At 42.5% G+C, this 72,089-nt stretch overlaps 1 protein-coding gene across 4 annotated transcripts; it reads left to right on the top strand.

Annotated features, from left to right (window-relative positions):
• Nucleotides 1-40,294: 40,294 nt before the first annotated feature.
• On the top strand, nt 40,295-57,070 carry LOC137379256 (tyrosine-protein phosphatase non-receptor type substrate 1-like). Of its 4 annotated transcripts, none has more exons than XM_068049970.1 (10): nt 40,295-40,528; nt 42,075-42,386; nt 43,204-43,509; nt 45,107-45,220; nt 45,759-45,802; nt 54,272-54,382; nt 54,523-54,633; nt 55,290-55,400; nt 55,541-55,651; nt 56,668-57,070. In XM_068049970.1, exons 1-10 carry the CDS (start codon nt 40,471-40,473, stop codon nt 56,731-56,733), a joined length of 1,344 nt encoding a protein of 447 aa, XP_067906071.1. In that variant the 5' UTR covers nt 40,295-40,470; the 3' UTR covers nt 56,734-57,070. The 4 variants fall into 4 exon arrangements, with proteins under 4 accessions (XP_067906071.1, XP_067906074.1, XP_067906073.1 ...); XM_068049972.1 differs by having other exon boundaries at nt 40,467-40,547; XM_068049971.1 differs by lacking the exon at nt 40,295-40,528 and adding an exon at nt 41,633-41,822.
• Nucleotides 57,071-72,089: the final 15,019 nt, after the last annotated feature.

Below are 72,089 nucleotides of genomic sequence, written 5' to 3' on the forward strand. Positions count from 1 at the left end.
TCCCAAATGCGTTATTCGCTATAAAGCTCCAGCGCATGTCAGACATAGACACCATTTACTTGCTTGGTATTGGTTGCTGCAGTATTATGTTCAAAGCCTCCATTGCCTGAGGGTAGAAGATATAGAGAAAACTGCGCACGTCTCGCTGCTTACTTTCCGATCAGCAAATTCAATGGTGCTACAATCGATTGCTTATTCCAAGAAGCTAAGACAGCTGACGGGAAGATTTTAGAGGTCCAAATGTGTAACTAATTATAAACTAGTGAACACATACAAAAATAGAATGTTGTGCATTTTCTTAATAGGACTGGAACACAGGGGGTTGGAAGTTACATTCCAGCTGTACAGAACTCTGGCTGGACTACAGTTAGAGTATTATGTTTAGTTCTGGACACCGTAGTGCAAGAAGTAAATATTAGCCGCGAAGAGTGTGCTATTTAATTTTACAAGGGGCTGAATGGACGGTTCTTGGTCCTACATTCCACAGACAACTCTTTACTCGGACTTGTATTTATTTATTTTATTTATTTATTTAGAGATGCAGCACTGAAACAGGCCCTTCGGCCCACTGAGTCTGTGCCGACCAACAACCACCCATTTATACTAACCCGACAGTAATCCCATATTCCCTACCACCTACCTACACTAGGGGCAATTTACAACGCCCAATTTACCCATCACCAAAGGGCTGTGGGAGGAAATTGGAGCACCCGGCGAAAACCCACGCGGTCACAGGGAGAACTTGCAAACTCCGCACAGGCAGTCCCCAGAATCGAACCCGGGTGGCTTTCATCCAAGTCCATGTCAGTTATCACTTTCCTGGAATTCCCATGGAGATAATGCAGATTTCACGCTGTGACTGGGCCTCAGACTTAAGCACTCTGAGGGGAAACAGTGCAAATGGTGGAAAACGACAGTTTCCCTAGGATTTCCGACAGTCCTCCTTTCAGGCCGAAGTGAAATCCCGATTGTCGCCATTAAAATTGTATTATACCTTTGATGGAATTGTTATCTTCAAATCAGCACTTAGGGTTAACAGAGCGAAGTGAAGCTAAATCGTGAAAGATCAGAGCGGGAGACTTGCTGGGCATTATTTATTGTGACTATTTAAGGCGGAAATGGTGGTGTACGGGGATAGAGAATCGCATCGGAAATGTCGGCAGGGAGGTCAGCATCGTGGCATCGGTTCTGGAACTTCTTAGCGGCGGGAAACCGCCATGGTGGCATTGACGCGCTAATACAATGGAAAGCTATGTTTAATTGTTGAGAAGTGTATGCAAATACATTTAAACATGATTATTACTGATTAAGTTACTAGCCTTCAATTTTGTTCACAACGGAACAGCACGCAACGAAAGGACTGAATGCCGCGACAGGCAGGCAGCCCTGAGATTTGCTGCATAGTTGAAGAGGGAGATATGGTGCCAGTGTGGGACTGTCTGCTGTATGCTCTGCAAGGCGGTTCTGTGTCGCAAGGGCTACTTTGAAAGACGTTTTTATGCCTCGGGGTTCGACAAGGGGCTTCAGAGTATCGTGCAAGGAGGTTCGATGCTGGGGGTGGGGGAGGGAGGTAGTGGAAGGTTATTCGGGATTTTGGGGGTCTGAAACATTTTATTTTGTATGTGAGGTGTTCTGCAATATGTTTCGTGGTTCACACTACTGGAAGAAGGCGTCAACCATCAGCACGTTGTCTCTGCACTCCATCACCGACTCTGGCGAGAGAATTGCCAAAAGCTCAGTGGTCAAGACAGAATCCTCTCAGCATCCACTGTGGTCTGCAGGCCTTCAGGTCACCTGGGATGGGTCCAATAAAACTTGAACATCTCAGAAATGGCTGTAAATCAGGAAATTGAAGGATTAAGGAACTCAACAGAATTGCAATCATCAGGAAAGTGATACTGAGCACATTGTTGGAAGTGCAGGCTGGCAATTTCGCAGGTCCTGAAGGACTTCATCCTCGGGTCTTAAAAGAAGTGGCTACTGAGATCGTGACGCGTTGGTTTTAATTTTCCAAAATTCCCCAGATTTCGGGAAGGTGCCATTAGATTGGACAATAACCAACGTAACTCCTTTGTTCAAAAAGGATAGGAAGCAGAAAACAGGAAACTAAAGATAGCTAGCCTTAGGACAAATTTTGAAGCTGTCATTAATGACGATACAGCAGGACACTTCAAAAAATTCAAGGGAGAGTCAGTATGGTTTAGTAAAAGGGAAATCATGTTTCACCAACTTATTGAAGTTTATTGAAGAAATAACATGTGCTGTGGATAAAGGGGGAACCTGTGGTTCTGCTGTACTTAGATTTCCAGAAGGAATTTGATAAGGTGCTACATCAAAGGTTATTGCAGAAAATAAAAGCTCATGGTGCAGGGTGGTAACAAATTGACATGGGTAGAAGCTTGGCTAGTTAACAGGAAACTGAGAGTCGGCACAATTGGGTCATTTTCTGGTTGGCAAGATCGAACGAGTGGTGTGCCATGGGGATCAGTGCTGTGGCTTCAACTTGTTAAATTTATATAAATGACCTGGATGAAGGACCGAAGGTATGGTTGCTAAATTTGCTGCTGAAACAAAGAAACGTGGGAAAGTACGGTATGAAGTGGACGTAAGGAAGCGACAAGGGGATATAGATAGGTTATGTGAACGGGCAAAGATCTAGCAAATGATGTTTAGGTGTGGAAAAATGTGAAATTGTCCATTTTGCCAGGAAGAATAAAAAAGAAGCATTATTATCTAAATGGTGAGAGATTGCATAGCTCTGAGATGCAGAGTGATCTGGGTGTCTCAGTGCATGAATCACAAGAGACTATTATGCAGGTGCAACAAGTAATTAGGAAAGATAATATAATGTTATCATTTATTGCGAGAGCAATTGAATGCAAAAGTATGGAGGTTATGTTTCACTTATACAGTGCACTGAGGAGACCATATTTGGAGTATTGTGTACAGAACTGGTCTCCTTATTAAAGGAAGGATGTGGGTCCGTTAGTATCAGTTCAGAGAAGGTTTACTAGACTAATACCGGAAATGGACAGGTTGTCTGATGAAAACAATTTGGAGAGGCTAGACTTGTATCGCTGGAGTTTAGAAGAGTAAGAGGTGACTTGATTGAAACATACAGTATTCTGAGAGTTCTTAACAGGGTGGATGTGGATGTTTCTTCTAGTGGGAGAATCTAGAATTGGAGTCATTGTTTAAAAATAAAGGTTGGCCCATTTAAGACAGAGATGAGTTTTTTTATCTCTCAGTGGCTCGTGAGTATTTAGAACGCTCTTCCTCAAACGGTGATAAAGGCATTTCTTTTATTATTTTTAATATTTTTAAGGCAGAGGTAGATAGATTCTTTATAAGCAAGGGTGTCAAAGGTTATTGGGGTAGATGGGAATATGGAGTTTAGATTACCATCAGATCAGCCATGATCTTGTAGAATGGTGCTGCAGGCTTGAGGGGTCGAGTGGCCTTCTCCTACTCCAACTTCGTATGCTCGAATTTTTGGACCTCATGATGCGATGTAGCGCCTTCAATGGAAGAATTAAATGGTCTGCTGAACCTGTCTGCGAAGATCCACAACAAGATCAAAAGTAGCTGGCCAAGGCAAGAATGGTCCATGTACACCAAAGACTTTAGAACACTCGATTAGCTACCTTCAAATGTCCGAGTACAATTGTCAGTAAAGACTGCAGCTCTGCAGTGAGTTTGTCACCGACTTATTCACCCTGTTGCAATGATGAGTTGCAAGCTATGGGATTTGAGGCAATCCTGTGCCAATGGCCCTGAAGATCGCCATGATACTAAACTTTTATGTACCTTGATCTTTCCAGGGATCCACTGGGGACCTATGTAGAGTCTCACAGACAGCACCCCACCGTTGCATCAAGGAGGAGACCAATGCCCATTTCAAGATGGTCAGTGACTATGTGCCCTACTTGAGCAGTCCTGACAGGCAGACCCAGTGGAAATCAGGTTTTAGGGCATCGCTGGATTCCCTCAGTTGCAAGGTGTGATAGATTGCATGCATGTGGTCATCAACGTTCACATAGACCAGCCAGCTGCCTTTATCAACAGCAAGGGCTTTCATTCAATCAATATTCAACTGGTATGTGACCACCAACAGAATATCCAGCATGTGTGTGCCCAATTTCTGGGAAGCAGCCATGATACCTATATGCTTCAAAAGCCCCAGGTGCCAGAGCATTCCAGCACCTGCTCCCGCCCCCCACCACCACCCCCCCCCCCCCCCCCACCACCCCCACCCCACCCCACTCAGCTTCAGGGATGGATACTGGGGACAAGGGATACATTAAAGAATTAGCTTCTTACGCCTATGAAGAATCTTTGCAATGCAGCAGATGAGAGGTGCAACAATTGCCACGGCTCGCTTCGAGCGACTAGTGAGGGCGCCATTGGACTACAGAAGATGAGATTCCATTGCCTCAATCGATTTGGTGACTATGCCCCGGGGAGCAACTTGTGTATCACGGTAGTCTGGCCGTGCTCTGCACAATGTTGCACCACAGATGGGGCATGCCTTACTTAATAATGATTTGGCTGAGCAACACTCATCTATAAAAAGAATAACACAGAGCAGGGAGAGGGACAAGCAGCAACGCAGGTGAAGACCTTGCACTGTTGGACTGTCGGTGCACAAAGGAAGCAAAAAGCAACCTCATAATTTTTCATTTATAGCCACCCTGATGTGAGTCCAACAAAGATTCACCTTAATGTGTGAAGTCTGTTGTCTCCTTTCCCTTTATCTTCCCCGAATTGTGGTCAGCTGAAATGTATACTACTGCCCATGGGACAACATATGTTTATGAGGGTTGTGGTCAAATTGGAATTGGGTAGGGTGAAGTCGGCACATTACAATTAAAACATAATAGATCATGGCATTCAGACAATGATGGCCAATTATTTGCACATAAAAAGAAACTTTTATTTTACAACACCATCGTATATTTTCGACACCCGTGTGGCCTAAAGTGCGACTAGGTTGTTTTCTTAGAACAAAAACACTTTCTAGGACCCCTAGTGATCCTTGCATCACCAGCACAGATAATTCCACATCTGTTGTTGACTGCTTGGCTTCAGAATCAGGGTCATAATTTTGTGAGCGCACCACAAATGCAACCAAGCAGCTTGCTGAGGTTGCGACAGCCAAGGCATCTGACAGATGGAGGACTGTGGGCCCATGCATAAACCCAGGCCAATGATGAGTAGCTGTTGTTGACAGCACAGGGCAAGCTGGAGTTGCAGAGAGAGGCAATGCAGCTTGGCTCAAGTCAGGGAACACATTTGGAATGGGGCCGACGGATTGCATGCTTCAAGGTGTATCTTCGTTGCATTCTCAATGAATGGCCATCAGGGTGGCTGAAAACGGGTAATATGAAGCTATCTCTCGCCCCCTTCGCATGTTGCTCAAGCTGCCTGCCCTCCAGCACTGTGACTTCAACATCCACTGCTGCTTGCTCTCTGTCCTCCACTGTAACGTCATGCTCATTGGTGAGTAGGTGCTGCTTATGTATCTTATAATCATAGATGGCCACCGTCCTCTTCAGTGCTAGATTGTTCAGAGCACAGCAGAGAACCTCAATATGCAAGGCATTCGCTGAGAAATTTTAACCGGACATGACATTCCTTCTTGTCTTCTATGACATTTGACATAATTCATTGCACAACCTATTCTACCTGGTGCACTTTATGTATTGGGTTTGACTTCTACCAAACCCGCAGAAGCTAGTTTCGCACATTACTGCAGCTCATCAGTGACGGACCCCATCCCCATCCCCAGCCATTACAACACTTTTTTTTGTACCAATATTTGGTGTTGGCCACTAATTAGCCTTTTTTTATTGAACATTGAAGTAATTATACTCAATAACGGAAAGCAATTCCATATGTTTGCTGAAGACCTTCAGCACTACCACTCCATAGCCACCATACTGTTGCTTATCTATCCAGCTGATATGCTTCCAGGGCTTTTACCAGAATATTTTCAAGTTCAGAATTAGATTTTATTCTTTTGTAAAAGATTTTTAAAAATCATTTCGTATCCAATCTAAATGTCCACGTTGTTGCTCCAATTGATCCTTCTTCTTGGCTGCCCAATAGAAATTACATCAATGGAAATCATTCTGGGCAATCAGCTTCACCATGAATTACAACTGAGGCTCTTATTTATTCCTGTACATAAACATTGATACTTGCTTCCATTTGCTTCAAAATTGAACAGTAGTTATCGAAGGTGTTTGGTAAAGGCTGAGGCAAATGTTGCACCTGGTTGGTTAGGGCACATGACTAAAATCTTCATCAAAGAGGTAGGTTTTGAGGAATGTCTCAGAGAAGGAAAGCCAGTTAGCCAAATGGAATGATTTACGGAGGGATTTCCATAGCTTAGGGCCGAGACAGCTTCAGACACAACTACCAATGGTGAAGCGACTAAAATAGAGGATGCTCAGGAAGCCAGCTTTGCGAAAGAACAGGTATCTGGAAGTGTTTTATGACAGGAGGATATTATAAACACAGGGAGGGTCCAGGCAACGTGGAAATTTGAATACGTGGTGAAAAATTTTAAACCGAGGTATTGTTTAACCAAAAGCTCGTGTTAGTCAATGATCATGAGGTTAACTGGGAATGGCGTTAGGGGCGACTTAGCGCATGGGAAATAGATCTTAGATGCCCTCAAATTTATCAAGGGTCAAATGAGGCAGGTTGGCCAGGCGTGCGTTAGAATAGACAAGTCTGGAGGTAACAAAGGAATGAGTAAGTGTGTCAGCAACGGAACAGCTGGAAATAGTGCATCTTACTAATCATGTGGATATATGGTTGGAAGATCAGCTTGGGCTTAAATATGACACCGAGGTTGGAGACAGTACAGTTCAGCCTGAAACAGTTGCCAGTGAGGGGGATGCAATCAGTGGCAAGGCAGTTGAGTTTGTAGCGGCGACCAAAAACAATGCTTCAGTCCTCTGAGTTATTATTAGGTAGATTAGAATGAAACCAGGCCATTGCTGTCACACCCAGATGGGCAACGCAGCAAAGGCTTTTGAAGAGCCTGGTCTGATCAACAGTGTCGAAGGCTGGCATAAAAGATATATTAAGTTTTCTAGTCTTTTTTTTTTGTTTTCCTTATACTGTTTGCATTAAGCTCCTTATTCTCGCTAGATGGTTGTCTCCCGAGTACATTCTGTATTTGCGTCCTACGGTGAAGACACATGGGAGCAATTTGCTTCATATTTCTGCCGTTTCCTCATTTTCCATTATATTTTCACCTCGTTTTGCTTCTAAAAAAGGGTCCCGTGTTCTTTCACTGATTTCTTTCCACTTACAAACCTATAGAAATGTTACAATCTGCTTCTATGTCTCTTGCTAGTCTATGTCCATATTCTTAACATAGACTTGACATATTTCCATGTTTTAATGGAATTGCATTATCTCCCAACAGATGCACACAAACCTTTCAGAAAAGCATCAGTCAGTCGAAATTCAAAATGTTTCTATCAGCAGACTACGGAAAATGTTGCAAGTCACTAAGGTAGGCAGCTTTTTATATAATTTCCTTCAGTTCATGCGGTCAACAAATCTGTAGTTGGTACATTTCCTGACTGGGAGTTCCAAGAGTGGAACATCGAACTGCGTGTTGTAGTTGGATGATTCACGCAGGAGAACCTGCTCCTCAGCGGACTGGAACTCGGTTTAGAAGTGTTAGCATTTTATATAAATCACGGTCTTTTTTTTTCCTATCTCCTCATAAATATTGTGTGTGCCTTCAAAACTGTAAAAAGATCAGTACACCGCTAAGGCACAATGTTCCGGAAACGTCGTCTGCCAGAGTGTATTCTGGTTGCCAAGCAACAGTAGCCAGAGAGAGGTCAAGTGGTGCAATATTGCAAATTGATTTTTGAAAGATAGCTGGCACAGACTGTGTTGAGCAGAGAGCGTTCTGCGATTTGAACTGAAGGAGCTGTGGTATTTCTCTCGCAAAATTCTACAAAGTGAAGTTGTGTTATGTCAATCTCAGGATTCTACCAAGCAACAAAGGAAATTATGAAGGCATGAGAAGCAAATTGGTTGAGGTGGATTGGGAAAATACATAAAAGGGAATGGCAATGCACAGGCAATGGATAGTCTTTAAATAAATATTACATAGTTTATAGCAACTATAAATTCCTTGAAGGCACAAAAGCCCCAAAAGTAAAGGCAGTCAACCGTGGATTAAAAAAAAATAAGTTAAGGATTGTATAAGATTAAAAGAAAGGGCCTCTAAAGTTGCCAGGAATAGTAGTAAACCTGAGGATTGGGAAAAATTTAGTATACAGCAAAGGAAGACGAATAAACTTATAAAGAAAGGGAGAATAGAATATGAATGTAAGCAAGTAAAGATATAAAAATGGACTATAAAAGCTTCCCTGGGCATATAAAAAGTAAACGTTTGGCTATAACAGGCAGAAGCAGGAAAATTAATAATGGGGAATAGAGAAATGACAGATAAACTAAATGATTACTTTGTGTCTGTCTTCACTGAAAACTACAAGAAATCTCCCAGAATTAGAGGTCCAGGGGACAGGGGGAATGAGGAATAGAAAGAAAGTAGCATTAGCAATAAGGTTGCATTGCAGAAATTAATGAGGTTGATGGCTGATAAATCCCCAGAACTTGATATTGTACATCCCAGAGTGTTCAAAGAGATAGCAATGGAGATGGTGGATGCACTTGTGATGATCTTCAAAAATAGATTCTGGAGCAGCTCTTGCAGATTGGAACGGTCTCAAATGTCACCACATTATTTAAGAAGAAAGGGAGACAGAAAATAGGGAATTGTAGAAATATTAGCCTTGCATTAATCGTTGAGAAAATACCAGAAGCTATACTAGAGGATGTAATAAATGGACATTTAGAAAACAAGGATTTGATTGGGCAGAGTCAACATGGATTTATGAATGGGAAATCATGTTTGACGAAGTTGTTGGAGTTTGTTGAGGATGTTACCAACAGACTTGATAAAGGGGAGTCGGTGGACCTGGTATACTTGGATTTTCAAAGGGCTTTGATAAGGTTCCCCACAGAAGGTTCGTTAGCAAAATTAAAGCACATTGGATAGGCGGTAATATACTGGCATGGATTTAGTATTGAATACAGGCAGAAAACATAGATTAAGAATGAACGGGTCATTCTCACGTTGGTAGGCTGTGACTAGTGGGGTACAGCAAGGATCAGTGCTTGGGCCACAACAGTTCATTATACATATCAATGATTTGGATGTGGGACCAAATGTGGTATTTCCAGGTTCGTGGATGACAAAAAACTAGGTGGGAATGTGATTTGTGAGGAAGATGCAAAGCAGCTTTACGGGGATTTTGAATGACTTAGTGAGTGGGCAAGAACGTGGCAGATGGAACATAATGTCGAAAAATGTGAAGTTGTTCACTTTGGTAGGAGGAATAGGTGTGCAGAGTACTCCTTAAACGGCAAGAGATTAGAAAGTGTAGATGTACAAAGGAACCTGGGTGTCCTTGTCTATAAGTCACTGAAACCAAATATGCAAGTGCAGCAAGTAATAAAGAAGGCTGATGGTATGTTAGCCTTTAATGCAAGAGGATTGGAGTACAGGTGTAGTGAAGTCTTGCTTCAATTATATAGAATCTGGATTAGACCGCACCTAGAGTACTGTTTGCTGTTTTGGTCCCCTTACATATTATTGGCATCGAGGGAATGCAACCAAGGCTCACCAGGCATGTTCCTCGGATAGCGGGACTGCCATATGAAGTGAGATTGGGAAAACCGGGTGTGTATTATCCAGAGTTTCGAAGAATGAGAGGTGATCTCATTGAAACCTACTAAATACTTAAAGGGATAGACTGGGTAGATGCAGGTAAGTTGTTTCCCCTGCTTAGAGAGTCTAGAACCAGGAGATATAATTTCAAAATAAGGGGGAATCCACTTAGTACAGAGATGAGGAGAAATTTCTTTACTCAGAGGGTTGTGAATCTTTGGAATCCTCCACCCCAGAAGGCTGTGGAAGTTCAGTCATTAAGTATGTTCAAAGCAGAGACTGCCAGATTTCTAAATACAAATGATATAAGGGGATATGAGGATAGTGTGGGAAAAAGACATGGAGGTGGATGATCAGCCATGATCGTACTGAATGGTGGAACAATCACGATGGACTGAATGGCTTACTCCTGCTCCTGTGTTCCTATGTTCGTTTGTTCCTATGATCTGAAGCCTAATTAATTCCCTCAGAAAGTAAGAAAAGCTTTTCTTTCTTAACAAAGTATTGGTATTGCTGTATTCCTCTCTGAAGGGACAGTTAATGTCAGAACAGACAAACTGCTAAATTCCTATCTTTGAGGGAGCTTTTTTTTTTTTCCCATCGGACCACTGTGAAGTCTTCAAGCGACCTTGGAATGTTCCTAGATTGGAATACTCCATTCCGCAGGTACGTAACTTGCAAAGTCTATATTTTTTTTCCGGTCAGCTAATTAAAAAGAACTGACTTATTGTTAATTTTAGTATCTGTATGCGAATGCTATAGCTAGACTTTAAATAAGAATTTATAAGACCTTTAGAGATTGGCTTATCTTAGTTTAACATTTTATTTTAATAAATAGTTAATTTGTTGTTATCTAAAGATACCTGGTCTGCTCTGCTTCATTTGGTGGATACTAGAGTGTTCCACGTGGTCTGCTTTTTTCTATTTGGAAATGTTATTATTTTATTTTTATTTAGAGATACAGCACTGAAACAGGCCCTTCGGCCCACCGAGTCTGTGCCGACCAATAACCACCCATTTAGACTAACCCTGCAGTAATCCCATATTCTCTATCACCTCCCTGCACTAGGGGCAATCTACAACGGCCAATTTACCTATCATCTTGGGATGTGGGAGGAAACCGGAGCACCCAGTGAAAACCCACACAGACACAGGGAGAACTTGCAAACTCCGCACAGGCAGTACCCAGAATCGAACCGGGCTTCCTGGTACTGTGAGGCTGCGGGGCTAACCACTGCACCACTGTGAAATGTTAGAGAAACATGCTGTGACCTGTGGAATAATGGGACTGAATTGACAGTGTGTTGTATCCACCGTAATCAGAATCATATATTTTAAGTGGAGGCTTATTCCTGTATGGTCATAAAATATTTTAATTGGGAGGTCATCCTTGGTCGAATCGTGTTTACTTAGGCTGCTCACATCTGGCATCAGAGACAGACTAATTTGTAATTATATTAATTGCTCATCTTTGGTCTAACATACAAATTGGGGTCTTGTGTCTGGCATCATATTAATTGCTGTCGCATGTGGGATCATAGCCATTGGAAACTCAATTGTTGGGATCCAATTCTAACGCCAATTATGAAAAATAAAAGGAACTAGGATTACTGTATAGTAAGGTCTATAACATTATAAAGGCATTAGCGGTTGAGCAGAGTTTTTGGGAAAGCAGAATTTTTCCATCAATAACTTCATAACTTTACGAACAAATTAAAATAATTGTCAGCAAAATTGCGGTTATAATTGAAATCAGGTGCCAAGAAAAAGCAGAGATGATTGATATAATGGCCCAACATCTGGAATTAGTAGAAGAAGACGATGACGACGACACGACGACAACGATAAAGAAAAAGAAGACGAAGAAGAAGAAGAAGATGAAGAAGACCAGATACAAGAAGGTCAGAAGCCACTGAGTGCTGTAGTAGAACTGACTTGAATTCGATTAGAAATAAGAAAACTTGGACCTCGGAGAGAAAGTGAAAGAGAAGAGAGGGAATTGAAACTAAAAGACATGGAACGAAGCCAAAGGGATAGTCTTGACTCCAGGGAAAGTTCGGGTCAGGAAGAATCTGAATTCAGCTCAGGACCCAGCGAAAAGTTGTTTACATTTATACAAGCTCTTCCAAAGTTTGAATAAAGGGGCAGAGAGGTATTTTTCATCTTTTGACAAATTAGCCAAACAGATTAAATGGCTGAAGGAAAGCTGGACACTGCTTATGCAAAGCAGATTGGTAGCAGAGCTCCTGAGCTTTCTGTCATGCTTCCTGAAGAGGATTCTACAGATTATGAGATGGCAAAAAAGGCTATTCTCGCTGCGTATGAGTTATCCCTGAAGCTTACCATCAGAAGTTTTGGAATTTACGGAGATTGGCTGGGCAGACGTGTAGAATTTGTGAGGATGGAGCAAATTAATCTTGAGGGTTGGATACAGGCATTAAAGATGGAAACCACAAAATAGAACCTTCGAGCGCTGATTCTCCTAGAAGAGTTTAAAAACTCCATTCCTTCTGCAGTGAGAACTCATATAGATAATCTAACAGTTTTGTAAGCTGGACAAGCAGTGGAATTTGTTGATGATTTTGAGCTTGTGAATAAGCCAAAATCTTTTTGTCCATCACACCATAAAACCGAAAAGGATAGTGAAAGGAATGCAAATAGCCAGTGACAAGAATGAACAGCTGGGAATACCCCAGGATCACCTCCTGAGCTTAGAAAGGAAGGTGCTGAGGGTAGAAGAGAGGTTCTCAAAAGGATCATCTTCATCCCAGAAGCTGGAAATTGCAAGCTGCGCCAACAATACTTGTTGGGGTATGCAAAGCTAACACAGAGGAAAGAGTATGACTGAGAGTATAGCAGACTAGGATATAGCTTTAGCGACAGTTGTAAAATAAGATACTAAAACTAAAACGAGTGGAGAAGTTAAGAATAAAATATCCGATAGTCAGAATGATTTTCTGTTGATGGGGAGAGTAACTCTGTGTCCTGTTAGTGAGACAGGAAAACCTATCATTATACTAAAGGATACAGGAGCAACCCAAAATCTCCTGCTGGGGAAAGATGTAACGTTTCCAGCAGAGAGTGGCTTAAATGCTAACATTTTACTTCATGGAAATGGCGGGGGTATTTACCCATACCTTGATACAAACCTCTCCATGGCGCATGCCTGGGCGAATTTATGGAGGTTGAGAGTTGCCCAGTCGCCAAAACCCCCCACTCGGCCTTTCTGGTGGGGTCCAAAGGAGTGCAGCGCATGAAGTTTGGCACCGGTATGGCTGCAGGAACTGCCAGAACATGCCAAAGGGGACACATTACCATCTACAGGGTTCCGTTCTGGATTTTCTGTTAGGGTTCACTCCATTAGCCTTGGTCTCTCCCGAGACGCCCACAAGGCAGTGGTGTTGTTAGGGCCCCTATACAGGGGTAGGATGATGCCGGTGGGAGGAGTGGATGCGAGGGGTAGGGGTGGCGGGAGGGGTGCGAGGGGGAGATGGGAAGGGGGCTGTAAGGGGGTGGGCAGGGGTGCAGGGGAAGGGGGTGCCGGGGGAAGATGGTGCGAGGGGGTGGCTGGGACGGGGTTGTGAGGGGGTGCGCTGAGTGGTTGGAGCAGGGAAGGGGAAGGGGGTGGAAAGGGGGAAGGGGAAGGGGCAAAGCAGGTGCAGGTAATAAGCCATTTCCTCAGCCTCCGGGAAGACTCTGAGGCAAAAATGTTCGAGGAGTGGCCACCTTAACTGCCACATTTCCGACTGCAGCCAATCACATCATTCACAGACTAAATCCATGATGAATTTAGTACAGCCCTGGTGCAAAATCCAGAAAGTTGTGTTTTATATTCCTTCAAATGTTCTTGATGTGGTTTAAATAAAGGCATACCGCATTGTTGACAGTGCGCTGCAGATGTTCTCCGAGCCATCTCCCGCGGGTGCTTTGAAGTTGCGGCCGAGGAGCCATTCATGGATTTTCTGGGTGTTCGGAGCACCTTTTGTCAAGGCTTCCATAGAGTCCCGCTGCTCCTGCTTCTCCTCAATGGACTTACCGCTGGGTTGAGCACTACCTAGAACTGGACTCCAGGGAGAATGTTGTCACTGAGATTGCCCTCAACGCAGCCTCTACCAGTCATGGATGAGCTGGACATACAGCCAACAAAATTGGAACTCAGTGATGCTATTGATTCTCTAGCCAGCGGAAAAGACCCTGGGAAGGACAGCATCACCCCTGAAATAATCAAGAGTGCCAAGCCTGCTATACTCTCAGCACTACATGAACTGCTATGCCTGTGCTGGGACTTGGGAGCAGTACCTCAGGACATGTACAATGCCAATATCATCACCCTCTATAAAAACAAAGGTGACCGTGGTGACTGCAACAACTACCGTGGTATCACCCTGCTCAGCATAGTGGGGAAAGTCTTTACTCGAGTCGCTCCAAACAGGCTCCAGAAGCTGGCCGAGCATGCCTACCCTGAGGCACAGTGTGGCTTTCCTGCAGAGAGATCGACCGTAGACATGCTGTTCTCCCTTCGTCAGATACAGGAGAAATGCCACAAACAGTAGATGCCCCTCTACATTGCTTTCATTGATCTCACCAAAGCCTTTGACCTCGTCAGCAGACGTGGTCTCTTCAGACTACTAGATAAGATTGGATTCCACCGAAGCTACTAAGTATCATCACCTCATTCCATGACAATATGAATGGCCTAATTCAACATGGTGGCTCCTCAACAGAGCCCTTTTCTATCCTGAGTGGCGTGAAACAGGGCTGTGTTCTCGCACCCACACTTTTTGGGATTTTCTTCTCCCTGCTGCTTTCACATGCGTTCAAGTCCTCACAAGAAGGAATTTTCCTCCACACAAGATCAGGGGGAAGGTTGTTCAACCTTGCCCATCTAAGAGCGAAGTCCAAAGTATGGAAAGTCCTCATCAGGGAACTCCTCTTTGCTGACGATGCTGCTTTAACATCTCACACTGAAGAGTGCCTGCAGAGTCTCATCGACAGGTTTGCGGCTGCCTGCATTGAATTTGGCCTAACCATCAGCCTCAAGAAAACGAACATCATGAGGCAGGACGTCAGAAATGCTCCATCCATCAATATGGGGGACCACGCTATGGAAGTGGTTCAAGAGTTCACCTACCCAGGCTCAACTATCACTTGTAACCTGTCTCTAGATGCAGAAATCAACAAGCGCATGGGAAAGGCTTCTTCTGCTATGTCCAGACTGGCCAAGAGAGTGTGGGAAAATGGCACACTGACACGGAACACAAAAGTCCGAGTGTATCAAGCCTGTGTCCTCAGTACCTCGCTATATGGCAGCGAGGCCTGGACAACATATGTCCGCCAAGAGCGGCGTCTCAATTCATTCCATCTTCGCTGCCTCCGGAGAATACTTGGCATCAGGTGGCATGACCTTATCTCCAACACAGAAGTCCTCGAGGCGGCCAACATCCCCAGCTTATACACACTACAGAGTCAGCGGCGCTTGAGATGGCTTGGCCATGTGAGCTGCATGGAAGATGGCAGGATCCCCAAAGACACATTGTACAGCGAGCTCGCCACTGGTATCAGACCCACCGGCCGTCCATGTCTCCGCTTTAAAGACGTCTGCAAACGCGACATGAAGTCCTGTGACATTGATCACAAGTTCTGGGAGTCAGTTGCCAGTGATCGCCAGAACTGTTGGGCAGCCATAAAGGCGGGGCTAAAGTGTGGCGAGTCGAAGAGACTTAGCAGTTGGCAGGAAAAAAGACAGAGGCGCATGGAGAGAGCCAAATGTGTAATAGCCCCGACAAACAAATTTTTCTGCAGCACCTGTGGAAGAACCTGTCACTCTAGAATTGGCCTTTATAGCCACACCAGGCGCTGCTACACACACCACTGACACCTCCAGGCGATTACCCATTGTCTCTTGAGACAAGGAGGCCAAAGAATGATATACAAACCACGCCTAGACAGTGTCTTAATATCTGAGTTGGTACCTGGAGGAGTTGTACACAGTTTGCCAGTAGAGGGAATTGATTTACTTCTATGGAATTATTTGTTTGAATCAAAAGTATCAGTTTCTCCTATAATTACAGAGGAACCAAGTGAAAGTAAGGAAATGGTGCAATTACAGGAACAAGTTCCAGAAATATTTCCTGTGTGTGCAGTCACCCAAGCAATGGTTAAACAGGATCCATTGTTGGAGGTATATGTGACACCACAAACAGATAACCAAGAACATGAAACCTTATATTTGTGGATTTAGATAATCTAAATGACATGTTGAACACATCATCTATTATTGCAGCATGGCAAGCTGATCCAGAGATATTCCAATATAGAGATATAGCTGAAGTGAAAGGAGTTCTGGAAGGTTATTATGTGGCAAACGGGGTTTTGAGGAGGAAAGGGAGACTGCCTCATAGACCAGCAGACGAAGACTGGACAATTGTTGCACATATAGTGGTGCTACCTAAATATAACCAGGGATTATTAAGGTTAGCACATGACATTCCTTTTGCAGGACATAGAGGAGCTTGGAAGAGGAAATCATGCATAACCCAATATTATTACTGGGCAATAATAAAAGCAAAATACTGCGGATGCTGGAAATCTGAAAGAAAAACAAGAAATGCTGGAATCATTATTACTGGGAAGTCTTACAAAGGATGTGAGACAGTTTTGTAGGATATGCCATGCATGTAGAATGGTGGAAAAACCACAACCTACCATAAAACTGGCACCACGAGTTCCCATACCAGTGATTGAGGAACAATTTATCAGGGTATTGGTTGACTGTGGACGAACCGTGCCAAAAACAAAAGCAGAATATCAATACATACTTACTGTCATGAATATGGCTAGTCGATTTCCAGAGGCCATTCCTTTCAGCATAGTATTAGGTAGAAAGGGTAACCAAATTATTTACGAGATATGGGTTGCCATTCGAAGTTCAATGAGATCAAGGTTGTAATTTCATGTTTAAGATATTTCAAGAAGTCATGGGAAATTTCGGGATTAGAAATCTTCAGCATATCACCCACAGTCACAGGGAGCTTTAGAGAGATTCCACCAAACTCTCAAAACAATGATTAGGACATACTGTCACGAATGCCCACATGACTTGTGTAAAGGACCGGACTCTATTTTATTTGCCACCAAAGACGCACTGAATGAGTCTACAGGCTTTAGTCCTTTCCACGTGAAGTAAGAGATCCCCTACAGCTTATAAAAACAGATTGTTGGAACAAAAGAATGAATCTTCGACACTGGACTATGCATCTGTGTTCTGGGAAAGGCTCACAAAACTTGTGGTGTGACTCAGGAAGACCTTAAAGCGTCCCAAACCAATATGAAAAAAATGGGCACACAAGAATGCAAAAGCCCACGATTTGCAACCAGCGGATGAAGTGCCATTACAGGGAGAACAATTAAAAGCACGATTCAGTGACCCATATAGAGTGCTCAAAAGAGTAGATGGCTTGATTGACACCTCTGATTGCCAGATGAATAACCAATTGTGTCATATCAATATGCTAAAGCAATATTATCGCAGGGAAGAGGATAGGCCATTACAGGTATATCAGGTAATTGGGACAGTTCAGAAGGAAAAGGATAGTGAGGATCAGGCAGACACACGCTTAGGAAATTCTCAGATTGCACTTCCAACTATTAGATTAGCGAATATAGAATGGCTGGGAAAATTAGACCACATGCTTTTGCACTTAGAGGCAAAACAACATGAAGACCTCACCAGGCTTTTCACAATGTTTAAAAGAGTTTGTAGGGATAAGCCGGGTTGTACAACATTAGCCACACATGATGTGGAGTTAGGGGATCCTGTTCCTTTAAAACAACATCCTTACTGCTCGTGTCCGTACAAATAGGCCCAACTGCAAGCAAAGATCCAGTACATTGTGGAAAATAATTTCAATCCAATTTTGTATCGACTAGAGAAAAGTCAATGTGGTTACAAAGGTAGACTCCTGCAGAATTCTGCATTTAGAAGACTGGATGACAGCCTGAGCAACGCTAGGTTTCTTACCAAGATCGATTTCTTAAAGGTATTCTGGCAAGATCCTTTGACTCCTCGAGCCGAAGATTTATCAGCTTTTGTAACACTTGGCAGTCTTTATCAGTGCCGGGTGATGTCATTCAGGCTAAAACAAAATCCCCAGTCAATTTCAATGATTAATGAATCAAGTGGGAGCTAGTGTTCCCATCTGTGTGGTATATCTCGATGATGTACTAATGTACAGTAACACTAGACAGGAACACTTTAGTCAGCTAAAAAGTATATTTAAAAAGGTACAACCCATGCACTTAGTGATAAGTTTGGAAAAAAGTGAAATTGGAAAAGCAATAGTAATTTAACTTGGACACACAGTGGGGCAAGGACAGGTATTGCCAAAACTGGCAACGGTACAATCCTTAATGGACCTCGCTATCCCTAAACCTAAACAGGAAATTCTGAGGCTTTAGGGATGTGCGATTTTTATTGGAAATTTGTACGAAATGTTAGTACTGTGGTTGCTCCATTGACCGACTTGCTACAAAAAAAAGAAAAACAAATTGGTATGGTCAGATGAATGCCAGGCTGCTTTTGAAAAGCTAATGGCAATCCTAACTAATTAACAAGTATTGACTGTGCCAAATTTCGCTAAAGCCTTTAAGATAGCAATCAATGTTAGCAACGTGGGGATTGGTACAGTCTTCTTGCAAGATGACGATTCTGGCACAGAGAAAGCAGTGAGGTGTTTTTTCAGAAAACTACATTGTTATCAAAAAAGTATTCCACTGTAGAAAAAGAAACGTTGGGACTTGTACTGGCTCTCAAACATTTTGAGGTATATGTCTGCGAGGAATGTAAAGAAATACTGATATGCACTGGCCATAACCCATTAACATTTGTGGAAATTTTTAAAAACCAAATTGTTAGAATCTTCAAATGGAGTCTCTTGTTACAGCCTTATCATCTAAGGTTTGCACAGATTTTGAAGAAAAATAATGTTATCACCGACGCTTTGTCGCGGATTTAACCATGTTAACTTATGTAGATGGTGATTGTATGCGGCAAATTCTGTAATTTATGAGTGGAGAGCATGGGGTGTAAATGGACACAATGTTAGTCTTTTTAATTTCTACTTTTTGCATTGTAATGGAACACATTTCAGGAATGGCGTTTCATTTCACCAGTGGTGGAGGCGACACAGTCTTGTTTTTGTTTTCTCCTCAGAAACATTCAGTGTACCTTTTAGATTGTAAAAAGATCAGTGCTCCTCCAAGACCGATCATTCCGTAGTCTCAGTCTGCCAGAGTGCATTCTGGTTATCAAGAAACAGCAGCAAGAGAGTTGTCACGTTGTAATTTGACTTTTGGAAACTAGCTGGCACAGACTAGCTTGGGCAGAGAGTATTCTGAGATTGGAACTGTATGTGCTGTATTATTTATCTCACAGAATTGTACAAAGTGAAGCTTTGTTATTTCGCTCTCAAGATTCTACCAGACAACAAGGCAAATTAATTCCAGAATAAAATAAGAAAAGCTTTGTTTTCTTAACAAAATATTGGTATTGCTGTGTTGATTACTGAAGGGATGGTTAGTGCTCCAGTAGTCAAACTGCCAAATTCCTATCTTTGAATAACTCTTTTTTTTCCCCATCAGATCACTATGAAGACTTCAAATGACCTTGGATTGTTTCTGCATTGGAAGACTCCATTCATCAGGAATGCAACTTGCAAAGACTTTATTTTTATTTTTGGGCAAATAATTTTTTAAAAACTGTCTTACTGATAATGTGGGAGTCAGATTTTTAAAGAAGAAGTTATAATGTCTTTAGACATTGGTTTATCTTATTAGTGTTTAAGATTTTAAAAAATGGTTGTTATCTTAACATACCTGGTTTGGTCTGTATCATTTGGGTGATACAAGAGTGTTAAATTTGGGCTGATTTTTCTGATTTGGGAAGCTCAAAGAAATATGCTGAGACCTGTGGCATGACGGGTCTGAAATGACAGTGTGTTGCTTCCACCGCAATTAGAATCATATATTTTAATTGGGGCTTTGCCCTGTGCAGCCACAACACACGTTACCGTAACAGTTGCCAGGTAGGAGTGTATAATGTACGAAACTCAGAGATAGGTTTAAGCCTGAATCAGAGCGTCTCATTTCAGTATTTTGTCACACTGGAGAGTTTCTGCACTAGCAGAACACCAATGCAGGTTCCGAAGTAGAGACTTATTGGGAATTGAGCACGCTTTATTTTGCATTTTAGTTTAGTTTTTAGTTTCGAGATGCAGCACTGAAACAGGCCCTTCTGCCCACCGAGTCTGTGCCGACCATCAACCACCCATTTATACTATTCCTACACTAATCCCATATTCCTACCACATCCCCACCTGTCCCTATATTTCCCTACCACCTACCTATACTCGGGGCAATTTATAATGGCCAATTAACCTATCAACCTGCAAGTCTTTGGCATGTGGGAGGAAACCCGAGCACCCGGATAAAATCCACGCAGACACAGGGAGAACTTGCAAACTCCACACAGGCAGTAGCCAGAATCGAACCCGGGTCACTCGAGCTGTGAGGTTGCGGTGCTAAGCACTGCGCCACTGTGCCGCCCCTTGGTTTATTGGTCATGTTTCAACTTGTTCACTTTTCCTTCTGTTGATGTGCTTATCTGTGTGTTTTTTAACTGTTCACGCTTTTCGGTGTAAAGAAAACTCTGTATGACGATATCTATTTCCGACAGCCATCCAAAATATTTATTTGCATGTGACTCCGTTCCCTAAATTTTTCGCGGTGAGCAGAGGGGCAAAAATTATGCGACCGGGGAAATTATTGTTTACTGAAGATACCCCTCACAATAAATCTCAAAACAGTCAAGTATCACGTGTTCTGCAGAATACAATGTTTTACTGTCATCTTAATGATGTGACTATCCAGGACTGCGGCACCTACAAAACTGGGGCGAAAGCTAGGGTATCCAAACCTGTTGCTAGATCGGGCACAGACCTGGCTGAATGTGGGAAGTGATGTTCCATACTCCATTACATATCGTTTCGAATAGTAATGGGATGTGGGCGTTGTTGGCAAGGTCAGCATTTGTTGCCCTTTACTGACTGCCCTTGAGAATGTAGTGTTGAGCTGCTTTCTTGAACTGTTGCAGTCCATCAGGTATGGGTACGCCCACAGTGCTGTTAAGGAAGAAGTTCCAGTACATTGTCCAGCAACAATAAAGGTATGGCGCTATTGTTCTAAGTCAGGACGGTTTGTAGCTTGGAGGGGAACCTCGTGTTGTTCCCACGCATCTGCTGCCTTTCTCGTTGTAAGAGATTTTATGTTTGGAAAGTGATGTCGAAGGGGGTGTGGTGAGTTGCTGTTGTGCGTCCTGTATATGGTACACGCTCTTGTCACTGCCTGTCGGTGGTAAAGGGAGTGATGTTTAAGATGGAAGATTGGATAACTGTGAAGTCGCTGCTTGACCCTGGATGGCGTTGAGCTTCTTGAGTGCTGTTGGATCTGCACTCATCCAGGCAAGTGAAGAGTTACCCATCACACTGCTGACTAATGTATTTTAGATGGTGGACAGTTTCTGAAGAGTCAGTAGGTGGGTTACACACACCAGACTTCCCACTCACTGACCTGGTCTTGTAACCACAATATTTATGTGGCTGCTCCAGTTCAATTTCTGGTCAATAGAAACCCCCAGGATCCAGTCAATGAAAGAATCAGCGCTGATAATGCCCTGGAATGTAAAGGGTAGATGGTCAGATTCTCTCTTATTGGAGATCATCATTGCCTGACACTTGTATGGCGCAAATGCAACTTGCCACCTATCAGCCACAGCCTGAATGTTGTCCAGGTCTTGCTGCATGTGGACAGTGACGGATTCAGTATCTGAGGAGTTGTGAATGTTGGCCTGGTCTTGCTAAATCTGGACAGCGACTGCTTCATTATTTGCATAGGTGTGAATGGTACTGAACATTGTACAATCATCACTGAACATCCCCACTTCTGTCCGTATGGTGGAGGAAAGGTCGTTGATGAACGTGCTGAAGATGGTTGGCCTTGGAAACTACCCTGAGGAACTCCTCTAACAATGTCCTGGGGCTCAGAAGATTGGTCTCCAACAATCACAACCATCTTCATTTATGCTAGTTATGACTCAACCAATTGAACGTTTTTCCACTGATTGCCACTGACTTCAGTTTTGCTAGGGCTCCAAAATGACGCACTCGGTCAAATGTTGCATTGATATCCAAGGCAAACAACTCTTGCCTCACTTCTTGAGCTCAGCTCTTTTGTAAATGCTTGGACAAAGGCTGTAATGAGGTCAGGAGTAAGTCGACCCTGTAGAACCCACACTAAGCATTAGTGAGCAGATTCTTGCTTTGTAAGTGGCACTGGACAGCACTGCCGATGACAAATTCCATCATTTTGCTGTTGATCAAGACTAGACTGGTGGGCCATTAATTAGCTGGATTGAATTTGTCCTGCGTTTTGTGGATTGGCCATAGCTGGGCAATTCTATGCATTATCGTGTAGATACCAATGTTGCAGCTGTACTGAAACAGCTTGGCGAGGGGGCGCAGCTAGTTCTGCAGCACACGTCTTTCGGACTGTAGCTGGGATGTTGTTGGGTCTCATAGCCTTTGCAGGATCCAATGCCTTCAGCCATTTCTTGATATCACGTGGAGTGCATCGGATTGGCTCAAGATTGTCATCTATGATACTGAGAAGCGCAGGAGGAGACTGAGAAGGATCATCCACTCAGCATTTCTGGCTGAAGATTGTTGCAAGTGTGTCAGTCCTTTCTTTTGTATTGATGTGCTGTCTATTTCATGCTGCTTCCAATGTCTGATATGCAAGGTATCCTGTGTTATAGCTTCACCGGGTGACACTTGATTTTTAGTTATGCCTGCTGCTGTTCATGGCATGCTCTGCTGCATTCCTCCTTGAACCAGGGTTGATCCCCTGCTTGACAGTAATGGTAGAGTGAAGGATAGGCTGGGCCATGACATTACAGATTGTGTTTGAATACAATTATTCTGCTGATGATGATGTGCGGTGCCTCATGGATACCCAATTTTGATCTGCTAAATCTGTTCTGAATCTATCCAATTTTTCAAGGTGTTAGTGCCACACGACACAATAGACAGTATCCTCAGTGTGAAGACGGGACTTCGTTTGTACTAGGATTGTGTGGTGGTCACTCCTAGCAAGACAGCCTTGGACAAATGCATCTGTAACAGGTAGATTGATGAGGACAAGGTCTATTAGGTTTTCCTGCTTGTTGGTTGCCTCAACACGTGCCGCAGCCACAGTCTGGCCGATGTGTCCTCGGGAGAAGGCCCTGTATAAAGGTTGGACTGTTAATTCTAATTCTAATTCTAATTCTAATTCAGCATTGTGAAATAACTTAAGTTACATAGATTAACACGTAAGAATTATGCAGCTCTCCAATTTATTCACGAGTTGTTACTGTAAAATTATAAAGTTACTAAAAGTTACTCACCAGTGTATTAATTGTTCAAATCCAGCTTTGAAACTACAGCATTTGTGCAGCCTGCTGATCAGCCTTCTGGGAAATGAGATTTAAACAAACCGCAAAGTTGCACTGAAACTCTGCTTGAACAGTTGCGCTGTTATATTTCATGAGAAATGGAATAACTGTCTCAAAGTGATGATGTGTGTTGATTTATGCTAGTTCCTTAGAGAAGCAGCAGGTTTTGTAACAAATGTTAAAGCTGGAGAATTGATGAACAATAACGATATTATAAAGCATTACACGTAGAAGTTTCGCGGATGTTTTCTCGACTTTTTATCATAACTTGAGCAGCAACTTAAATCTCTAACTGTTCATAACAAGAGTTGTGTAACTGAGGTAAATATAGTCTGTGAAGCATAAGTTTCTTAAATAAATAAGCAATAAGAAAGGGTCCACCGGGGTTCTCCCATGTCTCCTCATAAATATACTATGGTATCAAGAGCATTCTGTGAGCAACAGTTGTTGGTTTGATAAATGATTGTACGGGGATGGATACGATATGGGATGCTATGAGTCTCACTTACAAATTAGGTGATAGAATTACGGATACACCCAAAACAAAAGCCCGGAATTTCCCCTGGGTTCTCAGCTTTCTGCCATCGACGGAAACCTGGGATAAGTAGTTTACATGATTAACCACTCACGGAAAATCATCGCCTGGTCTAGTCGATGGCATGAGTGTTCATGGCTGTAAGTTCAGCAGCTATTGGTCTGCTCTGCCGCCATGTTGAAGGGAGTGTCGACAGCAATCTGCGTATTTAGTGCCTCAAATGTAGAAAAAAATGTCTGAGTTCTTCACTGACGCTGAACCAGATAGAACAACACCACGAAGCCAAAGAAACCGATCCATACATGAATAATCAAAGCTCGACAAAAAAAAGGCGCGTTTGGAGGATAGTGTTCAAGTAGATGAGAGTCGTGAAGAATAGATTAACTGTACGAATTATAGAGAGGATGGTTGGATGGTTGAAGTCACTTGCCAATGATGGAGTGAAGAATTGATGGAAGAGGAGATCTCAGAGTGATTAAGGCTGGATGAGATTACAGAGATGGAATGGAATAAAGACCATTGTTGAATTTTAACACAGGGATGAGAATTTAATATCTGAGGGATTGAGAGACCAGGAACCAATGTAAATCTGTGAACAGGGCACAAGTGAGACGTGGTTCAGAATTGCTTGTGGGCTTTGTTTGAGCTGACGCTTCAGGATTCGGACGGGTTGGTAATCGACCCGCACGCATTGCAATATAAACATACAATTCTGGAAAAACTCAGAAAGACAGATAGCGTTAGCACGGTTAACGTTTATGGTCGATGACATTTCCTCAGATCTCTGCATTGCAGTAGTACAATCTGCATGTTAACAAGGGATAGATCAGGATTTAAGCAGAAGACGAACTGGGACAGATGATGCTGCAGAAGTGGAGCGGGGGGAGGTGGGGAAGTGGGCATTCTTCGTAATAGAGAAGATATGGGGTCTGAGACCCAACTAGAGGTCAGAAAGGACGTCAAAGCTGAGAATAGTCTGGTTCAGCCTGGACTGTGGCGAGGGTGGATGATGGGATTGGTGGATAGGTTGCATGCTTGGCAACAGAGGCTGAATATGATGGAGTAGCTCCTCTCAAGACGCTACAAATGCTCTTCTGCTGTCTACTGCGCAATACTTTCGAAATGATGAACTACAATTCCATACCAAGTAAAGTAAATTAATTGCATAGTGTATGGTATGGTGTCATATCATCCACTTCCTTTTCATTTAACTTGAAGGTGTAAAATCGGAATCATAGAAAATGCATCTGTATGAAGCAGTGCAAAATAAAGAATCTTCCACTGCATTGTTTGTAATTATACGGATACCATGCCTAACTCGGAGCATTTTAACACAATTTTTAATAGTGAATCAACAACATCAGCGGAACACGGGAAATATGTTTTGTTTCTTTCTCGTTACTATATATTCAATGTGAAATAGTGGTGGGGTAATTAAGAAATCTGCATTCAGAGTAAATGTTACTTGGGGCAGAATGAGTGTGTTAAAATATAAATAAATATAACTCGATTTAAAAACAGGCATTAAATGAATGAGTATTGGATTTAAGGAAGTAGAACCCCATTTAGGCATTATGGTTAAATTTGAAACGTACAAATTATCTCGATCTGTTTAGTAATACAATATAGATTGTCCGAATAGATGTACAGGTTATCAAAGACACAACAGATGAACAGCACACACATGCAACGTTACATTATACGAAATGAAAACAATAAATGCTGGAAATACTCTGCAGCTCTGGCTGCATCTGTGGAGAGAGAAGCAGAGTTAACGTTTCAGGTCAGTGACCCTTCATCAGAACTGACAAATATTAGAAATGCAAAAGGTTTTAAGCAAGAAAAGCGGGGGTGGGACAAGAGATAACAAACGAGAAGGTGTTGATAGGACAAGGTCACAGAGAATAACTGACCAGAAGGTCATGGAACTAAAGTGAACGGTATGTTGATGGTGTGGTGGAAGACGTAGCATTAGTACAGAGAGGGTGTCAATTGACTGTAAAATGAACAAGCACAAACATTTAAAAAGCAGTGTGTAGGCACAGCAGAAACAAGCTAAACAATCTAAAATAAAATAAACAAATAAAAAAGAAAAAAAACTAAAATAAAAAGGGGGGCCCGTCATGCTCTGAAATTATAGAATTCAATGTTGAGTCTGGTAGGCTTTAGCGTGCTTAAAGGGGCGACATGATAGAGGTTTACAATGTTATGAGCGGCATGGGCAGAGTTGATAGTCAGAAGCTTTTTCCCAGGGTGGAAGAGTCAGTTACTAGGGGACATAGGTTTAAGGTGCGAGTGGCAAAGTTTAGAGGGGATGTGCGAGGCAAGTGTTTTACACAGAGGGTGGTGAGTTCCTGGAACTTGCTGCCAGGCGAGGTGGTGGAAGCAGATACGATAGCAACATTTAAGAGACCTCTTGTCAAATACATGAATAGGAAGGGAATAGATGGATATGGGCCCCGGAAGTGCAGAAGGTCTTAGTTTAAGTAGGCATCAAGATTGGCACAGGCTTGGAGGGCCGAATGGTTTGTTCCCGCGCTGTACTGTTCTTTGTTCTTTGTTGAATGTCAAGGGGAGAAGATTCGATTCTCTGCTGTTGGAGATGGTCATTGCCTGGCATTTGTGTGGTTCGAATGTTACTTGCTACTTATCAGCCCAAGTCTGGATATTGTCCAAGTTTTGCTGCATTTCTACACGGACTGATTCAGTATTTGAGGCGTTGTGAATGGTGCTGAACGTTGTGCAATCATCAGCGAACATCCCCACTTCTTTATGATTGAAGGAAGGTCATTGATGAAGCAGCTGGAGATGGTTCGGCCTAGGACAATACCCTGAGGAACTCCTGCAATGATGTCCTGGAGCTCAGATTATTGACCTGCAATAACCACAACCATCTTCCTTTGCGCTAGGTATGACTCCAACCAGCGGAGGGATTTCGCCCTGATTCCCATTGACCTCAGTTTTTCTAGGGCTTATTGATGTCGTACTCGGTCAAATGCTGCCTTGATGTCAAGGGCAGTCACTCTCACCTCACCTCTTGAGTTCAGCTCTTTTGTCCATGTTTGAACCAAGGCTGCAATGAGGTCAGGAGTTGAGTGGCCCTGGCGGAACCCAAACTAAGCATTACTGAGCAGGTTATTGCTAAGCAAGTGCGGCTTGATGGCACTGTTGATTACACCTTCCATCACTTTACTGATGATTGAGAATAGGCTGATGGGGTGGTAATCGGGTTGGACCTGTCCTGCTTTTTGTGTACAGGAAATACCTGGGCAAATTTCCACATTGCCAGGTAAATGCCAGCGTTATAGCTGTTCTGGAACAACTTGGCTCGAGGCGCAGCAAGTTCTGGAACATAGGTCTTCAGTCCTATGGAAGGAATATTGTCAGGGCCCATAGCCTTTGCAGTATCTAGTGCATTCAGTCGTCTCTCGATATCTCGCGATGTGAATCGAATTGGCTGAAGTCTGGCATCTGTGATGCTGGAGACTTCAGGAAGAGGCCGTGATGGATCATAACTCGGCACTTCTGGCTGAAGATTGTTGCAAATGCAGGACCTCAAAGGTTGTAATCTTTGGAATATTCCCTGTGCCACGTGCTAGCGAGTATAGCAATAGGAGGATAGAGCAGATGAATGAGTGGCTGAGGAGATGGTGCAAGAGCGAGGGCTTTAGGATCCTGGATCACTGGGTCTGTTTCTGGCAAAGGTGGGACCTGTACAAGTTAGACGGGTTGCACCTGAACTGGAACGGGTCCAGCATCCTTGCTGTGAGGTTTGCTAGTGTTGTGAGGGGTGCGGGAGGTGGGAGGGGGTTGGTGGTGGTAGGGGGGTGGGGCGCGGTGGGGGGCAGTTTGCGCTAATGTGGCAGGGCAATGGGATACAGAGTGGAGTTACAGTAGGGGGTGAGGCACAGGCAAATATAGAAGAGAAACTAAGACAGTCTAGAAGGCAGAGCAAATATAGACCTGATAAGGCACGAGTGAAAAAGGCAAGACTGGATTGCATTTTCTTTAATGCAAGGAGTCTTTCTTGTAAGGCAATGAATTGAGGGCATTGATTAGCACATGAGATGGTGATATTATTGCTATCATGGAGACATGGCTGAGGGAGAGGCAGGACTGGCAACTCATTATTCCAGGGGATAGAATCTTCAGGCCTCATAGGGGAGAGGATAAAAGAGGAGGTGTTGATCAAGGAGTCAATTTTTGCAATAAGGAGGGATGATATCTTAGACGGTCCCTCAAATGAGAGCATATGGGCAGAACTTGAGAACAAAGTGTGGGGGGGGGGGGGGGAGGTGGCAATCACTTGGCTGAGCGTGTACTGCAGGCCTCCAAACAGTCAGAGAGAGATAGAGGAACAGATTTGTAGGCACATTTCAGGGAGGTGTAAAAATAATAGGGTAATAATATAAGGCGATTTCAACGTACCTAATATCAATTGGGATAGTCTTAGTGCAAAAGGCTTAAAGGGGGAGGAATTCTTAAAATGCATACAGGAGTGCTTTTTGAGCCAGAACGTAGAAAGTCCTACAAGAGAAGGGGCAGTACTAGACCTAACCCTCGGGAATGAAGCTGTACAAGTGGTAGAAGTATCAGTGGGGGAGCATTTCGGGATAGTGACTATAACTCTCTAAGATTTAAGGTCATTATGGAAAAGGACAAAGACGGGCCAGAAACAAAGGCAAGAAATGCTGGAATCACTCAGCAGGTCTGGCAGCATCTGTGGAAAGAGAAGCAGAGTTAACGTTTCGGGTCAGTGACCCTTCTTCGTCTCAATATCTCTGCCCCCCCTCACTCACTCTAACCTGTCCCCCTCTGAAAAATTCTCTTCCAGAAAACAAAGGTACTGAATTGGGGGAAGGCCGATTTAAATTTAATAAAACAAGATCTGGCCAAAGTAGACTGGGAGCAGTTACTTGTAGGAAAGTCTGCATCAGGCCAGTGGGAGTGATTCAAAAACGAAATAGTGAGGGTTCAGAGCCAAATGTACCCATTAAGGTGCAGGGTAGGACCATTCAGTCTAGGAAACCCTAGATGTCAAGGGATATGGAGTATTGGATCAGGAAAAAAGGAGGCTAATGGCTGATTCGGAGCGCCAAAAACAGCGGTATCATTAGAGGAGTCTAGAAAGTGTAGGGGTACTTAAAAAGTAATTAGGAGAGCGAAGAGGGACAGGGGAAAAACATTGGCAGGCAATATAATGGAAAATCCTAACGCGTTTTATAAGATATTAAGGGCAAGAGGAGAACCAGGGAAAGAGTACAACTCATTAGGAACCAAAGTGGCAATCTGTGTGTGGAGCCGGAGGGCAAAGATGAGGTTTTAAGTCATTAATTTTCATCTGTTTTCACTGTGGGGAACGATGATGTGTGTGTAGAGATCAGGGAGGGGGATTGCGTTATACTTGAACATATCAACATTGAAAGGGAGGAGTGTGAGATGTTTAAGCGGGCTTAAAAGTGGATAAATCCCCAGGCCCAGATGAGATGTATCCCAGCCTGTTATGTGAGGCAAGGGAGGTGCTAACACAAATTTTAAGATCCTTTCTGGCCACAGGAGAGGTTCCAGAGGACTGGGGGACAGCGAATGTGGTACTATCATTCAAGAAGGATAGCAAAGATAGACTAGGTAATTACAGGCCGGCGAGTCTAACATCAGTGGTTGGGAAACTATTGGAAAAAGTTCTGAGGGACAGGATTAATCTCCACTTGGAGAGGCGGGGAATAATCAGGGATAGCCAGCATGGCTCTATCAGGGGAGATTGTATCTAACGAACTTGATTTAATTTTTCGAGGAGGTGACTAGATGTGTTGATGAAGGTAAAGTAGTTGATGAGGTTTACATGGACTTCAGTAAGGCTTTTGATAAGGCCCCGCATGGGAGATTAGTTAAGAAGGTATCCATGGGATCCAGGGCAATTTGGAAAATGGGATCCAAAATTGGCTTAGTGGCAGAAAACAGAGGGTAATGGACGAAGGTTGTCTTTGCGTATGGAAGCCTGTGACTAGTGGTGTACCACAGGAATTGGTGCTGGAACCTTTGCTGTTTGTAGTGTACATTAATGATTTAGACATGAATATAGGAGGTCTGATCAGTAAGTTCGCAGATTATACGAAAATTGGTCGTGTCTTAAATAGTGAGGAGGAAAGCCTTAGATGACAAAACGATATAGATGGGCAGATAAGATGGGCAGAGTTGTGGCAAATGAATTTAATCCTGAGAAGTGTGAGGTGATGCATTTTGAGAGGGCTAAAAAGGCAAGGGAGTATACAATGGATGGTAGGATCCTAGGAGGTATAGAAGGTCAGAGGGACCTTGGTGTACTTGGCCATAGATCACTGAAGGTAGCAGCATAGATAGATATGGTAGTTAGGAAGGCATATGGGATACTTGCCTTCGTGAGCCAAGGCATAGAACATAAGAGCAGGTAGGTTCTGATGGAGCTGTATAAAACGCTAGTTCGGTCAGCCGGAGTACTGTGTGCAGTTTTGGACATCTCACTATAGGAAAGATGTGATTGCACTGGAGAGGGTGCAGAGGAGATTCACCAGGCCTAGGCTGGAGCATTTCAGCTATGAAGAGAGACTGAAAAGGCTAGGGTTGTTTTCCTCAGAAAAGAAATGGATGAGGGCGGACATGATTGAAGTATACAAAATTATGAGGGGTATTGATAAGTTAGATGGGAAGAGCCTTCACGGAGGGGTGAATAACAAGGGGGCAAAGATTTAAAGTAAGGGGCAGGAGGTTTAGAGGGGATTTGAGGGAAAACAAAATCGCCCAGAGGGTGGTTAGAATCTGGAATACAACAGCTGAAGGGGTTGTAGAGGCAGGAACCCTCACAGCATTTAAGAAGTATTGAGGTGGGCACTTAAACCGCCATAGCATACAAGGCTACGTGTCAAGAGCTGGAAAATAGGATTAGAATAGTTAGCTGCTTGATGGCTGGCACAGACACAATGGACCGAAGGGCCTGTTTCAGTGCTGTATAACTCTATGACTCTATGAATCTACTAGACCTGTTGAATTTTTCCAACATCTTCTGTTTTTACTACCGAATAGGAATACGGCTACGAAAGTTTCGCCAGGGCTGGGCAATATATATCAGCAGAATTATACAACGCAGAAGGGGACCACTGCTCCAATCGGACTTCTTCCGGCTCCTTGAAAAAGCAAACAGATTAGTGTTAGTTCCCCGCTCTTTCCCATAGTTCTGCAGATGTTTTCTTTTCAAATATATGTCCAATCTCGTTTGAAAGTTCTATTTAATGTACTTCAACTCCCTTTCGGACTTTGTGTTTCCAATTTCACTATCTCGTTGCGCATAAAATAGTGTACTGATCTCCTCCCTGGTTCTGTTGGTAATTTCGTGAAGCTTTTCTACTGTGGTAACCGACCCGACTGCTAGTTCAATGGTTTTCTCTTTATATACCGTATCAAAACCCTTCGTGACTTTTGAGCATCTCTTGAAAATCTCGCTTTAATCTTCTCCTCTGTAATGAAATCAATCCAAGTTTCACCCGCCTCTCCACATAATAGAATTCTCTCATCTCTAGCATCATGCTGAGAAATCTCCCCACCCCCATCATTGACAAGTAAGTTTGTTCTGAAGTATTATCACTTGAGGATTCGCGCGACCAACGTTAGGCTGACCGTCATAGTTGGTTTACTTTTCTCTCCTTTTGTCGGAACAGGGGTGTTACATTTACAATCCTCCATCCTCTGTCATCAATGTCATATCCAAAGATGACCGAAAGTGTCTCGCCACAGCTTTCTCTACTGCTACTTAAGATTCCCTCTCTAACTTAAAATGAATCACATCAGTACAGGAAAAGTTTCTGCTTTGTTTACTGCCATCGGACCAGGAAACTTTTCCCCTTTGAGCATTGCCTATTTAGATACCTCCTCGTTATGCATTTTATCCTATCGAACGTATCTGCTGCTTCCTCCTTAACTGTGGCATTGGCAGTATCCTCTTCGTTGGTGAAGATCAATGGAAGGTATTAGTTTAGGGCATCAGGCGTCACTACTGGTTCAACAGAAATATCTCCTTTCTGTTCCCCAATCAGCCAAACACTTCCAAAGACTACCCTTTTACTTTTTTATGGTTATATAAGACTTTTGTGTTCCCTGTTAAGTTACACAGTAATCTCATCTCATACGCAGTTTCTTCGATGCTCTACCACTGAAAGTGGTTTCACCTACTCCTGTCCATAACTGTGCCATTCCAAGTTGGCCTGCGAACATAATAATACATTTAGTTGTTATGTACATATGTCATAAACCCATCCCTCTCCTTCCGCATTATACTGTTTTCCTCGTAAGGATAATTGTGCACCCCCCCCCCCCCCCCCCCCCCCCACCGCCCATTAACACTACTGTATTATTCCATCATCTTTGAAATATGTCAAATAATTCACATTAGTCACTGATATCCGTCATACAAGACACACATATCCCCGGTAAATGTGCCACTTATTGTGGCTTCATAGAATTAGAAATATAAATTTGCGACACAGGAGGAATTACTTCGGCCCGTCATATTTGCGCTGGACAAAAGAATCATCCAGTCGAACGTCATTTTTCAGCTCCTGCACTGTAGCCTTTTAGGTTACTGCACTTCAAGTGCATAGATAAGTTTTTTTTAATGCATTGAGGGTTTCAGCCAGGATCTGACTGAATGGGGGAACAAGTTTGGAAGGCTAAAGTGCCGCCTCCTGTTCCTATTCTCAGCATCTGCAGTATTTTCCTATGGCAACACGTTACTGTAGCGAAGGATTTACAATATTTCACGATATTGCTGGTGACTTCTGAACCAGCCTAGTTCATTGGATTCTTCCCACTCAACTCCAGACAATTCAGCAAGTCAATGTCCCGACAAATATAGGGTGGACTTGATGGAAAAGTAACAGGAATATTTCCAGTTCTGTGCCGACAAGCTGCACAGATTACGTGGCTTGCAGCCTGTTGGCAGCCTTCCGACTTGAGGCAACAATTTCTCAAGAGATACATGTGTAATTGTAAATGTTTACCCTCATTAGCGGATAAGCACGCCTCCACCCCACCCCCACCATCACCGTCTCTGTTCCAGAACATTGGGAAAGTGGAAAATATAGTTTATGTCTTCACATGGAATCCGGAGAAAAAGTGTTAACTTTGCCATGTAGATATCCTCATCATTCGTATTCATCTTTGGTAAATGAACGATTCCGACCTCACTTCTCCATCTTTTTTTTATTCTCCGTCGTCAAATCCAATGCGGAAAACACTTTAAGCTAGAAATGACAGCTCCAAAGATGTTTTACCAAGAAAATCAAAACGACGAAGCATTAGCCCTGCTGCAGCCGTCTCCAGTTCATACAGAAGAAACGACCACGAACGCCTAAGTTAATATTCTCATGTTTTCCGAAGTGGCGTGTTGTGCCGAATATGCACTTACTCTTAAAGAATCCGCCGGAATCCGATTGGTGAAAAGTATAACAATATTTTACTCACACACTAAATCATCAAATACAAGCTCTCACTACTTGTACTGTATCAAAACTCATCAAAGTGCAAGCTCTCACTGCTTGTACAGTATACTACTCGTCAAGACAGGAGGTGATCAGTCTCAGACTTGCGGCTGCTCTACTGTTCTCTGACCCCTGACTCATGGTATCTTCTCGAGTGCTCTTCCCCGGGGTTCTCGTACCTTCCTCAGTTTCAGTCAGGGGTTAAATCTTGTTTCCAAGATCCACCCCTCTTACTTACTCATAGGGGTCTGGTATACTGACATAATGATAATTCATTATTTGGCTCAGTGAGAACCTGTTCAAAACTTCACAGTTTCCCATTATCGACTATGAATCAAATCTTATCTAGCATCCATGCCGACATCTTTTATCTGCTACAAGAAAGACAGGGCCTGGTGTCATCAATATGCCCTATCCATACTGTTTACAATTCCTCGGCCATCTGTGTTCTGTGGCCCCTTTGTTTTAACTACGTTTTTATGTGTTTTTACTGGGTCTACAGTCCCCCCTTTGATCCTGCAGGGCTATGCCCAAGGGATCACACTCTCATGTCTCTTAGGTAGTACACTTGTGCAATTACAATTGAATTTTCAAAGCAAAAGCATAAGCAGTGCAATGTTAAAGAAAGCACAATTTAAACATCACGATTACATAATCAATCAATTGTGCGAACAAAATACAGTCCCAATTTCATTCATAGAGTATGTTGATCTTTCATTAATTCTTTTTAAGTATATATAAAAACGTTATACAATTACCCTCGTGTTACATAACTAATTGTCTATCTTTTATCCAGCAAGTTCGAATACTAACTGCCTTGAAGGTAGCTGACCTACCTATCTGCCTAATCCCGTCCTCCACTGTAGAGGAACCGTCAAGAAAGTTTTTTAGTGCTGGTTTGATTTCTGGCGCTTTCCCATATACACTCCCCATTGATTTTGACACAAAATGTCCCTTAGAGGGCCTTTGCTGTCAAAACCTGGCACTCATGGGATTCGCCCTGGTAGATTAAATTATCCACCAGGCACGCAGTAGTTCTTCTCTTTTTTACTGAAATGTCTCTGCCTTGCAAAATAAGGTCCACCGAGCAATACGATTCTGACTAACATTACCGTCCTTCAGTCGTCCATCCAGTAACAACTACTCAGTTAGAATAGTTATGGGACTGAGACCGACAATATAAGCAAAATGTTGAACTGCCCAGAAGACGGCCAGCAAATGCTTTTCACACATTGTAAAAGCTCGTTCTACTGATGTTAACAAGCGAGATGGGTACGCCACTGGACAAAATCGACCATTTTTTCCTGAAGCAATGCCACTGATAAGGGAGTATCTGTAGTAGCAATCACGAAGGCAAAGGGTAGGAATGGGTCCGGCACCTGTAGCGCCGGGGCTGTGGCTAGTGCCTGTTCCAGTTCTGCAACTGCTGATGTACACTCTGGTGTCCACACCCACTCGGAGTTCTTTTTCAGGAGATCATATAAAGGGACTGCCTTTAAGGGAAATCCATCAATATGGTTCCTGCAATACCCACAAGGGCCAAAAATGATCTCAGAGCTTTAATACCTTGCGGTAGGGGGAGTTCGAGGATTGTCTCTACTCCCTTTTGCTCTATCTCATGCTTTCCTTGTGTTACCACTATTCCCAAATCAGAATCCTTTTCTTTCAATATCTGTGCCTTTTTCGGGTTAACTTTCACTCCTACCTTCCAAAGGAGTTGAAGGAGTTCCTCCAGTAGCTCTAAATGCATTTCCTTACTCTCCGTTTGGAGTAATAGGTCATCGACATATTGGATCAAACATTCTGGTCGGGAGAAAGGACTTAACCATTTTGCCAACCGCTGGTGGAATATTGACGGACTATTATGAAATCCCAGAGGGAGACACGTCCAGGTGTACTGTTATCCCTGGAACGTACACGCAAATTTATATTGACACTCTTGTACCAGTCGTATGGTCAATAACCCGTTACTAATATCCAACACAGTAAACCACTTAAACTGTGGGAACTGCTCCATTATTGTTGCAGGACTTGTTGCAACAGTAGTTGCTGTCAAGGGAGTGACCTGATTTAATTCTCGATAGTCAATAGTCAAACGCCACGATCCATCTGGTTTACGGATGGGCCAAATAGGAGTGTTATTGGTGGATGCCACTGATCTTAATACCCCCTGTTGTAGGAAACTGTCAATGACCATCCTTACCTCTATCTCCGCCTGTTTGGGAAACCCGTACTGTTTCTGGGGTCGATGATCTGGCCCCTCAGCTAGGACGTCCCCTGTCATCCGTCCTCAATCATGCTTATGTGTTGCAAACACCGAATGGTGTTTTTCATTGATTTGCTGCGCTACCGCATCAGCAGTAATATCCTCTGGGTTTAACCACAATTCTGCCATCGCACAGATTCTCTCTGTGTGTTGACCCATTTGGATCATACCAGAGAAACCATGCATGCTCGGCATCTTCCAAATGGAACAAGTCACCGCATCAAAAGACAAACCTTGTTTCCTCGTTATATCTGATCCCAAAATGTTCTCCATCGATCGTCCCAACTTGACGATCACACATGTATGGTTAAAACATTAATTTCCAAATCTGAATAGTAATGGTTTAGTCTCAATCCCTGTTTGAACGTGGCCTGTAAAGCCAGTTAGCATCACTTTATTCTGACTATGCCAAGAATGGTCCGTTCCTTTAGATTGGTTCAGGACCATCCAGGAGGATACCGTTTCCCTTTTTAATGCTATGATTGTAAATAGTGGACTTTGCTTGTATTTACATTTATTTTGTTTTTTTTACGTGTATGTAACAATGATGGTTGTGTGTAGTAGAAATCACGTAACTGCAACAGATTTTACAATTACAAACTGTAACTGGATTCTGGCTTTGTTGAAGTTGTTCCATCAGAGGATCCCCTTCCAGAATTTGGAATGTCATTTATCTTGACAACATTGGCTTAGTGACACAAAATTGGCTTGGTGACAGGAGGCAGAGGGTGGTAGTGGAGGGTTGTTTTTTCAGATTGGAGGGATCGGTGCTGGGCCCTTTGTTGTTTGTCGTATATGTTAATGACTTGGATGTGAATGTAGGGGGCATGATTAGTAAGTTTGCAGATGACACCAAAATTGGTGGTATAATGGTCAGTGAAGAAGGTTGCCTAAGGTTACAACAGGATATAGATAAACTGGGAAAGTGGGAAAGGATTGGGAAATGGAATTTAACGCGGACAAGTGCGAAGTGATGCATTTTGGGAAGTTAAACCAGGGCAGGACAGAGACAGTGAATGGCAGGGTCTTGGGGAGTGTTGTTGAGCAGAGAGACCATGGGGTGCAAGTACATGGTTCCCTGAAAGTGGCAACACAAGCAGACAGGGTGGTGAAGAAGTCGTATGGCATGCTTGCCTTCATAAGCCGAGGCATTGAGTATAAGAATTGGGACGTCATGTTACAGTTGTACATGACGTTGGTTAGGCCGCACTTCGAGTACTGTGTGCAGTTCTGGTCGCCGCACTACAGGAAAGATTTGGTTAAGCTAGGGAGGGTGCAGAAAAGATTCACAAGGATTTTGGCTGGTTTGGAGGGCTTGAGTTATAAAGAGAGAGCGGATAGGCTGGGTCTGTTTACCCTGGAGCAATACAGGCTGAGAGGGGACTAGATAGAGGAATATAAAATGATGAGAGGCATAGATAGGGTAGATAGCCAGAGTCTGTTTCCTATGGTAGGTGTGACTAAAACTAGAGGGCATAGATTTAAGGTGAGAGGGAGGAGGTTTAAAGGGGATCGAGGGGGTACATTTTTCCCACAAAGAATAGTGGGTTTCTGGAATGAGCTGCCAGAGGAGGTGGTGGAAGCAGGAACAGTAGCAACATTTAAGAGGTATCTGGACAGGTATTTGAATGAGAAAGGCATAGAGAGATATGGAATTAATGCAGGCAGGTGGGATTAGTATAGATAAGCATTATAGTGGGCATGGATGCGGTGGACCGAAGGGCCTCTTTCTATGGTGTATGACTCTTTGACTCAAAAAACATAATGAGGCGGCCTCCTACCTCACTTTTCACCAACGGTCACCCAAACGGATCCCACCCACCTTTTCAAACCCACTCCACCAAGGCTTGACACCATCAATCTACCCAGCCGGTATCTAGATCAGAATTCCAGGTAACTGACTTGGTTAACCCTTCCTTCTGTCCAGCTATTCTCTGGATTTCACTAAAAGGAGCCATAGGATGGTATCGACCACCCTCACGCTCCTGATGCTGAGCCACCGGTCTCCTAGCACCTACCAAAGGCAACGGAGGGTGCAGCGACGGTACTCTTGGTTCTCCTTCCTTTATATGTCTCTGGGGTGCATTACAGTCACGAACGAAATGTCCTTGCTTCCTGCAATTAAAACATCTGCCGAATATGGGCAGGGGGGAATTGGTCCTGGTCATCGATCTACCTCGCCCTACTTGTTCTTCATAAGAGGGTGGTGATGGTACCCTAGCTGTGCTACCTCGTCCTTTCCTGGGCCCCTCTTTTCTCCATACTGTTCCCGGGCCCATGGGGGTAAAAGGCGCTGATTTTGCCCTTTGCCTTGCCTTTATCTTCTTCCCGTTTACTCAGGCCTCTTTCCCATACACGGGTCATACGTCGGAGAGTCCACTGTTCAGTGTGCGTTTGGTCTTCTGGATCATAACTCTCAAATGCTTTCTGGCTACTCTCATTAGATTGCGCTTTCAGTGCACCTATCTGGATGTGTTATTCCCAAGCCTAGTTCTGTCTAGTCCTGGCCCATAAACTCCATTGAAATTATTCCATAATTGATTGGCAAACACCATCGCATGCTCATTCGACCCCTGCCGGCACTTATGCAAGCCTTCTGTGGGATCCCCATTATTACACTCTGATGCTGCCAATATTGCTGCCTTCATTTCATCTGGGGTACCTTGCTGTGCTTGTGGCAATGCGGAGAAGAGTTTGCGTTCTAAACACATTCCCAATAGTTTAACCTCCTCTCTATTGTTCAATCCGTGTAGAGCTCGTAAATAGGTTATAGCTGCAAAGAAAACACACGGGTCCCCTTCTCCGTTGTACTTAGGGACCTCCTTCTGTATTTCCGCCAATTGAGTGATCGTATATGGAGTCGTATATGTTATTGTCTGGCCCCCTTGGACCCTGTCTGTTCGCCTAGTTATCAATGGTGCCATAGATAAGGCCAGGGTGGTGGCCGACGTCTCACCTGGGGGTTCAGGCGGTTCGGGAGGTGGATCACCCATGAACCATTTACATCATTATGGTACCTACTGGCCTGGTCTGCCATGTCGGTCCACTTAATGTAATCATTGTCATCATTCTCCCTATGCGCAAATGCACATATTATACCCCTTTGCTCTGAGAGTTGAGACGAAAGTTTACTTATCTCCTGCTGACATTTGGCATGATCCACTGACTGGTATGCCCACACCATCTGTGAGCGGTGCATAACTGTCATTGCAGTCTGTAAGTCAGAGCATTTCTGTTCCACTCATGTGAGCTGTTCCTTTGCCTTGTTTGCTTCCCTCTTAGCCGTACTGCGACTGTACTCAGCCTTTTCAGTTTGAAACTGGAATTGACTTAAATGCGCTACCTGTGCTGCACTAACTGACTGTGCTTTCAGGGCCCTATCACGCCACTCATTCTTTTCTTTTTCTGACTTTTGCAATTCCTGCTTCAATCGTTCAACTTCACTCTCTTTTTCATCTAATTCCCTCATATTAGACGCTATAGCAGTGGCTGTCACTAACTTAGGTGCCCTTTTGGCTTGGTGGGTCCGCGCAAATTTCCATTGCTGTACCCCAACGGACCCCTGGCCCATGTACTGTTTAACGGCAAACGCTATACACAAAGGCCATTTGCCCTTCAAATATTTTTGGAGCTCCAACTCCCACTCTGGCCTGGTTAGGGCCATAATTACTCAAAGGTTCACAGTCCGATCCGTCAGACTCCTCACTTTGTTTATAATTTAGTTCAAACTCAGCGAGGCTATTCAAAATAACTTGAAATAGCACTGCAATCGAGTCCCTTTTCGGTCGCCAATTATGCTGTGCCTAATACGCACTTACTCTTAAAGAATTTGCAGAATCCGATTGGTGAAATGTTTATCAATATTTTACTCATACACTAAATGATCAAATACAAACTCTCACTACTTGTTCAGTATCAAAACGCATCAAAGTACAAGATCTCGCTGCTTGTACAGCATACTACCCGCCAAGACAGGAGGTGTTCAATCTCGGACTTGCGGCTGCTTTTCTGTCCTCTCCAGTGTTCTTCCCCGGGGTTCTCGTATCTTCCTCAGTTTCAGTCAGGGGTTAAATCTTGTTTCTAAGACCCGCCCCTCTTACTTACTCATAGGGGTCTGCTCCAAGATCACAAAGATAACATTTTTAAAAATCCTAAAATTGTTTTTAAAGTATATGCTGTTAACAGATGTCTAATAATATGACAACCACATCATAAAATCTTACATACCGGCCCAGGCGAGTGACATCAAACCCTGCCCTTGCGGTTTGAAATGTATATATAAAATACACGAGCAAACAGCAGTGAACTGGCATAACTGAACCACAGGACCCATCTCACAGCAGTAGCTTATTGTGCAATACGTCAAATTTAGCTAAGCGTAAAACAAAGCAACAAAGCAAATAGAAACATTCTTGAGCTGACCTCACATCAACGGGGAGAGTTAGGTTTTGCACTAGCTGATTCATACTTCTGTTCGACTATAGTTCCTGTCATGTGACAAGCTAAGCCTCTCGGCATGTGCAGATTTTGTCGATAAACGCTCTTTGCGGTCAGCCTTAAAATAAACCACCTCTTCGGTCTACAGAGCATGTTAATTCCAGAGCAGGCTCAGCTCAAGTATTAGCGGATTGATATGCAGCAGCAAGGAGAAGTCATTGCTGATACACTACTACTCACGCCTCCTGTGACCGTCCTAATGTTGTACCGATGATGGCATCCTTAAAAATGAATGCTCACCGTGGTTTTCATGGGACTTACCAGTATTGTTTCGCCCATGTTACGGCAGAAGTTGACAACAAATGCTGCGAAGGTCGCAGGAGAATCAATTGAAATAAATGCTCTGCAATGGTCTGTTATGCGGAATTAATTAAATCTGCTGGACCACTAATTACGATAAATTACGGTACCGTTTTATTTTAAATGTACGCTCACTAATGCAAGTACTTTTGAATTTAAAATTGTGATTGATGTCTGTTGCCACGTAACGCATGGTATATCGTTACCTGCAACTAAATTGCTTTTATTTTAACGTCTTGGCGAAACAGCCTACGTTGGCGTTGACAGCAACGTGAAGACAGACTTTTTCAATGAAATGGGATCCAAAATTTGGTACTGATCTGGGGAACCTTTGAATATAATAAAGAATAGAATTTTCGAGGATATAAACTGTTATTCCTTCAAAGTTAGGTTGGGACATCGAGAGGGAAAACGTAAACATGTTATCCTACTTTCGTAATGAGATTACTGACGAAAGGGATCATTTCAAATTCTGGCGATGGCACACAAAATGTATTTATTTTTCTTAAGCGATAGATTATAGAGTTTTAGACAAACTGGCAAAAGTGAATCAAATGTGATAAATCTACAACTCAATTTTACTTTAATAATTTAGTTCGCTTCCAGCCGATGTCGCTGATCTTTTAGAACCAACTTCATGTCAAAGCGCGTTGATTTTCCGGGAACATGACATCTCGCATTGACGGTGCTTGTCTCCAGCAAGTCAATTGCGAATGTGATGGATGGGCTACGCTGCTCATTTAGCCCTGAATCTGATGTAACTATCTCCGTAGACTTCATAACAACATACTTCATAACAATATGGAAGTAGCTGGAAGAAGATTAACTTGAATTAACTTGCAGTTATTACATAGGTTTTCCAATTACCTTCTCCCCATTGTCAAACTGTGCCAATAAACCATGCAATTGTAACACATTCCGCCAATCTATGGGAATCATTCCTTCAAAGACTTGTTGCGAAATTAAGCCAGATGGATTGGACATATCGTACTCAGGTAACCCTCTTCAGGTCAATAATACCCATTAAACAGACTTCGCAAAGAGAGAAGGACCGTAATCACGCAATATTCGCCCTTTCTGGCGGGTAAGGAAGCGATGAATTATGGACTTGTAAACATTTTATTTTCTGGAACTAAAAGTTCCTAATTTCTGATGTTGGTTTCTGGTACCGTTTCTGTTCGCAGCAGCTTTTGCAGATCTTACTCAAAAGGATATGCATTTCTCCACGCCGCAATTTTTTAAAAAGTGGTATGTGACGTCACACTTAAGTGCGTGTTTTATTAGACCTGATGCCGCCCATTCCAAAATCTTCATCCACCCCATTCACATTCGCAAAGGGTGATCTATAGTTATGACTGGAGCACTTTGGAGTATTTATTTCCTCGGAATTTTGTATCCAGGTAGCTTGTTTATGTTTGTTGTACATTAACAGAACGTGACATCGATTTTCTAGTTAAAGTACAACGGAGCAATGTAATTTAGGGATAATTTGATGTAATATTACCACGTTTCTTGCCGGAGGGAAATATGTGTGAGAAAGCAAACGTTATTGAACATTACGTGGAGAATAATTGATAGTTTGGTAAATTGCATTACTATTCTACTAATGTGTTGCACGCACAGTATTATTTGGTGATTTCTTTCATTGATAGTTCCTGTGGACACCTCGGGCAAGGTGACTCCAGGCATGGCACAAATGAAGGCGCTCAGAGGTACAAACATTACCTTGAAATGCCCTTTCCCCTTTCACTTGGACTATTCAAACGTAAAAGTTTACTGGTTGAGAAAGGAAAACGGTACCTTACTGCAAGAAGATAGCAGAACGTTGTTTCAGGTAAAGAAAGGTGGCGCCTACCTTCAGCTTCTGAATGTGACTATGCAGGATGCCGGAACTTATCAGTGTGGAGCCAAATATCACGATCAAATGGTTGTAAAAGGAACTCTGGTGCAACTTGTTGTATATGGTAAGAGCCAGTGGAACAAGTATCTTGAGGAGTGTGGTTGATCTCGATGATAATATTGTGTTTCACAAGCAATTTCAATAGGGAAATGCCCTGCCTATAAAAAGTACGACTTTCTAATTGTTTATAGCGAAGCGTATTCCAAAATGTGGAACAGTTCCCATTTCCATAATCTTTGGAAAAAACTTACATCAGGCCAACATTATAAACGGTAGTTTGATTCTCAGTTTTTAGGGGAAATGATTTCAGATCTGGGAGCTAACTATTCTTTCCAATGTTGGCACGAAGTGTCAGGGTGAATAGTCTTGTGGCTATTTGCAATGTTATAAATGTTCAAAGACCTCTCTATGTATTATTATGAAAAAGGGGAAAGTTCCAGTCCTATCATCTGGACAGCGCCATTACAGTTTCTGAGATCTAGATAAAATTCCTGAACCGTCGTTCATTTCTGTTCGGAAGCAAAACGTTTTCTCCATCTAACCACAGGACGCATGTCGTTCTATTGCTATAGCTTAAGCATGCCATGCATATACCTAACACGTTGATATTAATAAAAAAAGTTCATACATTTCTGAGTATAACTGTAATACAGCCATCCTGTTGTGGAGACAATTCTAAAAATCACGTCTCTGGGTCGAGTGAAGAATTATTAGATTTGGCTCCAGCAAGAATCAATAATAATTATTAACACAACTACGACGCCCAGACACATAAGCAGGGTTATTTTGGAAAACAGTGAGAGATAGAGTGCAAGTCAAATAAACTGCTTTATTTATTTATGCTTCCCCCCACCCCCCCCCCCCCCCCGCCCCCCATTTAGCTGCACCCACTCCCATGAATATTGTCTGCATGCCATCCGAACCGGCTTCGTCAATCTTTCTGAGACTTCAGTGCCGCACCGCTGCTTTTTACCCGAAGGAATTTAACCTCACCTGGCATAAAAATGGTACCGAAATTGTGGCAGGATTTAGAACTGAACAAAAGACAACAGAAGAGGGACTGTATAAAGCGATCAGCTCTTTAGACGAGACACAACCAATCGAGCACGGCACTGTTTACACCTGCCACGTATATCACATTTCAAATTCAATTCCAGCGAATGCCAACTACACCGCTGTTAACAAAGGTACTGTTATAGCACACGTGATACATTTATCGATTTTTATACAGTTATAAAGTTTCCATCTCACTTAATGGGTTAATGCAAACAAATGTGGGAAGTATTTCCTGTAGTTGTTTGCATATTACTCTGTCAACTCCAAAGTCGCGCTTTAAAGCTTCCCTCATTGACTAAATGAATGTTTCCTTTCTGTTGGGTAGTACGATGTAATCGGAAATAAGTTGCAAACAACAAACCGAGCTGGTAGTGATCACATGAACTCAGCACAGTTTTCGCAACTAAATTAACAGTCATAATATTTGACGTTCACTCAGAAAGGACACGGTGAGGGTTGGCGCCCCAAAAAAAACTCAGTGCATTATTAAAGTCACCGAAATAGTTGCTGAAGACTGGAGAGGTGAAGCTGGTGGGGTGGGGTGGGGGAGGGGGTTGCTGTAATGGATCCACGCATCATCAGTTGTCAGTGAGACTCTCTCGATACTGTATCAAATATTGAACCAGAATGACTTTAGTCTGTCTGTCTGGAAAGAAGGAGATGCTTGCCTGAAGATTTATTCCGAAAGGCATCTGGAGAGAATTTGTAAACACCTGTCATTGTAATGTCTGTAAGGTCCCCCCCCCCCCCCCCCCCCATATATTGATCAGAAAATACACCCAGACGTAATTTAGGGGCGGCACAGTGGCGCAGTGGTTAGCACTGCAGCCTCACAGCTCCAGGGACCCGGGTTCGATTCCGGGTACTGCCTGTGTGGAGTTTGCAAGTTCTCCCTGTGTCTGAAACAAAAACAAGAAATGCTGGATTCACTCAGCAGGTCTGGCAGCATCTGTGGAAAGAGAAGCAGAGTTAACGGAAGTTCCGTAGAAGGGTCACTGACCCGAAACGTTAACTCTGCTTCTCTTTCCACAGATGCTGCCAGACCTGCTGAGTGAATCCAGCATTTCTTGTTTTTGTTTCAGATTTCCAGCATCCGCAGTATTTTGCTTTTATCTCCCTGTGTCTGCGTGGGTTTTCTCCGGGTGCTCCGGTTTCCTCCCACAAGCCAAAAAGACTTGCAGGTTGATAGGTAAATTGGCCATTATAAATTGTCACTAGTATAGGTAGGTGGTAGGGAAATATAGGGACAGTTGGGGATGTTTGGTAGGAATATGGGATTAGTGTGTAGGATTAGTATAAATGGGTGGTTGATGTTCGGCACAGACTCGGTGGGCCGAAGGGCCTGTTTCAGTGCTGTATCTCTAATCTAATCTAATCTAATATTTTCCTACATTTCGCTACCGGATGGATTCTTATCCCAATGCATTTTGTTCCCAACGATTAGAAGGGAACTATTTGGTGTGATTTCCACCTCAACCCCCCACCCCTCTCATATTTTGCATTGCAGCTAATTATCTGAATTGCGAGGTGCTTCATGCTTGTTGTTTCAGATTTCTGAATAATCAGCTGAATGCGGAGATAATGAAATGGATTAGCTCAGCATTTATGCACTGTACTCTTGTACTCTAACAGCAGTATATTTGGAAAATGTGCTTGTGACATTGAAACGTGTATTTACCGGTTTTACGTTCCACAGTTTTTAATGTTAATTTGATACCAATCTCATAGATGTTATCCCCACGAACCAATTTTCTCTGATCGCTGGATGTGCCGCGGGTGCGGTGACGATTGTAATGTTGACAATTATGATTGTGAAGCGACTTCAAATAATTACATCTAAAGGTACAGACCATGTCGGCTTTCTTGATCATTGACTTTCTGACATCACATTATAACACACCATTCAAAATAAGAATTAAAACTATGTATATCTATTGATATTGTCACAGTACTTGACCCGCGGGTAAAGAATGGAAGGGAAGATTGCAGTATGTCACCATCACAAGTAAAGCTGATGATTAGTACAATATAGCTGACGGGTGAATTTGAAGATGTTTATTATATCTATTTACTTGGACTCAAACATTATTTCATAACCAGACCTTAACAAGCTCATAACTGGAGTTTCCGAAAGTCTTTTGCTTTAGCTGTGGATCCAGAACAGTGAATGTTTTGAGTGTACCGATGTTTCGAAAGTTTCATCACAGTACTAACAATTATAATCCAAGCGCTGTATTTCACATTCCGAAAAAATACCGTGGTGCGCGTAGTACAATTGCATAATGTGAACTAACCTAATTAAATTTGTTTTAGATGTTCTGGTGATAAACCGAAATAATGCCTTGTTCTTAGCGATTCATTACATTTTATTTCCTGCCAGTTGCCAAGAGAAATTCACTTAATCCTACTCAAAATGAAGGTCGGGTAAGGCCATCTTATTTTTCCTTCCATTTTCTTTCAAATTTCAACTAAACTGACACAAGTATGCTTTCTGCTTCTCCATTCTTTAAAATAAAACATTTGTTCTATGAATATCGAATTATAGAGTAATGACCGAAGCGTTTAGAAGTTCTCACACCAATTATGTTATTAACTGCAATGTGTTTATATTTTTTTAAAAGCCTTCGTAATATTTTAAAGGACCAATTGTAGAACGCATTATTGACCATTCCTTCTCGCTAGGCAGGAAGTAGAACAGTGAGATGAAGCCCCAACGTTGATCCTTCAAATGGCACCTGTTCTCCATGGTAGATTTGTACCTCCAAAATAGCGCATCACGATAAACGGTCTACGCAAACGTTCTGCTGTCAAAACGATCTTTTACCCGTCCAGGTTCTGGAATAGGGTGACAGATCTGGGTAAAAAAAAATCTTTGCAGTTGTTTGTGCTTCACTACTTTAGAAATAATGTAAATTCCTGCTTTTCCTGGAAAAAAAAGATCAGCCGAGGATAACTGGATCAATAGACAGCCGAAAACGATAGAGGAGATTTGTATAAAATAGAAAAAAGTTTTAAAATAACAACGAAAATAAGCGGCCGGGTGGGTGTGGTGTGTGTGTGTGTGAGGGGGGTGGGGGGATGAGGTTGAGAGGATAATATAATTGATAAAATAATCAAACTTAGAGATGATAAAACCCCTGGTCTGGATGAATTGCATTTACACATATTAAAACAAGTTTGGGAAGAGCTAACAGATTAACGAAAGTATAACAATTTATTAGAAACAGTAACAAGGTCAGTGGACATCTTATGTTATTCCAATACTTAGAATGAGAGATAGAACAAGTCCAGGGAACTGTGGACCACTTACTTTAATGTCATTGTAAAGAAAGATAATAGAATCTTTACTCAAATATATAATAGAAAAACACTTAGAAAACGCAAATATACTGCAGAGGACTCAGCACGATTGATTAACCAACAATCTTTTGCAATATTTGAAAAAGAACAGACAAGATAAATGCAGTCGGAATAATATATTTGGATTTTCTAAAGGGCTTTGATCAGGTATAGCATTACTTAGGTCAAAGCATGCAGAATCAAGGGACAAGTAGCAGAATGGGTAGCCGGCTGGGTATAAGGCAAATGTCAGAAAGTAATGTTTGAAGGTAGCTGTTCAAACTGCCAGAGGCTGGGAAGTGATGTTCCAAATGGATCGTTGCTGGGAGAACTGTCATAGATAATTAAGATTCATAATTTTGAATCGAGAACAGAAGTCCAAGCTCAAAATATGCAGAGGTGTACTTAACACAAAGGAAGAATGCAGCAAAATACAACATAACATCAGTACGTTTGAAGATTGGGCATTTAAAGTGGCAACGCAGGGGAGTTGCTCTTCCATAGAGCCGGCTCGGATGCGACGGCCGAATGATCTCCTTCTATGCAGTTATTATTCTTTGACTCGCTTATTTAATACTGATACGTGTGAGATGCTGCATTTTGGTAGAATGAATAATGAGGTCATAAGCTGTAAGATTCTATATATGGTAGAAGGTCAAAGCGTTTACACGTACACAAAATACTAAAACCATTGATGTTGTTTGTTAAGGCCATTAAACAGAAAACGCAGCATTGCGATTCATTTCAAGACCAAGAGAAGTGAAAAGCAGAGAAGTTATGTTAAACGCGTACTGCAGCCTGGTTACACAATACTTGGAGTACAGTTCACAGTCGCTATGGCGATATGCTCCTCGCAAACATCTGAGGACTGGTACCAAAATTTGAAGAGCTGTCCTACTGACGCGTCAAGCAACAGTCCGACATTGTGATACTCATAGAATCATGCATTTCAGTCAGTGTTCCAACCTCTTTCATCACTATCCCTGTGTATATCCTGTCCTATGGTAGGGTAGACCCACCAGAGATGGTAGCACGTGGTATACTGTTGGGCGATAGTGGCCCTGAGCCTCTTTACTGTTGATTCCGGACTCAATCAAGTCTCATGATATTAGGACAAACATGGCCAAGTAAAAGAATCTTCTGATCTCCACCTACCCAAGCCCTCAATTGATATATCCTTGTTGAACACAACTTTGAAGAAGAACTGAGAATAGCACAGTCACATAATATACTTTTGAGTGGTGTATGTCACTATCCATCAACAAGAAAGGCTTAGTAGCTCAAATAGTGATGGAGCTGGCTTGGTACTAAAGGATATATCTGTCAGACTGGGCTGTGGCAGGTGGCGAGAGAACAACACGAGGGGAAACCCTACTTCACCTCGTCCTCCCCAATCTACGAGGGACACGTGTATTTATCAATGACAGCGTTGAATAGAGTGATCAGTGCACAGTCTTGTGGAGACAAAGTTTCTCCCACACAATCGGGGCACTCTCCATCGTGTTGTCTGGCGCCATCACCACGCTAAATTGAATAGATTAGGAAAGATCTAGCCAGTCAAAACTTGGAACTAATGAGGCACCGTGGACCATAAACTGCAGCAGAATTTTGTTTCACCAAAATCAGTAACTCCATGGCCCGGCACATCCCTCGCTCTGTCATTACCATCAAGGCTGGCAACGAATCGGATTTCAATGAGGATTGTTGGAAAACATGTCAGAAGGAGCACAAAGAATAAGTAAAAAAATGGCTCCAACCTGACGAAGTTAGAACACAGTACTATATGCAACCTAAACAGAGGAAGCAACATGGGCTGACAAGTGGCAGGTAAAATTTGTACCACATAACGTTCCAGACAATGGGATCGCTAAGAAGAGATACTCTAATCACCTCTCCTTAACATTCAACAACATTAGTATTGATGACCACCGCAACGCCAACATCCTGGCGGGTCGGCATTGACTAGAAAAGTACCTGGACCACAGCCAGAAATACAATGGCTACACGGGCATCAATTGGGCATTCTGTGGCAAGTAACTCATCTCCAGACCCCCAATCCCTGTCCATCATCTACATGACACCAATCAGTAGTAGGATGGACTACTCCCCACTTGATAGGATGAGTGCAACTCCAACAATATTCAACAACATCGGAAATAGGAGCTTAAATAGGTCATTTGGCCCTTCGAGCCTGGTACACCATTCAAGAAGATCACGGTTGATCTTCTCCCTTAAATCCACCTTCCTGCTTTATCTACATATCCGTCATCCCCTTAGCACTCAAAACTCTATCGAATTCTCTCTTGAACATACCAAAAGTGTGAATATCCACATCTCTCTGGGGTAGAATTAGAGTGGAGAAATGTTTCCTCATCCCAACCCGTTATTCTGAGACGGTGTTTTGGTGTTGCAGATTCCCCAGCAAGGGGAAAAATCATTTGCATCTACCTTTCCAAACGGCGTAACAAGCTTATATATTCAATTAGATCACCACTTAAACTCAATTTACCTTCCTAATTGCTTGTTGTACGTGCAGTTTACATTCTGTGATTCGTGTACAGGAACTCTCAGATCCCTTGGAGTGCTAACATTTTCCAGTCTCTTACAATTCAAGATATAGTCGTTTCTTTATCACAAAAGGGGATAGCTTCACGTCTCTCCGCATTATAATTCATCTGCCCTATCCTCTCCAACTCACCCTGAGTTCCTATTACCCCTATGCACCCTCTTACATCGCTTATTTTTTCACCAAAATTTGTACCGTCAGTAAACCGGAAATGATACTCTCAGCCCCCTCATCTAAGTAATTCATGTCGATTGGAAATAGCTCAGACCTAATGGCTCTCCGTAATGTTATTCGTATCCCGCTAGTTCCAGCCTGCCGACCTAAAAATGACCCTCAATTTCCTATTTACTCTTTTCTGCCATTACTCAGTCCTTCGTTACTCGCAATGTTCCCACCAATCAAATTAACACTAATTTTGGGTAGCAACTACTTGTGTGGAGCCTTAACATATGCATTAAAAGAAATCCCAACACAAAACAGCCTTTGGTTCCTCGAAATCCACCCTACTAGTTACATTCTACAATCACTAAAAGATTTTCCTTTCATAAATGCGAATTGATTCTCCATAATCATATCATGGTTTCCCTTAATAGATTCTAGTATATAATCTGCTGCTGATGTTAGCCTGACCGACCTATAGTTCACCAATTTCTCTCTTCACCCTTTCTTAATTAGTATCTTTATATTGCTACCTTCCAATTGTTTGGAACTGTTCTATATGTTAATGAAGTCTGGAACACCAAAACCTATTCATCCACTATCTCAGCAGCAACTTTTTTTTTATATCTTAGGGTACAGGGCATCAGGGCCAAGAGATTTTTCGCCGCTTAGTCTTATTAATTTCTCCCAGCACTTCTTTTCAACTTATATTGATTTCTTCAAGTTCTTCATTCTCAATAAATCCTTATTTCCTCATTATTTCCGGAATGGTTTTCTGTCTTCTATCTTGAAGATAGATACGAAGTTTTTTTTTAAATGTTTCCGTCATTTCCTATTATAATTTCACCCGTTTCTACCTCTAATGGAACAACGTTTACTGTCACAAATATTTTCCAATATACATACCTATGGAAACGTATGCCATCTGTTTTTATGGCTTTTGCTGGACTACGCTCATACTCACTTTCCTATTTTGTGATCAATTTCTTGATCCTCCTTTGCTACATTCCAAAATGTTCTTATTATTCAGACTTCCTACTCCTATTAGCAACATTGTAAGCCACTTCTTTTGATCTAATACAATCTGTAACATCACTTCTTAGCCACAGTTCGACTACTGTTTTGCGTTTTCTTGGCATATTAAAGGTATATATATATATATATATATATATATATATATATCTTTGGCCTCCTTGTCTCGACAGACAATGGGTAAGCGCCTGGAGGTGGTCAGTGGCTTGTGAAGCAGCGCCTGGTGTGGCTATATAGGCCAATTCTAGAGTGACAGGCTCTTCCACAGGTGCTGCAGATAAAATTGATTGTCGGGGCTGTTACACACTTGGCTCTCCACTTACGCTTCTGTCTTTTTTCCTGCCAACTGCTGAGTCTCTTTGACTCGCCACACTTCAGCCCCGCCTTTATGGCTGCCCGCCAGCGCTGGTGATCACTGGCGACTGACTCCCACGACTTGTGATCAATGTCACAGAAATTTTATTTCGCGTTTGTAGACATCTTTAAAGTGAAGACATGGATGGCCGGTGGATCTGATACCAGTGATCAGCTTGTTGTACAATGTGTCCTTGGGGATCCTGCTAGCTGCCATGCGGCTCACATGGCCAAGCCATCCCAAGTGCCGCTGGCTCAGTAGGTTGTATATGCTGGGGATGTTGGCTGTCTCAAGGACTCCTGTGTTGGCGATGTGGTCCTGCCACCTAATGGCAAGGACTCTCCAGAGGCAGCGAAGATGGAATGAATTGAGACGTTGCTCTTGGCTGACATACATTGTCCAGGCCTCGCTGCCATAGAGCAAAGTACTGAGGACACAGGCTTGATACACTCGGACTTTTGTGTTCTGTGTCAGTGCGCCATTATCCCAGTCTCTCTTGGCCAGACTGAACATAGCAGTGGAAGCCTTTCCCATGTGCTTGTTGATTTCTGCATCGAGGGACAGGTTACTGGTGATAGTTGAGCCTAGGTAGGTTAACTCTTGAACAACTTCCAGAGTGTGGTCACCGATATTGATGGATGGAGCATTTCTGACGTCCTGTCCCATGATGTTTGTTTTCTTGAGGCTGATGGTTAGGCCAAATTCGTTGCAGGCAGCCGCAATCCTGTCGATGAGTCTCTGCAGACGCTCTTCAGTGTGAGATGTTAATGAAGCAAAGAGGAGTTCCTGATGAGGACTTTCCATACTTTCGTCTTCGCTCTTAGAAGGACAAGGTTGAACAACCTGCCATCTGATCTTGTGTGGAGCAAAATTCCTTCTTCTGAAGACTTGAACGCATGTGTGTGTATTTATATATATATGTGTGTGTGTGTGTGCGTGTGTGTATGTATATATTCAAATTATATATTCATTCAGTAAAGTTAAGACACGATTTGTCTGCTGTTATTTTTGTTTTAATGTAGTTTTCAAATCTATCTGAAACAACTCACCTGACATACTTACATTGCACGATTTGTTTTCGAGAAATAAGACACAAGCTTTGCACTTAAGTAAGTCACTTTCAAATTCAATATAACATTTTGTCTCATAATGTTCACTCTTCCCTGGAGGCCCTTTTACTACAAGGTTAATTAATATGTTTTCATTGGAAAATACTACTTCGAAAATATCGTGTTCCGTAGTTGGTTCCTCGATATACTGACCCGGAAAAAAAGTTGAGTGCATTCCATGAACTCCTCATCCATACATATACACCAGAAGTTCGACACCATCCACGACGAAGAAACCTACTTGACTGACACCACCCTCCACCACCAGATCACTATGTCTGTAGTGTGTACTATCTACTAGAGGTACTGCAAAACATCACCAGGGCTCCTTCGATACAATTTTCATACTCACCATCTTCACCACCTAGAACAAAGATGGTACTTCGATGGGAACACCAACACCTTCAAATTCCCATCCAAGTCAAGCACCATGGTGATGTATAAATATGTTGCTGTTCCTTCACTGTTGCTGCATCTAAATTCTGGCCGCTTCCCTTACAGCACTGTGCATGCACCTACAGCACAAGGCCTGCTGCAATTCAAGAAAGTATCTCAAATCCACTTTCTCAAGGGTAATTAGGGATGGGCAATAAACTCTGACCTTTTGAGCGACAATCACATCCCAGGATGATTTTTTTAAAATACAGAAGTTGCCCCACAAGGATGCTATAAATTCACTTTCAAATAGATTCGGCAATAAAATCCAAGTAAAAGCGTGAGGCTGTGACACGTGCTCTCTAGTCAGCCATAAACATCCCAAAAATGTTTGCGATCAGATGTCAGTAAATGTGCAACGTCATGATCAGTTTTATTCACTTCTCCGGCCTCAATGCACGTTTCCACGTGTGCGGCTCATTGCCTTGGAAATTACACAGTGTTTTTTTTTTGATACATTGAAGACATTAATTGATTTTTTTTCTTTCTCCCTTCTCTTTCTTAATTGCATCTTTCATTCAATCTCTTTATTTCAATTCCTTTGCATGTTGTTGCAGCGAGTTCAATATTTTAATGTACCCATTCCTGGTTCAGAATCGGCATGTGCCATTAAGGATTTCCCAGTCTGTTTGGTTCAAGAGCTGCGGTGTTACTTTTCCTGTTCACGAATGCCAGCAATCACCTGTCTCGTATTCGTACTGAATACATCTCTAGCAATAATACATCTCGAGCTCAAAAGCCTCCGAAATGTGTGTGCTTACTGACTGGCGAGAAACGTTCATTTGCCAGTGACCACATAATCTGGGCCACGATGTTACGTCCTGTACAGCAAGCAGATTAAAGGGATCGAAATAGCTGGGATTCAGAGAGAGAGAGAGAGTTGGGGGTGGTGGGGGTGGAAGATAAAATAGAGTAAAAAGTAAACGTTAAAAAAAATCCAACATTGAATTTGAAATAATTCCGTAATTTTATAAATGCATGTTTCAAGGCCAGAGAGGATGGGTAAAGTTATTCAAACTTATAACATCATTCCACAGCTGCACGGCTCAGCTCTAACAGTTTATGATATGTTTAGTTGGTATCCAGTGGTAAGTACCGCAACTTCACAGCAATCATGTTTTCGAATACCAGCTCTGTCCTGAAGTACCATGCTGATGGCGCTTTTGGAGGAGGAAGGTACATTGGTGGTAACTTCGTAATTTTCGCGTTAACGGCATGTGTGGAGACGTCAGAATTTGTGTTCCGATTTGTTATAATAACCGTGAGCGCTGAAGGGCTCACCATTATTTCTAATGCAATATTCTCACCCTCTACTTTAACGGTTTAAGTATCATATGGGAGATACTAAGTCATCAATTGCTGCACCCCAAACTAAGGATGAAACATGTGTTCCTTGATATACTTCCTTGTCTTTTTTCAGCCCGAAAAAAACAACGTGAGATCAATTTGTTTTATTACTATTTATAAAGTAATTTCACATCAAATTCATGCTAGGGTCTTGAATATAAAGGGATGCTGTACTCCGCATTTATTACAACATGTTAATGAACCATAATGTCATTTATCTGACCACATATATTCCATTTGGTTGCGCTGACGCGTACAACATTTATTCCTGGAATGTTAGTTACATATCTACTCCAGTAATTGTCAACATGTAAATAATAAATCGTTGTTAATGAAAATGTTAGCATTTTCTAATCCATGGGAATTATCTATATTGCTTCCCTGTGAGCTGTTGTTTGCGGAAATAAAAAGGGAAATGTGTTAAGGCTCTACAGAATTGATAAGATGACGCGAATATGCTGCCTTAGTTATTGATCATATGTAAAGGCTTCTTGATTTTATTTAAATTCCAGGAATAGTATCACAAAACATTTCAAATATTGACTTTCTAGAAAGAACAAGGGGCAGCTGACAATAACCTGACGTACGCGGCTCTGGATCTGATCGATAGCAAGAAAACTGTGAAACCAAAACAAAGGGAAGAGAGTACAGTATATGCGGAGGTACAGCTGAGTCTATGCGTGAAAACAATAATTATCTAAATCAGTATAAGTTTGGTTTTGAAATGATTCTGATATTTAATTTGAAGTAATTTCCATTTGAATTAATTTTAAGAAATATTAAAACAAGCATTGTTTTACAGACCAAACATAGAGCCGCTGACAGCAAACTCACTTATGCTGCTTTGAGCATAAGTGATTCCAAAAAAGCGTCGAAACGGCAACAGGACGAAGCACGCCCAATATACGCTGTGGTGAATACCAGCAGATAATTTAGGCAAAGATGGACACGTTAAAAACATTCCAGGGATATTTTTGTCACTGATGCGTTTACGTTGTTTGTTTATTTTACTCTACTGTCGTAGTGTCGTTTCTTCAGGTCTTGTGATCTTTCCCAAAGCGTCGAGCAAGTTGTTCTAACCACGGTTCTTTATTGGAATTCACTTCCGTGTCCTCACTCAAGCACTAGGTGCTTATAAAGTAATTTCACATCAAATTCATGCTAGGGTCTTGAATATAAAGGGATGCTGTACTCCGCATTTATTACAACATGTTAATGAACCATAATGTCATTTATCTGACCACATATATTCCATTTGGTTGCGCTGACGCGTACAACTTTTATTCCTGGAATGTTAGTTACATATCTACTCCAGTAATTGTCAACATGTAAATAATAAATCGTTGTTAATGAAAATGTTAGCATTTTCTAATCCATGGGAATTATCTATATTGCTTCCCTGTGAGCTGTTGTTTGCGGAAATAAAAAGGGAAATGTGTTAAGGCTCTACAGAATTGATAAGATGACGCGAATATGCTGCCTTAGTTATTGATCATATGTAAAGGCATCTTGATTTTATTTAAATTCCAGGAATAGTATCACAAAACATTTCAAATATTGACTTTCTAGAAAGAACAAGGGGCAGCTGACAATAACCTGACGTACGCGGCTCTGGATCTGATCGATAGCAAGAAAACTGTGAAACCAAAACAAAGGGAAGAGAGTACAGTATATGCGGAGGTACAGCTGAGTCTATGCGTGAAAACAATAATTATCTAAATCAGTATAAGTTTGGTTTTGAAATGATTCTGATATTTAATTTGAAGTAATTTCCATTTGAATTAATTTTAAGAAATATTAAAACAAGCATTGTTTTACAGACCAAACATAGAGCCGCTGACAGCAAACTCACTTATGCTGCTTTGAGCATAAGTGATTCCAAAAAAGCGTCGAAACGGCAACAGGACGAAGCACGCCCAATATACGCTGTGGTGAATACCAGCAGATAACTTAGGCAATGATGGACACGTTAAAAACATTCCAGGGATATTTTTGTCACTGATGCGTTTACGTTGTTTGTTTATTTTACTCTACTGTCGTAGTGTCGTTTCTTCAGGTCTTGTGATCTTTCCCAAAGCGTCGAGTAAGTTGTTCTAACCACGGTTCTTTATTGGAATTCACTTCCGTGTCCTCACTCAAGCACTGGGTGTTAATCAAAATCAAAATTGGTTTTCCTGCAACAGTCAACAGTTCCCCTTTTGCCTCCCATCAAATTTGACACAGTGAACAGCTACAATATTACCTAATGTTTTTGGTTGCAGCCCGCCTCCGTGCTATGTGCTCTCATGATCCTGCTTGCGCGGTTAAACAAGGCGATTACTATTGTTCTCCCTTTTACTATTTCCCGCTCACACGTTTTCAGGATTTTTACCTTGGGATGTTTCTTACGGCTTCGACTTTCAGGAATGATGTTTTTGTTTAATCTCTAATTTCAAATGTTTCATTTAATTTTCTGACAGTTGAATTGTTACTGCAGCATATTACAATCTCAGCAATAGTTCTTCCCTTTGTTTATTGCTTATCTTCTAACCACTCCACTTTTGCTGAGTTATATTAAAATGTTGTTGTGTCATTGTTACATGCAGACGAGGAAGCAAGACCCACGTATGAACTATAGGTTCTCTACACAGTGGCAGACTGGCTCGTCTGTTCACTTTTTCGACATGACTTAGTAAATTTCATGGTGGTTTCATAATTATTACCACAACACGTCCAATTCCTTGTCGCCCTCTGTCCACGGGATGAACTAGTGATCTATAAAATCGTAATGTTAGATTCCAATTACCTTTATTAACTTTCAGTATTAAACTTTGCTAGATTATGCTAGATCAAGTTTATTAAGTTACTTTTAGCCTATAGTTCTATTCTCCTCTTCAAAATTAAGTTTCTGAGGCACAATGGGCATAGAAGTGTGTTTAGATCGTTGCATTCTTATTCTCGCTTTCAGTACTCATCTTCAAAATACATTGGACACCGCAGGAGTGCACTAGCGCACAACAGACAAGGAACCTGAAAAGAAAATGGGCAAGTAGAGGGGTTCACGTGAGAAAACTATGGAATTCGTGAGACATCAGCCTTAAGACATTCAACACTATGCATGGCCTGGATTGCCGGCCAACCACGAAAAAGCTTCTTGGGTAGTGGGAATGAAATTAGCTGTAGTGCCTGATGGCATGTTTCGGGAGGAGATTGCTTTGTTTGGATGTATTGAGCGACCACCAAAGATGAAAGGCAAAGCAGGAGTCTCCAGCTACGCTATCTGCCCAGAAGGAAAGTGGGAAACTTTATTCGAATAATGTAAATCACTGCTTATGTACTAGAATGTATTAAAACTCGCCTGTGCTTCGAATAAAACAAACTGTTGTTAACCAAGTTTGATGTCATCTGGACTAATATTACAACAGTAGTGAGCAAGCCAGAAGCAGGTGACTAGTGTCTTCCATTTTTTCTTTGCGTTCAGGCGGATTCCTCCGATGCGCAGGATGCAATCAACTCTCTGTGTTAAGGGAGGACAACCATTCGATACGGAAGTGAAGGATTTGTGGTGCTATCGAGCTAATCTTGGTGACATACATTGAAGCCCCCATGCAGAGTCCATTCTGTGACCTTGCCAACCGCAGTGCATTTTCCAAGTAGTATTCAACATGCATGAATACTTATTCATCATTTTAAGGAGTATGGTAGGTAACAATCAAAGGGAAGTTTCATTACCCATGTTTGACCTGATGCATTGAGACTTGATGTTGACTGCAGTCAATGTTGAGTACTGCCAACATCAGTGTGTCGCCAATTCTGGTGAGTCTGACCTGCATGCGGGGGATAGTGAAGGAGGATTCAGGGATGTTCGGTGGAAGTTATGATTCGAGGTGTGCGACTGAGAAGGGGCCGCAACACGGAAAAAAACTGTCCAATTCCGATCACACATGCTACAGCCGCCCTTTGGCCAGAGAAACAGGCAAGGTAAATCAGCTCGTCGAGACGTTGCAGGTTGCCCTAAAAGAGAAGGAACCAGCCGTGGCCATGCAGGGCCAGATCAATGAAATTAAAAGTGAAGCACCGTCCTTTATCTCGTTCAGGGTTGCAGCGATGACCCTTGGATTAAATCAGTTTATCGGGTGACCATAAGCATGGGCTTGTGGTCCAAAAATGCATTTAACAAAAAGAACATTAATGATAATGAGTGATACCACAGTTACTTCATGATGAGGTAGCCCGTTGTGCAAATGTATCGTGAGCAGCAAAATGTTTACAGATCGTAAGGCTAGTACAGCATAGGAAGTGCATGCGTATTGATCTGGCTATGAACGTGATACAAACAGGTGAGAAAGGTGTCAAGGGGTCTTTTACTGTCTTCACCTGGTCTTATTGCAACAGGGTTTGAATTGTAAACACGTTGTGTTTTGAACTCCCCACTTGGTGATTCTTTATTCACCACTTTCAAATTATACGGCAAAGAAATGAGCAGAAACAGGCTTTCTTCGGTTTAAAGACGAAAAGTAAAATGTTATTAAAATTTAAACTTAAACGCGAATCTGGTTAACGCCTACGTATACACACCAGACCCCTCGCTAGCATGCATGCGCGATATGTAAATAGGGACAGAAAAGAGCAGAAGAAAAATAAAGTGGAGAGGTTTGAGGCACTATCAGAAGATTTTCTTGTTTAATGTGCTTCAAGCTCACTGCAGTCCTTTTGTAAGTAGTCTTCATTTCCGTTGGGGCCCAGTATTCTTCTTAAACCTTGTTCACTGGAGGAGACTTTTCTCTCTTGGGGATCATATGTCTTGAATGGTTTACAAAGCTGATATGAGTGAGATGAGAGCAGACAGGAGAGAGGTCTTTTCAGTCCAGCACCTAACAGCCCTCCGAGTTTCCAACACTCTGTTGCATGTTCAAAATTCAAAAAACTCTAACAGTCAGCCAGTCATGTGACTAAACTGATCTGACCACGTCTGTTTGTGTATCCGGCCATCTTAGTTGTCAACATGGAATTCTTCAACTTCTGGCAATCAAAGGTCCATTGTGGGTTAACTTGGAGCAGGGAATAGCCCGTTTGTCCTTTGCAGTCCTTTGTCTGTTGATATGTTAATATCCCTCGCTAGCCAAAGACTCTTTTTTTTTTAAAGCAAGTTCTTTCTTCACCAACAACAGTCCAAAATCAATGTTCATGTAGCAAAATTAATTTTCCTCATTCTTGGCAGGTGGAGGTTTGCCTAACACTTACACACCCTGTGGAATGAAATTCGATTTGAAAAAAATGGCACATTTCATTACCGGGTTTGAAAGAATTTTAAGATACAGAAAAAAACAGGCATTTCTCTCGTTCATTTCCATTCATTCATCAATCTTAAAACTTAGTAAACTGGTCGTTTCTGGGGGCCAAGGCTGCTTTAATTTTCCCTTTTTTCTCAGGAGAGTGGGCGGGTCTATCCTAACTCTCTGAGTCATGGAAAGACATTTGACTTCAGGGGATGGGTAATTCCCTATTCTTCTGACTGTGGGGGTGGATTCTTTGTTAATCTCCTCTTTGTGGTCTGGGATACTTTTACCTGCAGATATTTGTGCAGACTTGACTGCACTCTCCTGTGATACTTCGACTAGGTGAGGCATCGCCCTCATGGATTCACTACCCCCTAGAGGCCTCTCTTTGTATCTGCAGGTTGCTGCAAATGTTCTTAACAACTCTGGTGAGGTGCTTCTAGAGTCTGCATTTACATAGGAGGATGTGGGGTCTACCTTTTCAAATTTTGCAGGGCTGATTGACCGGACCATAGGGGTTTTCATCTGGGGTCTTCCTGTACTTCCTTTAACCTGCTCTCTTGGTCATTTGTTCCCCTCCTCTTTCTAAACTTTTGACAGTGGTATGCCTGCCTTTTGTTCTCGGCGGGGGTCCCTTACAGTTCACAAGCCCCCTGCTGGAGGGTCATCCTAACACCAGTACAGGACCTAGGGGTGCAGGTTTCATTGTAGGTTGGGATTTGCCTCAAGCTGGCACATGTGGCTACTCCTGCAGTACTTCACCATAACTTTGTGGAGTTTTGGCTCGTCAAACCGCTGTCTTATCGGGCTTTGGTCTTTCATACACAGGCATGTACAGCCACTGCAGTCCCGTGGGCCATTCTCAATATTTCTCTCCGGTACCTCCGTGACATCATAAACTGGTGAATTACTCCCCACTCCTTGCCCTCAGGTCTGTGAAGAGAACTTAATTTCCTCATCAGTACCTATTTATTTAAACAGTAGCAATCAGGAACTCCCTCTGCTTCACTTTCAGACTAGGCACCTGTGCTAACTCTTACAACACTGGGTCGGCTCACTGAGCCTCACCTAGGGAAACTCTATTCAATTGATTCCCTAGGTCTACTAACTTTCCAAAGGAAGTCTCGGACAGACAGACCTCATTGTCATGTGCCTGCAGTGCAAATGCAGTATCCCCAGGGGCGCGCTGGTTTGATCATGTCCTGATCCATTACACACTCAGGGACTCTGCAGGGGGCTGTCGCCTGCCACTGCCCTGTCTCTCTGACCTCCTGCTGTCTTTCTTTCACCAGTGGCGGGGGGGGGGGGGGGGGGAGGAGGGGGCTACTACCTTCACCCCTGCCAGATCATTATCGAAGAATAGGTCAACCCTGTCCACAGACAAACTATGGGAAATCCCTTGGTCACTGGTCCTGAAACTAGGTCGCACTCCAGGTGCACCCAGTGTGCATGTACAGGCATACACTGTCCTCCAATACCATTCACCACCATTTCGGAGTTCACTGCAATTTCTGCAGAAAAGATCAGGCCTTTATCACAGTAAAAGGGTTCTGGTGGCTCCTGTTTCGCTGAGAAATACGATGGGTTTGCTTTCCCCACTCGAGGGATATGGGATTGCTTTCCCTTCAAACACAAAACCCTGATAACTTCCAAGAATCCTACTAACTTATCCTGCTCTGGCCATAGTAATCTTCGTGGTTGCACTCTTCCTGCAGTTAAAGCCAGAGCTTGTTCTGTGTTTTCCATCAGGGTCTCATCTTCACTGAGCGGGTGTGCCCTGAGTCCACTACCGATTTCCTCCTTTTTTTCCAGCAGTCAGCTTTTAAATGCCTTGCCTTATTACAATGCAAGCATACATGCCTCCGGGTCGCAATCCTGCTCACAGCACCTTCCATTTTGGCTGCAGGAGGGCCTCTTGGGGTTCTTCCTTTAATTTCTCTTTCAGGACTTCCTGAGCAGATATCATCTTCCCAAAATTTGTCCTTTTTCGGATTAGTGGGGCTGATTAGGAAAGGTTCTCCCCTGGGAAACCGACTTATAAATTAAAGCCAGCTCAACGGCCAGAACGGCCGCTTGCCGTATTCCCTGATCCCACTGCTCTTCTACATGGGTCCTTATTGAGGATGGGAGAACATTTTTAAATTCCTCTAACAGGATTACTTCTCTGACAGTCTCATACTAAAGCTGTATTTTTAAAGCCCTCAGACGCTGATGAAATGCCAGCTTCTTGCTTTTTTCAAACTCCAGATAAGTTTGATTTAAGTTTGTTTTACTCGTTCATGGCATTTGGGCGTCGCTGACAAGGTTAGCAGTTATTGCCCATTCCTGATCACCCTTAAGAGCCGATTCTTGAACCGTTGAAGTCCATGCATTATGGGTACTCCAAAAGTACTGTTAGCGAAGCAGTTCAAGGATTATGCCCAAGTGGCAGTGAAGTATTGGCGATATGTTTTTAAGTCAACGGTGCATGACTTTGAGGGAATTTACAGGTGCTGGTGTTCCCAAGCAGCTAATTCCTTTGTTCTTCTAGGTGGTGCAGTTCTCCTGTTTGGAAGGTGCTGTCAGAGGAGCCTTGGTCAATTGGTGAACTACATGTTGTAGATAATACAAACTGTTGTCTCTGTGCGCTAGTGGTGGACTAGTGGGGAGTATTTCATCACATTCCTGACTTGTCCCTTGTAGATAATGGACAGACTTTGGGGAGTCAGGAGGCAAGCTGCTCACTACAGGATGCTTATGTTGATAAGAAAATGTGGACATAAGAAGTAGGCATAGAAGAAGACAACATGGACAATCGAGCCTGCTCCGCCATTCAATATCATAACAGACGATTCACACTCAACTCCATTTTCCTGCCCGTTGCCATATTCCTTGGTTCTCTGAGTGAGCAAACATCTGTATATCTCAGCCTTAAATATATTCAATGTTGGAGCATCCGCAAACTCTGGGGTAGAGATTTCCAATGTTTCGCAACCCTCTGAGTTAAGAAATTTCTCCTCATTTTGGTTCTAAATGATCGGCCCCTTACCATGAGCCTGTGCCCCCATGCTCTAGATTCCCCAGACAGCAGAAACAAGCTCACACTATCTAGCCTGTCAAGACCCTTTAGAATCTTGTATGTTTCAATAAGATCATCTCAATTTCTTCTAATTCCAAAGAATATATGATTAATTGACTCAGTCTCTTATCATAGGACAAGCTACTCGTCCCGAGAACTAATCTAGTGATCCTTGGCTATATCACTCCCAGGTTAAGCATTTCCTTCCTTGGAAATGCAGCTCTTCTGTGGTCTCACAAAAGACTTATTAAATTGTAGCACTATGTCCTTATTGCTGTTCTCCAATTTCCTTGCATTGAAGATTAACATGCCATTTCTCGTCCTAATTGCTTGCTGTACCTGCATGCTAACGTTCTGTGTTCCTTGTATGAGTACACTCAAGACCATCTTAAAACCAAAATTTACAAGTTTCAAGCCTTCTTTAAAAAAAAATGTTGCGCTTTCATTCTTAGTGATAAAACTGAATAGCCTCACACTTCCCCATTTTATACTCCATCTGCCATCTTGTTACCCACTCACTTAACCTGTCTATATCTCTTTGCAATCTCTTAGTATCCTCCTCACGGCTTGCACCGTCAGCTAGATTTGTATCATCAGCAAACTTAGAAACAGTGTTTCCAGTCTCTTTGTAAAGTCGTCAAAATAGATTGCAAATTACTGAGGCCCAGCATAGATCCTTGCAACACTCCACTACTTGCAGCCTCCCAACTTGGAAATACCCCTTTAATCCCTAATCTTTGGGATCTCTGCTGCGACCTCAACTTTTTACAATTTATACAAATGACTTAGATGAAGGGACCAAAGGTATAGTTGCTACATTTACTGATGACACAAAGATAGATAGGAAAGTAACTTGTGAAGAGGACATAAGGGAGCTACAAAGAGATATAGATAGGTAAGTGAGTGGGGAAATACCTGTCAAATGGAGTATAATCTGGGAAAGTATGAAATTGGCCACTTTGGCAGGAAGAATAAAAATGAAGCATATTATCTAAATAGCGAGAGATTACAGAGCTCTGAGATGCAAAGAGATCTGTGTGTCCTAGTGCATGAATCGCAAAATGTTAGTACGTAGGTACAGCACATAATTAGGAAAGCTAATAGAATGTTACCATTTATGGCGAGGGGAATTGAATACAAAAGTACGTACGTTATGCTTCAGCTATACAGGTAATTGGTGAGACCACATCTGGAGTACTGTGCACAGTACTGGTATTTTTATTTAAGGAAGGATGTAAATGTATTGGAGGCAGTACAGAGAAGGTTTACTAGACTAATACCTGGAAAGGGCGGGCTGTCTTACGGGGAAAGATTGTACAGGCTAGGCTTGTATCCGCTGAATTTAGAAGAGTAAGAAAGGACTAGATTGAAACATATAAGTCTTGACAGGGTGGATGTGGAAATAATGTTTCTCCTTATGGGAGAATTTCGAAGTAGGGGTCATTGTTTAAAAATAAGTGGTCGCCCATTTAAGATAGAGATGAGGAGATTTTTTCTGCTAGAGGGTCGTGAGCCTTTGGAATTCTCTTCCTCAAAGGCAGTGGAAACAGAGTCTTTGAATATTTTAAGGCAGAGGTAGATAATTCTTGATAAGCAAAGGCGTGGAAGGTTATCGGGGGTAGATGGACATGTGAAGGAAACAGTTCAGCCATGAACTTATTGAATGGTGGAGCAAGCTCGAAGGGTCGAGTGGCCTACTCCTGCTCCTAACTCGTATGTTCGTATGTTTGTACGTTCATATTAACCAATCCTCTCCCAATTCTAATGTATTAGCCCCACTTCCACGAACGCATATCTTGTGTATTAAGCTTTTGTGTGGCACTTATCAAATGCCTGTAGTAAATCCAAGTAAACTAAATCTACTGGTTCTCCTTTATCTACCTTAGTTGTTGCATCTTTAAAAAACTATAATAAATTTGAGTAAGATGATTTTACTGTTTATACCATGTGAATTTGCTTATGAAAGTGCAGTTGTTTCCTTGAGAAAACTAGTTCCAAGAAGAAGTGGCAAGTCATGACCTTTCGGCAGTATACTCTGCCCGTCTTCTTGGGGAATAACTGGAATGGCTGGAAACAGCTGTTTTATGTGGCATAGAATGGGAATGCTCGGGTGAAGGGGGATAGGTCATTTCATGATCTTGTTCTTGCTGCTGATTTATCAGATACTGTATCTAGTGCTAAGTCGATACATATTAATGTTATTGTAGGGATATGTTGACTGGAGAGCAGGTGAAGAAGTTTTACTTGAGTCGGGGTGGCTACATATTACGGATGAGCAGACCTTGTCTTGGGGAATAGTTTGTTGTTGATCGACTGCCATCGCCTCCCTCGCGTGTCTTGTATGCCAATGTATAATAGATAAGATGAACTGGCATTGAAACCCTCAATGCGGTGGTTATTTATTTGAGCGTGCTTGACAACAGCTGGTTTTTCGCATTCACTGTATTTTATGGAGCATTTGTGTTCCGTGAGTGGCCTGTTTCTCTGATGTAGACGAGTCACAGTCTCGTGGTGTGTTGTAAGTTCCTGGTTTGCTGTGAGTTCGAGTCTTGACTTTGTGGGTGTGAAGATTGGAGTGCAACTGCTTGGACGACATATGTTGGACTTGAATGCCCACTGACATGCGTATGCATTGTAGGCTGCGCCAGTTGTAGCCAATATATAGGAGGCAGTCTCTTGTCTTGGTTGAGGTAGTTATTGCAGTGCGAGTAGCAGCTGAAAATCTATTGATCTAATGGGAACGAAATCCACTAAGTTAAATGTAAGCATGATATGACTCAATTTCCCATTAGCGTGAAGAAACATTGACAACACGAACAAGGACAAAAAAACTGTTATTTTCTGAGCATGTTCACGTGGTGTAAAACCGTAAACTTGTCTTCCTCAGTGTTACCGCTTTCACCATGAAAAGCTTCAAGCAACTGCTAATAAAGTTACCAAGCATGATTTTCCTTCCGTTAAATCCTGTTGACTTTGCCTGATCATGCCATGACTTTCTAAGTGCATTGCTAGGACTTCATTAGTAATAGATTCCAGCATTTTCTGACAACTGATGTCAGGCTTCCTCTTTTCTTGAATAACGATGATATATTTGGTAAATTACAATCTGCTGGGACCGTTCTGGAATCTAGGTAACTTGGAACATCATAACCAATGCATCCACTAATTCTGCAGCTTCCTCTTTTGGAACGCTTGGATGTAGGCCATCAGGTCCTTGGGATTTGTCGTGGTTTAGTCCCTTAAATTTCTCTAAATTTTTTTTGTGTACTGATATCAATTATGCCAATTTCATTACTATTATTCGACCACTGGTTACCCTGTGTATCTGGTATGTAATCTGTGTCTTCTACTGTGAAGACAAACATGCAATATTTGTTCAATGTCTCCCCCATTTCCTCATTTCCCACGATAATTTCTCATATCTCTGCCGCGAAGGGACCAAGGTCTACTTTAGCTAATCTTTTTTTTTAATATACTTACAAAGCTCTTGCTATCTGTTTTATATTCCTAGGTAGATTACTCTCAAATTCTATTTTTTAACTTTTTAATTAACCTAACAGTCACCTTTTCTGGTTTCTAAAACACTCCCAATCCTCAGGCTTACTACGACTCTTTGCAGCATTATAACGCTCTTCCTTTTTAATCTACCACTATTCTTAGCTTCCCCCGTAAACCAGGGATGGATCTTTATGGCTGTGTTTCATTTGTTATTGGAACAGTAATTATATGGCTGGTTTTGTTAAGTTTCTGTTCAATGGCGACCATCAAGTGGTTGATGATGGGGGTTCAGCAATGGTAATGCGGTTGCATGTTGAGGGGTGAGGGTTAGATTCTCTCTTGTTGGAGATGGTCATTGCCTGGCACCTATGTTGTCCAACTGTGTTTGCCGCTTAACATACCAAGCTTGATTATTGTCGAGGACTTGTTGTATTCGGGCAGGGACTTCTTCGTTAAGTGAGGAGTTGTGAACAGAACCGATCACTGTGCAATCATCAGTGAACATTCTGAATTCTGACCTTATACTTGACGCAAGGACATTGATGAAGCAGCTGAGATGGTTGGGCTTAACGCTTTGCCCTGCAGAACTCCTGGAACGGTATTCTGTGGATGAGCTGAATAGCCTCCAACATGTTCCATTGTGCTACGTATGACTCCAGTCAATAGAGAGTTTACCCCGATACCCATTGACTTCAATTTTAGCAGGGCTCCTTAATGCCACATTCGGTCACTGATGCTTTGAAGTCAAGGGCATCTCTCCCTGACATCTTTAATTTGGCGCTTTTACCGATGTTTGCACCAAGGTTGTAACAAGGTCTGAAGTCCAGTGGTCCTAATGGAAGCCAAGTTGAGCATTGATGATCAGGTTATGGTGAGTAAGTGCCATTTAATTGCATTGTCAATGGCACCTTCATCATTTGCTGATGATTAAGAGTAGACTGACTGGAATCGATTTGTTTTGCTTTCAGTGGACAGGATATACCTGGGCAATTTTCCATTTTGTTCAGTAGATACCCGTGTTCTAGATGTACAGGAGCAGCTTGGCAAGGGTTCAGCTAGTTCTGGAGCGCAAGCCTTCAGCGCTGTAGCCACGATATTGTTCGGACCCATTGATTTTGCTGCATCCAATGCATACAGCTGATTTTTTAAACAGCGTGGAGTGAATGAAATGCCTAATGACTGGCATCTGTGATGGTGTGAGCCTCGGAAGGAGGCCAGGATGAATCATCCACCTCGGCACCTCTGACTGGTGCTGGTTGCAAACTCTTCAGCCTTCACTTTTGCATTGCTGAGCTACGCCAGCACTGAGCATGGGAATGTTCCTGGATCATCCTCTTCCAGTTACTTGTTTAATTGCCGAATACCATTCACACCTTGAAGTGCCAGGACTGCAGAGCTTGATCCATTGGTTATTGCAACGCTTTACTCTGTTTAGAGCATTTTACTTCTAATGTTGAACATGCATGTAGTTCTCTGTTATACCGTCTCCCGTCTGGCACCACATTTTTATATGTGCCGGTTGCCATTCCTTGCCTCCTCTCCTGCACACGTCATTCAACTCGGGTTGTTGCCCTGAATATGACGTACTGGTAGAGTGATTGATGTGCCAAGCCGCGAGGTTACAGATTGAGATTAAATAAATTTCTGCTGCTGCTGACGGCCTACAGCACCTCATGGATGCCATGTTTTCAGCTGACAGACCTGTTCTGGATCCAACCTATTTAAAACAGTGGGAAGGCGGCACAGTGGCGCAGTGGTTAGCACCGCAGCCTCACAGCTCCAGCGACCCGGGTTCCATTTTGGGTACTGCCTGTGCGGAGTTTGTAAATTCTCCCTGTGATCGCGTGGGTTTTCGCTGGGTTTCCACCCCGGTTTCCTCCCACAGCCAAAGACTTGCAGGTTGTTAGATACATTGGCCATTATAAATTGCCCCTAGTATAGGTAGGTGGTAGGGGAATATAAGGAAGGTGTGGATCTGGTAGAAATGTAGGATTAGTATAATTGGGTCGTTGATTGTCGGCACAGTCTCGTTGGGCCGAAGGGCCTGTTTCAGTGTTGTATCTCTAAATAAATAAAAATAAAATAGTGCCTCACAACAACGTGGACGGTGTCTTAATTGTGAAGTCAAGACTGCTTCTCAAAAAGGACTGTGTGGTGGTCATCCCTACAAATGCCGTCATGGATAGGTGCGTCTGAAACATGTAAATTGGTGAGATTAAGGTCAAATCGGTTTTTCTTTTGTGTTGGATCTCTCACCCGTTGCTGCAGGGCCAATTTGGCAATTATTTTCTTCAGGACTCGGCCAGCTCTATCAAGAGGAGTGATACTGAGGCATTATGTGTCATTTATATTGAGGTTCCCCAAACAGAGTGCATTCTTCCCCTTTGTTAACCTCACTGCTTATTCGGAGTGGTGTTCAACATAAGGAGTATTGATTCGTCAGTCAAATTGGTCAGTAGTTGGTAATCAGCAGGACTTTTGATTGGCCATGTTCGATTAGATGCCATGAAATTGTATGTTATGCACAGTCAATGTTGAAGACTTTCATGGCTACTCCCTTCCAGATAAATAACAATGTTGCAATGGATATGTGCTGCTGGTGGGGGAGCACATTCACATGAATTGTGATGGATGTGTCTGGGACATTGGTTGAGAGGCATGATTCTGTGCGTTTGACTGCATTAGACAATTGCTTGACTCCTGAACACTCGACTGTGGGCAGGTCTCCCAACTTTGGCATTGGTTCTGAGATGTTAGTGAGGAGGTCTTTGTCGATCCATTGTGCTGGGTGTGTCTTTGACATACTGGATGTCTAAAATGACACCATGTGGCCCGTCCATTTATATTTTTAGTTGACATTTTCGGAGCTGCTTGATACAACTGATTGGCAGGCTAGGCGAGTAAACCATATTGTTTTTGGTCCAGAGTCACCCTTAAGCCAGACCAGATAGAGACAGCAGATTCCCTTTCCTAACTAATCTTATTGACGCAGATTGGCTTTTCTAACAATCAGGTAGTTTTTTTGCTCACCATGACTGAGACTAGCTTTTGATTCCAGATTTATTTAATTAACGCAATTTAAATTTCCGGCTCCTGTGCTATAATTTGAACTCATATCTCCAGAGCATCAGTCCCACCGTCCCGATTTCTCGGCCAATAACATAACGACTATGCTACTGCTCCCTAAACTTAAGTCTTTGTGCTCACAGACTTTTAATTAGTTCGCCAGACAGCAGCTTTTGTATTGATGAATGTGAGCATATGTTGATAATTATTAAGTTTATATTTCTTAATTCTAAAGGATATTACTCCATGGTGATAGAAGGAAATAATGAATAGACGAGTTAACGCCCTTGGACTATCAAGAGAGGTCAAAGGGAATACTTTTTTTTTGGTGTCTCCTGTTCAACAGGGGACCACAGCTTTCAGGACACTATGAGTGTTCATGGTGCAGGATTACCTTGAACCGCTCCTCACATTAGATGAAATTACGAAGTTATAAAGCAAAGTTTTCCAGAAACGTGCACATGCAAGAAGCGGTATTGTATTTTTTTAAGCATTTAAGAGCTTATTTGCAGACATCAGCACACGTCAAATGTCAAAATGCGGTCTAGGGCTTTTCCTTTCAAAGTGTCAACCTGGCCGTATTCAGGCATATTTGTTAACCTTTCGAGATACCGTTCAGCTGGAAGGTGGATGGTCGTGGTGTTTTGGGGTCTACCTTCAAATCTAACTGCAAGCATTACAGCCTTTTAGATAAAACCACCAAAGCTGTGCAGCGTTTGTTTCTATAATTGAAAGTGGAAAAAAATGAGTTGCTCTTTCAAATACTCAAGAAGGAGAACATTTGATTGAAGTTTAAGGTGACTTTTATTGAAGAGAAAAATGCAGTCAAGTTGATTCATGACGAATGATGTCTATCAAGAAAGATGTGTTTTAAGGGAAAATTAAATTAAACAATCCCAAGTCCTGTCAGTCCAACAAAACACCTCTTTACCTTTGAGAGACGTTCGAAATAGTAAAATGCACAATATAGAGTGGTTATAGTGGAAATAAAATGATTAATAAGAGGGTCAACTAAATAAAACCAGGAACCAAATGTGTGAATAACTTGGAGCATGCTGGGTACTTTAACCGATTTACCAAGGCATCATCATAATACACGATTGGACATTAAAGTTCCTATTAGACACGTGATTTAGATGAAACGGTAATTACTGCGATGTATATTAATTGGCTATCAATATACATTTTAGCGAAAGCCAGAAAAATGTACTTAAGAATATTTAACTGATAGCTGTCTCTTGGAAATGATTGCGTCGTTGCCTACACTGACCAATAAGAAAACCGCATTTGAGAGCCTGGCCACCAGCCGAGACCTCGGGAACCTGCAGGGGGAGGTAAAAAAAAAAAGACCACCAGACACGCCCTGTGTATTGATAACATAATTCAAAGCGCAGGAATGGCTTATATCTCTTGGCACGTTTTGACATGATCTCTCAAGTGCGCTAGAAGGCATTCTATGTTGCAATTAGCTGTTTAACTGGCCTCCAAGTGAGCATTCCTAGGGCTGGATTCAACTACTTCACTGACCCTAAACGCGGGTCGACATGGTATCCCAGTTTAAGTCTCTATATTTGTCACCTCCTTTCCTCTTTAGCGCCTAAGTGTGTTATGCGGTAATTGCCACCATCCGCCCGCACCACCACTCGTCTCCCCAGTCCAGAAGTTTAATACCGGTACAAAAGCAAAGTACTGCAAATGCTCCGAAATGTGAAATAAAAATAAACAACAGGCAAGCACTGGAAATACTGAGCAGATAATGCGGCATCTGTGGAGAGAATCACAGAGTTCTACAGAAACATCAGGCCCATCGATATTGCTGTTTTGTGTAATCGTATACAAGATAAGTCACTTCCGTTATAAACTTGAAACTTGAACTATTTTCTCTGTCATTGATACAAATTAAACACTCTTTGTAATGAAAAGGTACAACTAACAGTATTTGTTAGTGAACTGTTAATCGTTTACCATTCAGCGACTTCAGTCAAATATATCTGTTTCTTAATTAAAACGTTTCCCCGAGAATTGGTGGGACATTGGCAAACAAAATGTTGAGCAAAGCGGAGCAAAAGAGTGCGTAAGGTTTGTATTTGACCTTCTCCCCTAATTCTTTTCATTTCCCGCTGCATTTGCAGCCGCAGATGAGCACAACGGGCAAGGATATCAATCACTGAAATAGCTCATGTGCAGGATCAGTATATTTTTCTGTCTTTAATACAAAAGATTAGTGTTTCAAAACATACACGTCTGTTCTTCGCGTGTGTATCTGTATGTGCGAGAGGATGTCTCATGAAAAAGCATTCTGATGGCATATTTTTGCTTGTATTACCTTATGTTTTGTGTGTCATAAACTTCAGAAAGTATATTAAGTGGAAGAATAGAGAATGGTAGAGAGAGACGTATGTCAGACTTTGAAAGAGAAAATGCACAACCAACAGTGTGAAATAGGGGAGGGACAGAGAAAGATCACAACGTTTAGAAACATTCTAATTGCTCCAAATGAGAATCAGAGACGGAAGGTGTAACTTTTTCTTTGTCACGAAGCGAAAGACGCGTGTTAGCAATTCGGCCGAAAATCGACCCCGACGCAAAACGTCATCCAAGTTCGCTTTCACGCTCTTTTTTTGCTCCAATGCAAGAAATGTAAAATTACCGCATTGATACAGGAAAGGAGAGGTGCAATACTTTCAATCATTATATTTAAATTTCATTTTAAAGGAAGTACATTTAATTGGAAACCATCTCTTAACAAGAGAGAATCTAACCATATATGTCCTTGACATTCAACGGTATTGCCAATCGCTGCATCCTCCGCCATCAAAGATTTCATGGCTAGCTTTGACTCGAAGCTTAACTGGACCAGATATATAAATGCTGTGGCTGCAAAAGCAGATCAGGGGATCGAAATGCTGTGGCGGATAACTCAGCTGCTGACTCGCCACATCTTGTCCACCATCTACAAGTCAAAAGTCAAGAGTGTGATGGAATACTCTCTACTTTCCTGCATGAGTGAAGCTCCAACCACGCTCATGAATCTAGATAGCGTCCAGGAAAAAGCAGCCTGATTGATCGGTACCTGATCCACCACATTACAAATCCACTCTCTCGAACAACGGCGCACAGTGGCAGCAGTGATTGGAACGACTCTCCAAGCCTCCTTTGACACCGCCTTCCAAATCCACGACTGCTACCACCTAGAAGGACAAGGACAGCCGATGCATGGGAACACCGCCACCTGCAATTTCCCGTCCAAGCCACTCACCATCCTGACTTGGAACTATATCGCCGCTCATTCACTGTTGCTGACCCATAAATCTGGACGTTCCTTCCGAGCAGCATTGCGGGTGTATCTATACCATATGAGCTGCAACTGGATCAAGTATATAGCTTACCATTGCATTTGCAATGGCAACTAGGGATGGCAAACATATCCTGGCCGTGCCAGCGACGATCACATCCCATTAACGAAGAATGATTTTTAAAACCCTTTTG

The sequence above is a fragment of the Heterodontus francisci genome, chromosome 17, assembly GCF_036365525.1.
Source record: "Heterodontus francisci isolate sHetFra1 chromosome 17, sHetFra1.hap1, whole genome shotgun sequence".
Taxonomy (NCBI): domain Eukaryota; kingdom Metazoa; phylum Chordata; class Chondrichthyes; order Heterodontiformes; family Heterodontidae; genus Heterodontus; species Heterodontus francisci.

Coding starts and splice junctions, on each gene's coding strand:
- LOC137379256 (XM_068049970.1), top strand. CDS start 40,471: ATGGTCTGTTATGCGGAATTAATTAAATCTGCTGGACCACTAATTACG. Junction 43,510..45,106: donor CTACACCGCTGTTAACAAAG/GTACTGTTATAG, acceptor CCAATCTCATAG/ATGTTATCCCCACGAACCAA. Junction 45,221..45,758: donor TCAAATAATTACATCTAAAG/GTACAGACCATG, acceptor ATTTCCTGCCAG/TTGCCAAGAGAAATTCACTT.